The following is a 70,182-nucleotide window of genomic DNA, read 5'->3' on the forward strand; positions in this document are numbered from 1 at the left end:
GATCTATAGAACTTCCCATAATAAAAGGACAGTATATCTCCCATCCCTTTGCTCTCAATGAATCTTTTTACCTGAATAAGATTCTTTCCAAATATATATAAACCGAGGATAAAACTATCCACTTCAATATCACTCCAAGAGTCACCTAATGAACCAGGAACTGTAAGGTAACTTTTGCTTCCATGCATTTGATCCAGGTCAGTGCTTCCCATCACCTTGGAGTCAGGGCTTGTTGCTGTTGATTCCTTTCCAGGGTTCAACATAACATCCAAAGATTCAACTTTGAGTTTTGAACCTTTCTTATTTGAATTAATCTGGCTTCTTTTTCTGTTTTTAGATTCCAAGGGCCCATTTTTATTAACTGAATCATCAGAATTATTAAACCCAATCCCTCCATCTTTAATGTTAGTTACTTCATCCAGAACCTGCACAATAGGGATGGGCAATCCCATTAGAAAGGAATGGGAAACATCGACAATGACTTCTGCATCAGCTGGGTTCACCAAAAGCTTATCACGCTCACTTTCTGTGATCATGAGAGGAATTTCGACCTGATACTCATAACCCACTCGAGGATGCACGAGTGGTTCTCCAAATATATCATTTATATCAGGAGAATCCGGATGAAGTAACTGGTCAGAAGTTGTCTCTTCAATGCACTTGTCATCGTGATCCTGATGAGCTGAATCCATCTGCCAAAGAATGAAGATTAAGAAACACCTGAGAAACAAACTCAAAACAAACTGTGATGGAATAAAATTTTGGCAATATGAGATACAATATGAGATACAAGAACTCACTCCACAATGCCATAGAAAATTAATAAAGCTACACAACTCAAAGAAGAAACAAAATAAGAAATTAAATGTTGGGAACTCAAAACAATCCACAAAAAATAAAAAATAAAAAAATAAATAAAAAAAGGAAGAAGAATAAGAACAATAATAAATGGGGAAGAAATAGAAAAAGTAGATACATCCTTCATCTTGACACCCTCTTGAAGAGTACCAAGTGGTGACAGATATCATTGAAATCAAGACATTCTCACTCATAATTGGCATATAAGTAGCAAGTCACAATCACTTTTACCAATAGAAACCATGTTGCAAGAAGATATGCAGTCCCTAAGAAATCTATTTCATTTTCCAATCAAGTGTGTTTCCCGAGGATGTTGAAACAAATTCAAACAATGCCCTAAATTTTCTGCAAAATGTATCTGGAAGCAGGATGCAAGACTGGAATATCTGTTCCGAGCAAAATGCTGAAAACACAGGGAGAACAACCAAAACATCCATGGTAATATATAACATAAATCACTTCATGCTTGTTTCATGCTGATATCATTGATTTCACTTCTAAACACGCAACCATTGGGTAAAGTTTTGGATCCATATTTTCCAGTTTCACTTCTGGTCATGTTTGATTTCACATTTGGTTCCATTTTCATGACATTTGGGGCTCAGTTCAATACCTAGTAGGCAGTAGTGAGGTTAAGAATATTTTGAGTAGCTATTTAAAATGAGTTCATTCCCAACCTAGAAGACATCTCACTCTATTGTTATCCCCAAATTTATAACTTTCTCCTAAAACAAATCATGAGAAATGCTCTCTTGGAAGCAGATGAAATACTAGAACTATGTAAGCTTTACAGGATGTTTCTCCCACAGTATCAACACAAATGCATGATCAGCGGATCTGTTTATGGAAAGAACTATATATACACACGCAAAAAGACTGATAAATTCCATAGAACTCCTTTAACCATAATATGCCAGCCGAATCGCTACTTTGTATTCCCAGATTCAATAACAAAAGTGCATAAGGCTCAACAAGCAAAAGTGAAACCTTTGAGAATATAAAGAACAATCAAAAGGACAAGGGTTCTTCAGTCCACCAAAACTACAAAACCAAAAATGAAAAACTAAATAGATGTAACCTAAGATCAGTTTAGAAAGAGAGATTCTCCATTTTTCTATCAGAAACCAATCACTGGATTAACCACAAGTATTGTGAACAAATATCAATATGTTGACAGCCCAGCAAAAGCCACCAACCATTTTTGCAAAAACACCATTAATTGTCCTAAATTTGAACAACATTTTTCAGAAACACAATTCCCAGTCTCCCCCTCTCTCCAATGATCCAATCCAATCAGTGGGAATGCTCAATCTGTAATTGCAAGTATTCCCAACAAGGAAACAAGCATTGACACATCGAGGACACAATAAAACCCACATACTAGATTGCTACATACCAAGCACGAAACGCCATTATCAAGACAACACATCCAAGCAGGGTTCTGAAAATTACCAACCCCAAACAAAACAACCAACCCCAGATCTATTTCCACACAGGATTCAAGAACAAAACCAATCAAACACATTCACAACATCAAAAGATAATACCAAACGAAAAACAAATACCAAAAATCAAGCACGACCAAACAACAAAACGAACACCCAGACTAAAAACTTCACAAAACCAAACCTGTAACACTTCAATCTGAACAAACAGTGCAATCACCGAGAACCCAAAATTCATATCAAGAATCATCAGGTGATCCCATCAAAATTTACCTCATTCAAACACACACAACAGTACAAAACACCAAGCACACTACATTAAGCCACCAAACCAGCAAAGAGGAACATGCACAGAAAAATGAGAGGAGGAGAATCATTCACCTCCATGTAAAAGCTCCAAAGGGTGAAAGCCCACGTGAGAGAAGAAACCTGCGCAAATGGGTCTTCATTGTTATGCGGTGATTCACCTCTATTATCCACTTTTTTGATGAAAACACATCGAAAAAAGAAGAAAAAGACAAGCAACAAAGACATACACTTAGAGAGAATAAGAGAGAGAGAGAGACAGTGGTTACCTAGTTCAGGAGAGCCAAGCCTTCTTGAACAAACTTGAATTCGTGGGGGCTTAGAGAGAGAGGGAGAGAGAGGGGGAAGAGGCCAAGACGAATGAGAAAGCCAAAGTCTTTCCCTTGCGTATAGAGAGAGGGCTAAGGAGAGAAAATTGCTTGTCTATACGAGCTTTTTAGTGAGAGAAAGTGACCACATGAGCGAGAGGCTTTTATTAAAGGTTTTTTTCGTGGGTTCCATGATGATTAGGATTCTGCTCCCCTCATATTAATTAAATTTTTTATTAATTAAAATTTTTATTAATTAAATTTTTATAATTAATAATTATTATGACATAAAAAATATTAAATAATATTTTTATTTAATATTTTTATTATAATTATATTTTAATGAGTTGTAATCAAAATTTCAAATAAATATCAATTTTAATTAAAAATTAATCCCTCTAAGTGATGTATTGAACTTTATTTAATAATAATTTTAACCTAAGTATTGGGATATAATAATGTTACTCTTAATTCCGATACTGAATAACCTAAAAGATGTAAATCGAATGTCATAAAAGGTTTGACCTATCCTCATTGAATATTATTTTTTAAATGAAATTGTCAAAACCCTGAACCAAGAATTAGCACCAGATAAAAAAATCATGCGCTCAAACCGTCATCCCAAGAGATGTATTATTGGGTTGTAACGAAATTGCTCTAAAATCTAAGAATGGATTATCCAAATGATAGTATTTGAATGTCATAAAAGAGTTGATTTAGAGTACACTTGATAATAATTCTAAAAAGTGTTTTTAGTCTTTCTAATATTTAAAAAATAAAAAATTTCAACGGTTAAAAAAAACGAGAAAAATTTTCCAGAATCAGTGTCAAACTTACTTTTAAAGTGTGTTTAACATTGATTCTAAGAAGTATTTCTAACTATTATAATACTTAAAAGATAAAAATCTTTAAATGATAAAAAGACTATAAACACTTCATAAAATCACTACCATGTATACTAATAGTTTTAAAAAGAGTTTCTAATTTTTCTAACACTTCAATGATAAAAATTTTCAAATATTAGAAATATTAAAAGCTCTTCCTAAAATCACTACCAAACAGGCTCTTAGAGTTCATTCGAAAAGTGTTTTTTGAAAAGAAAATCAGATGTTAAGAAAAACACTTTTAAAATTTTGAAACATTGCTATAATGTCATGTGAAAAAATGCTTGAAAAGTGATTTTCCTAAAAATATTTTTAAAGAAAATATTTTCACTAAAAATATTTATGAGTAAAAACACTATTATATTCACTCTAACTAAAATCAATTGATTTTTGAATATATATATATATATATATAAAATTTATTTTATTTTTTCGTGTGATACGAGGATGATGAGATTTATTACCAACCATACTATAAAAACAAAAATATTACAAATAAAAATGGGGAAAATAGGAGAATCTCTTTGAAAGGTTGAAATGGATGTTTGAAAGTCACATAGAAAAAGAGGCATAAAGTCATGAATGCCATGATGGGCATGTAAAATGGTGCATTAGGACGGTCCAAACCACTGTCAATTAAATTAAAATATAAAGATAGCATATAGTTTTTATACCTAAAATTACAATAATGTGGGGCCTCAATACAAATAGAAAAAGGTAAGTACAATTGTTAGGGGAAATAGTCTCTACTCATCATATTTTAGTTTGTTTACTACATTTGCATTAATGGCTAGATGATAGAGACCACATGGTCTTGACCATATTATTGGTTCTTAGAATAGAGTTTGGCTGCTTGGGGGCTAGGACTAGTTCCAAGCCTTTCCAAACCCATTATTATGTTACTTTTTTTTTTTTTTAATTCTTTTTGACAATCCTCTACTATATAGGCAGAAAAAAAAAAAATCATGGGGGTTAAGGGTAAATTCCAAAATTGAGCTTAATATTGCCCACTTCATGATGGTGTAAATTTTTAGAAAGATTGATAATTTAAAAATAAAAATAAAAAATAAAGTAAGATTAAATAGATAGTAAAATCCAAAAAAAAAAAAACTATTTGATAATTGTGCTTGAAAAATGTAATGTTTTATGTTCTTTAGCATGGAAAATAGTTTTTTAAGTTAGAAATAAATTTGATAATTTTTTTTATTAACAATTATTCTTTGAGAGTATTTTGAAAATAGGTTTTTCATGCAATATTCTAATATAAAAAAAAGTTGAAAATACTAAAAAAAATAATAATTTTGGGTTAAATACATTTTATCCTTTTAATCTTTCACAAGTTCTATGCTGTGTCTCTTTACATTCAAAATTCAATATTTTATCCTTCAAATTTATTAAAAGAAATCAATGAACAACGTGCTAAAGTGTAAAGACAAGGCTAAAATGTAAAGAAAAACATATGTTGTCCAAGATCGAGTATGTCATACTTCTCCACTATATACGAAAAATCATAAATAGATATGCAAATATCTCTTTAAAATCTTATGGCTATCACATTTTAAGGCATTTTCTATTTTTAATTATTTTCACTTATTTTCTAGGAGTTATTTTAAAGAATAATTATACAAATATGTATAATAATTAAAAATAAAAATATTAGATTTTGAAGTATATTTAAACGTATTAAAAAACAAGTTAAAAACATTTCAAATTCCTCTAAATAGACATTGTTTTACAAAACATTGGAAAATAATTTTCAAACAATGCTATCAAAATTGTTTTTTAGATCTATTTTTAAAAAAAGTTATCAGATAAGATCTATTTTTCTTGAACATAAGTCAAAACTATTTTAAAGATGGAAGCTCTTCTAGAAAATGTTATCAATATTCTCCAAAACTTTGTTTTATTATTTTTTGAAATAAAAAAAAAATCAAGTTTAATAGTCTAAATGAAGTTTAGATGTATAGTTGACTTTTGACTTACTACCTAATAATTTAACCATTCAAGAAATCTTAACTCGAATAAAAAAAAAATTGTAAGATTAAATAGATAGTTGAAGAAATATATATATATTTAATGTTATGTTTGATTTATGGAAAATATTAAAAAAAAAAAAAAAAGGAAAAAAAAATTATTTTCTTATATTTGATACCAAAAAAATAAATATAATTAGAATTATTTATAAATTATTTAATCTTTATAGATAATATGGAAAGATAAGTAAAAGAATTTGAAAAATATATAAAATCATTTATTAACTTTAATTTATTTTTATTTTTTATACTTTTTTATTTTGTTTTTTTCTTTATTTCCTCTCCCTCGTATCTCCTTCTCAAAATTTCAGGAACTATAATTAAGGCAAAGCTTTGTTTTTATTCTTTTTAAGATAATAGAAATTCAAAGTTCAAAATTTATTTTTTATGTTTCATTCTTTTTGTTAAGACACGTGTCGTTGTCCCATATAGTCAGATGAGTGGAGAGGTGCCAATTCCAAACCCTAAAAAATTAAATAAATATTACTTTTATTTTTAAATTCTTAATTCAAAATTCTTTCCAAATTATTTAATTATAATATCTAAATAGCCTAACGTGCAAACAATCTCCTCATTTGACAATTTTATGATTACATAAACTTCAAATACTCTTAAATGGACTTTACCCTCGGTGTCACTTGTCTAAACTACACACGTGATTTTATGAATACTTACGCAACAATACCCTTGAAATAGAGTGTTATGAAAATTGGGGAGATTTGCATCCTCTTAAAGCATTGATTATTAAGAGATTTGCATCTCCTCAGGATTAGTATATGAATTGAGGAGTAAGACTCAGAGATATCATATATCAAGTAAATCTATATACTTTTCTTTTAATAGCAGATTTGTGTTCTGTAATTTCTAAACCTCATGATTTTTACATCCAATAGACTTTGTTAGTAATTTTCCATGTAAATTGATGTATTCTTGTATGATTAAATTACTCTACATCATCTCTCATTTTTTTTTAAGAGAAATTTTATCATTTTAGTACAATTTTTTTTTTTTAGAAAAAACTTCTTTTAAAATATTAAAGATGAAGTCAGAGAAATTTAATTGTACAAGGAGATGACTATTTACAAGGAAAATCATCCATCAAGTCTACCAGAGACTTTGTCGATGTAAAAACCACGGGATCTAGAAACCGTAAAACATAAATCCACTACTAAAAGAAAAGTACATAAGTTTACCTAATGAATGCTATTTTAAGTTTGCCCTAGTACTCATACCAATTTTTATGTCTACAATGCAACACTACATACATATATATTAAAGTTTAGTGAACACCTCAACACATCAAGAAGATGCAAATCTCTCTTACGAACTCAAGAAATAAAGTTTAGGTGCATGAGTTCGTTAGAAAGCTTCCTCAATACACATATATTAAAGAAAAGTTAATGGATGTGGAATAATTTATGAAAAGTTAAGAATGTTAGAAAGATTTGGAAAGATATCATATTTTATTAAAAGAACAAAAAAAAGTATTTAAGGAACTTAAAGAAGCTCACGGAGATTTGAAAAGATCTTCTTTTTTTTTTTCTTTTTTTTTTCTTTTTATGATAAGAAGGATTTACAAACATTTTATTCTTTAAATTCTTAAATTAAATTATTTTCCAAATTATTTTTATTATTTGGAAATGTTTTCCTTTTAAATTTCTTTCAAAATTAACTTCACGTATTTTAAAATTCTTAATTTTTTTACAAATAAAAAAAAGAAATATTTGTAAATGTATTTGGAAAAATAGTCTATATATATATATATATATACTAAGGTTAGAAAAAAATGGAAAGTAGAAGAATAATAATTAGACTACCCCATTAATTGAAGTTCTAAGTGATGGGCAATACCCAACTAGACCAAATAGACATGGGCCATGTGAGAGTCCATTACCCAATAGGCATGGACCATGTGAGAGCCCATTATTAACTTACATATTTATATTGATTTTCTAATAAAAATACGAAGAAATGTAAAATCTTAATGAAAGTTTTTTAAAATTTATATATTTTTAAATTATTTTATTTTTATATAAAAGAGAAAAAGAGAGAAATAAATTTGGAGAAGTAGGTTAAAAAAATTATACTAAGTCGAAATTATATTTTTATTTTCTCTTTTTTATTTTTTACTTTCTCCTTAAATTTTCAAAATGACATGAAAAATTAAGGTCCTATTTGACCATTGTTTTCCAAAAAAATTATGAAAAATAGTTTTTAAAAAATGTTCTTTAATATTTTATAAAACAAAAATCTATTTGAAAATCTAAAATGTTTTTAATATTTTTAAAAATAATTTTTAAATGTGTTTTAAAAATAATTTTTTTATCTAATACTTTATTTTTAATCGTTCTACATACTTGTATAATTATTTTCTAAAACAATTCTTGAATAAACAAAAGAAAACAATATAAAACAACTAAAACATATTTTATAAAAATACTTTGTTTTATGTTTTTAAGAACAAACAATAAAAAACATTTTTTGATTGTCAAACATATTTTTTTATTTTATATTTTAAAAATTAGAAAACTATTCTTTAAAATAGTTACCAAGTACGCCCTAACTTATTTGACCGCTTAATATATGCTTGTTTATTAAATAAAAATAAAAGTTAATTATAATTTGATATTTATTTATTTTTATTATAAAAGAAATATATGCATAGAGTTATCATGTCGTTGCAATATTTTTTTAAACAAAAATTTTTCTAAAAATACCTAAAAGTTTTGAAATTTTGTTTTATTTTTTATAATTTTTATTAAATAATTAAAAAAATATATAATATCAATTTTATTACCTATCTAGTCCACGCTTGCACGTGGAACAAACCTAGTAATATAAAACAAGTCAAAATTTATTTATTTATTTTTTGAATTATGAATCCATTATAAAATTATAGTCATACATTACCTAAAAGGCAAAAAAATTAAAAAAGAAAAAGGAAAAATATTGGTAATTCAAAAGGCTGCGTTTTGAGGGCTAACCTTTGAAGAGGGAACCCACCTAACTTAGTAACTAACGATGTACCTAACTCCAGCCCCTCAGAATTAAAAACCAATGGCCTGCATTGCCGCCAATTTTCCACAAGGACTCAGTGGACGGTGGCTATTCAATCCACGTCTTCCCCCAAAGACTCCATCCAACGGTCAAAATTCAATTTATCAAAAACCACATCTTTAACGGTTGAAAACGGCCAATCTTCGCCGCAATTCGAGCTGACTCTTCGTCATCGAAAACCTAACCCACCACCACTACACTCTCGCAATCAACTCCCAAAACGCTGCGTTTTTGGATCTTCTCTATGGGCTCTTCACGAGATTCGAGCTTCTCTGTTAATTTAATCCAAATTAATTAATATGAAATGGTTAAAATTAACTCCAAAAGATTAAACTCCACGGTTTCCCAGCTCAAAAGTTGCCTCTGCGTGAGTAATTTTGTGAAGTTTTGAGAGGGGCAGAGGACCTTTTTGAGTGTTTCCGAAGTTTTAGCGGGAGAAAGTTGAGTTTTTGATTGGTTCGGAGGGCGAATTTTTCCGGGTTTGTGAGGTTTTAGTGAGAGAAAGTTCAGTTTTGATGTTTTTAGAGAGAGATTTTGTGGGCCTGTGAAGATGCAGTGTGGGATGGTTTAATTTTTTTATGTTTTTGGAGAGAAGCTTTGTGGGTTTGTGCAGAGTCTTAGTGAGAGAAAGATGTGAGAATCAGGTGAAGTTTTAGTGAGAGAAAGTCGTCTTTTTTAAGTGGTTTAGAGACGGGGAATGGTGGGTTTTCAGGAAGAGAGTTTTTCTTTATTTATTTTGCTTTTAGAGAGAGAAAAATCTTGGAGTCTTTCTGAAGTTTTTAGTGAGAGAAAGTTGTTTCTGCATAATAAATTTATAGAGAGAAAAATGGAACTGTTTGTGGAGTTTTGAGAGAGGAACTTCGACGGATGTCTCGGTGAGGGAAAGTTCTTGAGAATTTTCTTTCAGAAAGAAAGAGGAATTTTCATCAGAGCTTCAAATCCAAGTAGGCCCAAGTGAGTGATTCTGCTTCTTGATCATTTTGTCATATCTTTCTTTCAGTTTCTTATTTGAATATGAATTTTAATTCAGATCATGAAGCTTTATTTCTGTTCTGTTCTATTGAATTTGTTTAAAATTGGGTTTAGTTTTTACATTAACCCTCTGTTTGGTTGCTGAGAAACCAGAAGAAAGTGAAAAGAAAGTATGATGTTACAATCTTATGTCTTATACTGTCTTGGTTTCTGGAAAAATTGCTCTGGACTTTGCTTTGGCTTCTCTATTTTTCTCCACTTGCATCAAATTAACCCTCTGTTTGGCTGCCAAGAATAAGAAAAAGAAAAGGTAGTAAAAACTCTGAATCTTGCCACTAATGTTATTTTTCCAGACAATGAATACCTCAACCAACCTCATAGTTGAATCTACCATTCAAAACTGAATTCCTTTCCTTTGCTTTTCCTGCGTTTTCTCAGCAACCAAAAGCAGCATAATTGCATATCCATGTCTTCCCAAGTTTCAGAATTCAGCTCATTTGAATCCCTAATCATTTGAATGTAAATCAGGCTGAAAACATCTGGGGAAGAAGAGAAAGAACCGAAAATTGGTGGAAAGAAAATTCAAAGATTTCCCTGTTAAGGATGGTGAACTTGTGCTTTCCAAAATGTAGACTGCTAAGGGTAATGGGCCCGCTTCAAATTATATTGGGAGGCCTTGTTATAATTGTAAGCATATCTAGTCTCTTCAGGTTCTACTCCGCCGGGTTTTTCCTGCACAATGAAGATATTTGTCGCCATTTCTATGGCTTCAAGGAAGATTATGAGGGCTTTGATATCAAGGCGTTGTCCGCACGGGTTGAGGAAGTACTAGCCCAGATGGAAAGTTTACAGAACAAGCTTGAATCGACAGTACAACAGATGGAGAAGAACAAGGAGTCTATGACTGCCAACATTTCAAAAACTGAATATAAAAAGTTCTTGGAGGAGGAGGTGATTCAGCCCCTTTACAGTGCTCACATTTCTCTCAGACAGATTCGGTTTCCCAGGGCTGAAGGGATTGGGAATGCGACGATTAAGGAGGAGCCCTTGATCAATTCCTTTGTAGTTGAAGAGATTCGGAAATATATAACCCCGAAGGAGAACAGGCTTGGGAAGATCAATTTTTATGGAACAGGGAAGGTATACAACACTATAGGACATGCTTGTGTGCTAATGAAGAAGGAATTGGAAGAGTACATGGACTATGATATTGGGTCGTATTGTAAAGATGATTGGAATCAAGCCCAGAAGCTCATGATCAACGGCTGTGATCCATTGCCCAGAAGGCGGTGCCTGACAAGGGCATCGAAGCTCTATCTTGGGCCGTATCCAATCAATGAGTCTCTCTGGAGAATACCAGATGGTAGAAATGTAAGGTGGAGTAACTATCAGTGCAGGAACTTTGAATGCTTATCGAGCAAGAATCCGAAGAGGGGGTATTCAAAGTGTGCTGGGTGTTTTGAGATGGAGAAGGAAAAGCTTAAATGGGTGACCAACAGCTCACTGCCTGTAGATTTCTTGATAAGGGATGTTCTGGGAATCAAGCCAGGCGAGATCAGGATAGGCCTGGACTTTGGTGTTGGTACTGGGACTTTTGCAGCAAGGATGAGGGAACAGAATGTTACTATCATCTCAACTGCTCTCAATCTTGGGGCTCCTTTCAGTGAGACAATCGCACTTAGGGGCCTGATTCCTCTGTATGTGACACTGAATCAACGGCTCCCCTTCTTTGATAACACCATGGACTTGATTCATACAAGTGGGTTCATGGATGGCTGGCTGGACCTGCAGCTGATGGACTTCATCTTATTCGACTGGGATCGGATCTTAAGGCCTGGAGGGTTGCTATGGATCGACCGGTTCTTTTGTGACAGGAAGGCTCTGGATGACTACATGTACATGTTTCTGCAGTTCAGGTACAAAAAACACAAGTGGTCTATTTCTCCCAAATCAAGAGATGACGTTTTTCTTTCTGCATTGCTGGAGAAACCTCCAAGATCCCTATGATCATACAGTGTTAATTGCCTTTTCCTTGTTTTTAATGATCTTAAGCTATGAACACCAACATATTTTCTTGTGACTTGTACTCTCAAATGTTATCTCAAGTGTTTATATACAGAATTTTCCTGCAGATATGTTGTGTTCTAATCATCTTTTCTGTTCTTTCTGGTTGTCTTTTCGCCTCATATAATTCTAGGATTCCTCATCTTCTTCACTAGTAACCTCTCAGGCATGCTGCATTGCTGCCATTAGTTGCGGGTTCAGTCCTAATACTACCATGTGATACTTATTTTCATTGATCTATCTCCTTGAACTGCCCTAGAATGTAAAGAGAGTCTAGCTCATTTGCGGCTCTCGCCTGAGAAAGGAGCTTCATCATGTGGGAAAGAATGGTCTGATTCCATCTTGTTTCTGGGAAACTGGTAATTTCCAGATTGCAGAAACCTGTGCTGCAAACAGGAACCAACCCTTTGTGCCGAAAACCCGAAATCTTTCCCTTCTGCAGATTATCCTATATAGGATTGCAGACAAGTCTGAGAGGACTGAAAACCATATCCCTTCCCTTCTTTGTTCTGACCTTAACTTTTTGCATTTCTGCATACTTGCTGGCTGTGACTATGGTTCTTCTTATCTTATGTGATTGATCTAATGACCTCCAAAGCACTTTCAGCCCATGGTCTAGGGCCCATAATTGACCACATCCATAGCCAACAAGTCAAAGCCCATCACGTCAACAGACAAGCCCACATATTCGAGCTCACCCAGAAAAGAAAACCAGATTCATGGGCTTGCCATGTTTATTGGGTCTGTTGACTGGCCCATACCACCTCATCCTTACCATGCTTCTAATCATGCCCATTACAAACATAAGATTTTTTCCCCACTTTCATCATGAACTCCAAATCAAGAATTAGCGTCTTTTTTTATAATGTTTTCAAGAACAGTGTTAAGAATAGTTCTTGGAAACTGCTTCTCAATTGTTTTTGGGAGTAAATGTATGTTTGAAAACTCAAATATAAAGAACACTTTTTCGACTTATTCTCATGAAGGATTTTTGCACTTACATACAAATACAATTTTTTTTAAGTATTTTCATATTTTCAATTTTTTTTTTGTAGAATATTTTACAAAAAAGCTTTTGAAAGTGCTTCAAATTTGTTTTAAAAAGCAACTTGTTTTCAAAACAATTTATATATATATATATTTGTAAAAAATTTGTCAAACATTTTTTTTCTAAAGTTACAAAATTGTTTTACAAAACAATTTCCAAATAGATCCTTACCTTTATGAAATGAATTGTTTTCGTGTTCCGATTTATCTAATATGAGGGTAGAAGATGTGAAAAAAAATTTACTTCTTTGGGTTCAATATTGAACCCTTGTTTGAATTCTTGGGAAATTTTCATTAGGTTACAAGTCACACAAGTGATTGAGGATTTCAAAATTGTGAATTAGTTGCATCACATTTAACCAAAATGGTCAAGTTTATTTTCAAATTTGGACCACCTGAAATTTTTCTATAAAATTTTACAATTGGAGTTGCCACCTTCCTTTTTCTAGGGTTTTCATGATCCATTGATATGAAGAGAAATTTAACACTCTTTTTCTCGAGTTAAAAGGATAAGAAAGGAGTACCTTCACCATAAAATACAATAAAAATAAACAAAAAAAATAATCATAAATTCAATATAAAAAAATTACAAGACACCATAAAATACAATAAAAATAAACAAGAAAAATAATCATAAATTCAATATAAAAAAATTACAAGACATGTGTTGTAATTCATAACATCCGTTGCTAGTATTTCATACCTATGACTCACTCATTTCAACATTTTTTGGACTCTTTATGATTTACAAGTCCTGAGTCTCTTAATTATGCATAATTAACCCCGTTTACTTTCTGGGTTGATAATGATTTTTACACTTAAATCAATTTTTTAATTTTATTTTATCTCTTAAACTTGGAATTAGGCCTAGATCCCGTAAGTTTAAGTTTTAGGAAAATTCGTAATTCAATATGGTATTAGAGTTTGGTTTATCCACAATTTGCATTTCCTCTATTTATTTATTGAATATGAATTCAAAATTTTGTTTGTTTTATTAGATATGACTCTAAATTCTCTAGTGTGAGCTTTTAGGAAAATTGATGGTTCAACAATGCCATTATATTCTTAAGAGAAAAGACTAAACTTGGCCATAGGCCAAAACTCCCTATGCTTAGTCTTAGGCCGAAGTGAGGCCCACCCACATCAAATCTTGACCTGGCATGCATCTAAGCCCAAACCAAGCCTCGAATAACCTAGCCCATTTACACCCCTAGTTTGAGAAATAATTTAGAAACAAATGATAAAGAACCAATTCAATATCATTTTCTTAGTTAAATATTGCAAGTAGACAAAGCCAAGTGTATTGTGAATTTGTTCTAAAGCAAGCAAGCTTAAACCCTCCACATGGACTAACGACCACCACCAAAAGAAAAGGATGAACCCTAAGCATAAAGAAAACACTCTTTCCTGTCCTTTGAAGCCAGCACTTGATTTCAAAGTGAAACTGGATCAAATCAGATGCCATGGAATCTTGAACAAAGCTTGTTGATGGCCTCATAAAATAAGAGGAAAATCTCAATATTTTTCCTATGGGCCTCAAAAGACTTTCGAAGTTTCTAGGGTTTTTCATGATCCTTTTATGGATGCAGTGCCCATACCCATTTGTTTAATGCAACCATCTATAATGGGTAATAAAGTTCCAAATCCTAGATGGGGTCCAACAAGATAAGCTCTATATTATATATCTAATTGTAGTATTTTAATGATTATCAGGTACAAGCACAAGCCTATCTTATATGCTAATAAATAACAAACCCTAGAAAAAGTTTATAGTATCCATAAGAATGTTTTCTCATGCATAACAGCGAATGATCTGCAACTGTGTCAGTCAGAACTGGGATGAAACCATTCAAAAAGACGATGACAGTCATAATAAGGTAAACATACCGATATCTAGAAGTCTTATTCATAAGGTAGAAGGTTTACATCGTATTAATTCATGTTGTTTCATATATTCTTGGATTCTTCAGTGGAGTTTAACACCATCATAAATTATGTACAGAAGGCTAAAACTTGTTATGTATACCATACAGGGAATCTTTCTTTCAAATTCTAATCTTTTGATTAAGATTAATTTCTATCCATGTAAACTGATGAGGACTGATCGAAAATATACCAAGTGTCATGTATGTGACTACCATTATTGGCTGAGAGATGATGATATATGGAGAGCAAAGAGGAGAAGATTAATAAATCTTGGACTAGCTAGATCCTATATAGGCCATTTTCAAATGGGAAAAGAGAAATTGATCACACACACATACACATATATCAGTAACTTCAAGTAAATGTTAAAGAAGGTTAAGCCATGTAAAACAAACAGTGGGTGATCATGTGATTGAATAAGCATTTGATTAGGAAGGAACAGTGGATGTAGCTACATCATACTGCATCTGACTGTGTTTTGGTCATATTTAGTACACTAGGGAGCAATAAATTTTCTCTTAATTGATAATGCATGAAGTGGCTAGCAATAGCATATGTTAAAATAAGCCTAACTGGATGGTTCTTAATCATCTAGACTATTTTTTTTTGAAGCTCAAGAACTAAATTCTTGGAGTAGGTTTTTGATGAATTTCGAATTGATTAATCATCGCGCTTACAGGTCTTAAATTTGATACTATATAGGTACTCCTGCGTGGAATAGTTATTCAACCGACCTCATTCTCATTTCGGTTCTTAGATGGTGATCCTTTAGTAAGTGGCTACAAGAATCTGCTCATGGTTCACTTGCATGAAAAATCTTTTTATGGAAAGAAAGTGCACCTATACTTAGAATGATGGCTTGCTATAAAACAATTTGACCGACCATAATGCGAATCAGTTTATGGAAAAGACCAATGGAACTATTATACATTCGAAGTTGTTGAACACTAGATTAATCAGCGCACTAAAAATCCAGATTAGCATGTGCTGGTACCTAACTGGTTACCGATTTGAGTGTGTACCTATTGGGTTTTATTAACATCTTCCAGACCTTGACTAAAACCATACCTAACAAACTTGAATTCAAAACTGAAATGCTTTTGCCACCAGATAGAGTGACAAACACTAGGGTTTCTAATAATGTATTTTTAGGTGTACTATTTGGTTGGAAATCCATCCAAAACACGCATTCGTGCACATATGTAGGCCAATCACCTACTATTTTGAAACCAAATCTAGATGTATTGGGAGCATTAAAGGTTGCAGATCAAATGGGTGGGGGGGACCATTTGTACTGAATAGTGGAATACTGAACCTTTTTAGTCTTTAATTATCTTATTTTTGAAGATCATTTCTTCCCAATTCTTAAGTAGAAAGTAGAGGGCCCTAGCTTGCTCAGCATTGACTGGGGTGGTCCTGATTGGTTTTACTGGATTGAGTCACCCTTAAGCTTTGCTAGATTTAGCCCTAGTGACATTATTTGTGCAGTACTAGTATGAAAAAATTCATGTTATTTTTATTAATTTCAGGTTAACTGTCATGAAACTTTAAGGTTTAATTTGCCCTTTTTCCTATTTTTCCTTGATCACCAATTCATTTCAATTAACTTGCAAATTAAAATCATTCAACATGCCCATCAAAGATCCATGGTTTTTTCCAAGCTAGCTATATGTACTGAATGAAACTTATATGATATACCATCAAGAATATCGCTAGCATTTATACTAATGATTCGACCTGTAATCGCCATGGCATATACCTCGAGCAAAGTGACCCACTAGTATTTGTTACGGATCCTATTGGTGCCATGACATGTGAATTCGCACTGTGCACATACATATGTACATGCATATATACATAGATAAAATCTATATAGAATCAAGTCCGCGATTAAGATTAAAGAGCTTGCAATGTGTCTTTGGTTTAGACAATCAATCTAGCAAATCTGATTCTAAAGATGGTTGATGAGCAGGATCATTTGCTGCCTATTGCCAACGTGGGCCGGATCATGAAGCAAATCCTGCCACCAAGAGCCAAGATCTCCAAAGAAGGCAAAGAAACAATGCAAGAGTGTGCATCTGAGTTCATAAGTTTTGTTACTGGTGAAGCATCTGACAAGTGTCACAAAGAGAACCGCAAGACGGTGAACGGAGATGACATTTGTTGGGCTCTGAGTGCACTAGGATTTGATGACTATGCTGAGGCTATATTAAGGTACTTACATAAATATAGGGAGTTTGAAAGAGAGAGAGCCAACCAAAACAAAGTTGGTGGCAGTGAAGACAAAGATGAAGCATCAAACTGTAAATATATCCAAGCTGGGAAGCAAACTGTAATTCCTCCTCCATTAGAGTGCAGAGTTATCAAGAAGGGTAATAGCTCTCTTACAAAGCCATCTTAAGCAATATCTATTATGAAGATAATGAGGATAATAATGCTGATGAACAACATCATAGGAGCTAGGAAGCTCGAGTTTATTGCCCATATGGTTGAATCAATTGTAAAAGGTTTGAATATATCTCTGGATTTCCTCCAACGAAATCAGTAGGATCTAAAGTTTGAGGTATTTTGCACCTTTCTCCTCAACTAGAGCTTTTCACATTTCTTTCTTACTATAAATCCTTTTTTCTTCTTCTTTGGGTGAAAAAGGGGGAAGAAAGATTTGTGCAAGATTAACCACTTCTTGTATTTTGATATGTAATTTTGGTTATATATATTGTATGGTATTCAACTCAATCATGATATATAAATCTTGATTTTTATGGGACTTTCCTCAATTTTCTTCAATGGATATAGATCATCATAGTTCAAGCCTATGTAAGGTTGATCCCTTTTTGCTTAAGAAATAAAGCTTCAAACCGTAACAAAAATTGTCTGAGTTACTGGAAGCGAGATTAATGGGTTTATTGTTTAAACACTTCCATTTGACTAAACACTAGTTCTTCCATTTTTTTCTTGGGTACTATTTTGCTAAACAATCCCTAAAATAAGGAAGAAACTATTTAGTTCAGCTAGTCCCACTTTTGGCTTATCAAATTGAGTCCAACAGAAACTGATGCCCATTAGCTCTTGAGATTAGTTTCCTAACCCTTAATGAATAAACCTAGAATTTTTGCCAGTACTCACAGATAAACTCAGAATCACCAACTATATATCTATTCTCGTCCAAAAAAAAAAAAAGTAGTGTTTTCGAATGGCTACTATACATCCAATGAATTCGTTTAAGTATGCTCATTGGTTCTCTAAGGCTTCTTTTTGAATTACCTTTTGAAGATCGAATTAGCATATGCTAGAGCTAAATTAATCTTTGTCAATTCATTTACGCAAGTATGCTCGTTAGTTCTCTAGGGATTTTTTCTTTTTGTTTGAATTACCTCTTGAAGATTGAATTAGCTTATGCTAAGCTAAATTAATCTAGTCAATATATCCTTGTGCCTACATGAAGACAAATCAATTGAATCACTTTTACATTAGATATATAACTAATTAAAATGAAATTTCGTATAAAGGTCTACTTACTTATCTGCCAAATAAAAATAAGGGTGATGACTATTCTTCCTGAGCACTTCCAAATTCCAACAGCCTGATTCAACAAGTGTCTCTCCTTATGATCACTCCCTTTCTCTCACAGGCATACAAGATTTTCTAGGTTTTCCATCCCAATAGCCATTCAGGAAGGAGAAGTTCAGATGGAACAAAGTAGCTAGCCCATGCTGTCTCTTGTGAGGCCCACATTAATGTTGATCACCCTTAGACACAAGTTAGTGAAAGGTAGTACCAAAAGTTTCAACTGTACTAGGGTTAGGGTTTTCTTAACCCCGAATCCAGGACCATTATCTAGGGCTTTCCACGACATGATTTCTTGAGAAAAATCTTTTGAAACCTAAGGCATGCCTATATTATACTATATGTAAATGGATTGGGCAATCTTCCCATAAAGGATGATGGCTAAAATTCTGATAATTATAAAGTGAAAAGTTCAGTTCTGTCAGAGATTTAGGGTTTCTACTACTGTAAATTCATGGGGGGACCACTTCTCAAATATCATTCATTCTTTTCTTAATGAGAGTTGCTAGGGTGGAGTTTATATTAAAGACAAAATCTATAAGACTACATCTTGGTGTTAGAGAGAGAGTGACAAAAGCTGAAAATCTAGAAATTAACTTTTGGACCAACTATGCTAAAGGAATATTATGCAGTGGTTTTCATGAAAGAATGGGTTGTCAAAGGTACCTCTATCAGCTCCATTGGTTCGGGCCATGGAATCACGATCTTCATACTTTGTTTGGACCTCATGGTTTGTTGGCACGTGACGCTTCTGCAACTATCGATCTATATCGATTAACAGCGAACTGGTGTCGCACGGCATTTGATGCACCCATTTCCACTGACAGAGAGAAAAATGCCCATGAGTTCTCCATGTGAGCTGCAGCAGCTCAATGTAACACAGGTACAACTTTTTTGCAATCCTCCCTGGGAATCATGTCCAAAATTGAAAATTAATCTATATAATTTTTTTATACCTGGAACCCTAATGCATGCATGTTTCATTGAAATATGTCAATACATATCAAAGCACCATAGCATGTATTAATGACAACTTGTATGTTGATCATACATGGGATCAAGCAAATATAACATGGGCATGTCACAGCAAATTTCTAGGACTAGGTACCGGAAAATGACATAACTTTCTTAAGTAAAAAGTTCACAAGCATGCATGTCTTCATCAGCAAACAATCCACTTAAGAATTGAACTCTCATGAATTTCATAGAAAATTCCATCATCAATACAGATTTAACATAACATATTGATGCTGTAAAGTTCCAAGCCAAATACTTCTGAACTGCATTGAAAGAACATCCGCTCATCCTTCGTCTATAATAAATATAAACCTATCACCAACTACAACAACCATTTTCATTTGGGTATACCTCTTTGTTTACTTCAAATACTGGTTGTTGGGAGAAGACCAGAAATAAAAGTTTCTGCATAGGGAATCAGATTCTTTTTCATGTTTGACCTTGTCAAATAGTGGTATAGTTTTAAGCTTCTTAGTTTGCAGGTGAGAACCAAAACATAGCCTTTAGCTTTAAAGGACATGAGGATAAAATATACAAAGGAAAGAAAAGAAATAAAGAAAAAATTCTCTTACTAATTTATCATGAAAAAAAAATGAGAGAAATAATTAAAAACTTAGATAAAATTAGAGGAGGACAAGGATTAATCAGGGAAAAAATTATTTCCATACACTTTATGATAACTTTTGTGGTCTAGATGGGGCCTAAAGTTATCATTGAAGTGTGGTTAATACTAAGATTAATTACATGCATATCAAAGACTAAAAATAATACTAGATTGTAGTTTTTTTTGTGCTTATTTTCAGCTTAAGTAGCAATAAACCAAGTAGGGCAGATATCCTAATAGATTTGATGCTGTTGAACTTCTTTCAAAAGTAGACACCAAAATAATACTTGCAACTATTATTGAAGATGAAGCATTCTACTTTCATGGAGCTTTTAAGTACTACAAAAAGGAACAAGCAATGTAGAATCTCTAAAGCCAGGTGAATTAGGAGGCCATCACATAGATTATGGAAGGTTGTCATGGAAAGTTTCAGGGAAAATAAAAAGGACAAGAAAATGATAAGGTAAAAGGGAAAAAAAAATAAAACACAGAGAGAAATAAAATATAGGTTTGAGTTCAATTTTATGTTTCTACCATGCACCCCCAATTGTTTGTTTGTTTGTTTGGTTTGTGGTTTTTTTTTTTTTTTTTTGATATATAAATTGTGAATAATTTAGAAACATAGCAGTTGAAATAAATTTCATTACATCTCATTTTCATCTGGGATTCCTTTTTTTTTTTTTTTTGCCCTTTCTCTACAATTTTTATAATCCGAACCAAGCCTTAATTAATGAAATAAAATTAACATTGGTGTAGTAATATTTTGAAATGCATTTATCATATATTATAAAGTTTATATTGTATTATTAAAGCCACTTATATCAGTTTTATTATCATTATTATGATTAATTAATTAGGAGGATTATTAATAAAATGACTGCAAATTTTGGTTTAATAATTTAAAGTCACATGTTGAGAGCTGGACTGAACAATCGGCCCAACTTCCACACACAGCTTTCCTTTTGTGCCCAAAGTGGTTGGCCGGGAGGTAGTCAGGCTAAGCCCAGACTTGGCCTCCTCATTCTTGGATGGGCCTGGCCCAATGATGGGTTCTAATTGAAAGTGCCCACTTAATTTTTTGAGTATGATTTTCAGTAATAATTAAAAATTTTGGTACTTATTTGATAAAACATGTACTAAATTTTAGTGCACACATCAAATTTTCAGGATTTTTTTTTTTTTGGTAAAATTAAGGATAATAAGCTTTGTAGAGAGATTTGAAGCTCAAACAAATCTGCTATTGAACTTTTTGAAAACACTTTTCTGTTTTCAACAACATTTTTTTTTTCAAAATTTGTTCTAAAAACAGGTTTTTTTGTTTTACAAATTTCAAGTATTTTTAGTTGGTTTCTAGAGTGTTTCGAGCAATAATTAAAAATAAATAAATAAAAACACTTCAAAATCTTTTATATTGTATGGAAATGTAGAATAACCTCACAGAAAATAAATAGAGAAAAATATTTTTCATATTTGAATTTTTAAATAAAATTTTATTCCCGAAAATAATTGAAAACTATTTTCAAAAACAGTTTTTCGATACGAAAAGGTGCCTAGGGTAAATATATAAAGTTTTTCTATTTACAGTTTTATGGGTCAAGCATGGACTGATCTTTCACTCATCAAAGATTTTGTCTTAGGTATTTGATTTGGGAAATATTTCTGGGAAGCTGCAAGGAAAGTGTAAGGATTCTAGCATTGGAAACCCGTTCACTAAGCATTTCATCAACACATGGCATCAGAAAATGTCTCCTTGTAGGTTCCAAGACATGTTTGGTTCCCAAGAATCTTTAGGGTCAAGCCAGGGGACAGGTTTGCTCATGGAAAACAGAAAAAAAAAGTATGTTTGCTTTGTCTACTGACCTATGATTCAATGCTGATCTTCCCATGCTTGAGATCCATCCAGAAAGGTAAAGGAAAAGAAGCCATGGAAAACCGTTCAACAACCTTCAGAAATCAAAGAATTTGATTTACAAAAGCGTTTACAAAACCCCAGCCATCTTCAATATCCGGTCCTACCCAGTAACCACATATTACAGTCTCTGTGCCAGCACTTACATTCAAATGAAGTGAAACAGGTTCCCAAAATCGTCTCCCGGGCGCCATTTTATGGGGAAGGAAGCTCCAGTCCTCCACAGAAGAAATGCTTCTATCTGAGGTAATGGGTGTAAGAAGCTTCATTCCTGCAAATACAATTCAAAATGTCAGTTTGCAGATGCAAGAATAGACCATCAGGGAGTTTGGACGTCCTATGGAAATGGTCATTAGCATAAAGTGAAGCTGTTTTGTACTTGGGAGTATGATCAATAATGATTTGGGTGAGCAGAATAATTCCCATTTTCCATCATGTTCAACAATGACTCAAGTTCTGTGAGACAATTTCTGCCATCAAATGCTACCAAAGGAAAAGGGTAAGAAATGATAAATTTGCCTTGAAGAAATGTCAACTAAAAAAAAGAAAAGAAAGCAAGCATGTATTTGAGTTCTTCCCTAAAATTCTGGTTATCGTAGACAAATTCTCCAAGGCAATTTATAATTTCGACGTTGATTGGCACTCTCCTAGCAAGCATGGGGATTTGTTTGGCAATAAAGGGTCACATCGATATTTTTTTTGATAGGTAAAAGCAATTATATTAAGAGTGCCTAAAGAAGGCCACACAAAAGTATACATGATGTATAAAAGGCGCCCAAGGCCAAAAAAGAAGAGGGATGCACAAAAAACAACACTCTCGCCTCACTTACAACCCAGCCAAATAATCAAATCAAATAATGACAACAAACTAAAACCTAAATGCACTCTGACCTAATCCAAAAACATGCACATAAAGGACAGTACATAAAGAATGCACCAATATACCACTTCCATGAAATATATACGAGGTTTTCCATACACATGGTTTTAAGAAAAGATCCAAAAGAACTCCATGAATGAGAATTCACCCAAGGGGGTAGAAATATAACTCGTTAAGTTAGAGTGAATTTTTTTTTCAATTGAAAGTGGTAAACCTTCCACAAATAAATTCCTCTTACTTGATGATCTGAATTTAGGTAGTGTTTGTTTTTTTCTTAATTCTAAATAGAACTTTAATGCTTAATAGTGTTAAGTATTAGACTGTTTGTTTTTGTAATATTTTATTTCTATTAAGCATTAAAAGGTAAAGAAAAATTAGCATGTTATTTTTTCTATTTAGAAAAAGCCAAATATTTTGACTTTTTTTATTTAGTAAAAAGTTTGTAATAAATCATGAAAAAGTAAAAAAAACAAACGACCTAAAGTCTTAAATCAAATCACTTTCATCAAAAAGCTAAAAAAACAAACACCCTCTTAATCCCTTATTAAAGTTTACTAGTTTGTTTCATTTTTCCTTCACAGACATATATCCTGACCACCTTAAGAAACAAGATGAGCAATTGACTAAGATCTGGACTATTTTTAAGGCTGCTAAAGGTTGGCACGACAAGTACTAGTGCAAGAAGATTGGAGAAGAGACCTGTTCTAGTGGTTGCTTGACTTGAAAGTCTGCCCACAGCTGATTTCCTTTGATTCTTTTCCTGAAGGAAAGTCCCGCCAAGCATTAACTCAAAACACCAGCTACTAGCACATGATTCAATTAGTAATTATGACATCATTCAAGCAAGCCATAATATATAAACAACAGGTTTTAAACAGAAGTATTAAAACATAGTTTGTGCTTTTATTTACATTTGTTGCCAGAGTGCCAGAGGACATAAAAACTGGTTACAGATAAAACCCGTGATATTGAAAAAAACTCAGTCAGCTAATTAGGCAGGTCATAACACCAAGACAAACTTATTCAGGTTAGTTATTAAGCACCACTACACCAGTGGAGGATCACAAAGGTAATTTGCAAGACATCCATATGGTAAATCAGGTATAAAAGACAAAATGGGATACAAAAAAAAAAAAAAAAAGAAGAAGATAAAAATGATATGTTGATTCCTCAAATGCTGCTTCTGTTCCAATGCCTCATACAGGGTTCTGATCCTGACACCCACAGCCCATACCAGTGGAACAAAGATACAATAGATTCACATTATTTTTAGTTAGTATGAAAATTTGCCGGGCTTGGGAAAGGAAAAGGGCATAACTCTTTATATTCATGTGATCAAAGGGCATGTCCAATGGACCAGTGACTAATGTGAGAACAAAAGGAAAATCAAACCGGTTTCCAATGACAACAAATTCTATATCATTTTTTGGCAATGCTTGTGATTGAACTTAGTGGAAATATTTAAGAAGAGATCTCATGATTGATGTTGTCCAAAGATGAAATAATTTTCAGTTGTTAAAACTAGAAGAACCGAGAGATGTACTTTAGAATATAGACAAAATAATGTAGCACAGAATACTTCATTAAGATTAGAAGTATAAACGAGAAAACAGTGAAAATCAAGGGTAAGAGTATACCCTCCTCAAACATCCCATTTTTGCTATCTTGCTTTAACCATCCACAAGGATGGGGAGAACAAGGCATCGTTTGCTCCAGAATTAGTGTGATGGAAGAAACGATACAGGCTTCTAGTGTTATGATATGTGGAATAGCCATCAAAAAACAGAAGGAAAGATTTGAGAAGATGACTATAAGGCCAGTCATGAATATAGAAGAAACAACAACTTCAGTAAAAGAGGTAACCGAAATTTGGATTTTGACAAGAATGAGGGCTAACATGGAGCAATTGAGATAGTATTAGGGAGACAGCCATTTCAGAGAGCTCAACCATAAGCCAAGAACACCAAAAAATGCAAGCAGGGATGTAATTCAATTTGAATTATGGATGGAGCTACAAGAACAAAAAGAAGGCCAAGATCAACAAGGGTATATAGGGAAAAGAACAATATAGCCAACCCGGGAATTTGAGGCTTCATTAATTTGTTAAAATTGTAGCCAAAATCAATCAAATGAGTCAAATTTCCCAAATTTTACACAATATTTTTCCACAATCAGGACCACCTAAATCCAACTTAAGAACAACTATCCATATTGAATTCGGCAGTGCTGAAAACCCAATAATGAAATTGTTAAACCATCTACACGGTTGAGCTCAACAATGATGAAATCATAAAAATACTGAAATTAACACACACTATATTAACCAAGTCGTTCCAATTCAACTAAAGCAGAATGCAAATTCATCCACTTCCTCTCTGTATTTGATTTGCTATCTGTTTGGTTGGTGAGAAAATGTAAGAAAAATAAACCCGCACAACAGAGCCTAAAACCAACTCCTCGCTTTATTCTACTTGGGTTTTCCATTTCTTCTTTTGCTAAACCAAAACAACAGAAAACAGGAAGGAAAAAAAAAAAAAAAAAAAAACAGAGTCACAAATTTTCTTCCCTTTTCTTTTCTCAGCAACCAAACAGAGGGTTTGAAGTAAAAGCAGAGTTCCTCAAAGGATTTTCGTGATGGGTATTGGGGTCATACCTCAATTAGGGTTTGTGAAGCAGCAAGCGGCAAACAAAAACTGATGCAGACAAGGCACGCCATGAAAGCTTCACTCTTGCTACAGTACGTTTATGGGTTTTATAGGGGAAATGTGATGTTGTCACGGCGTCGTTTCTGTTTTTCCCCAAACAAGAGTGGACAAAAATACATTTTTGAGAGTTAAAAGGATGAAAAAGTCAATAAATAAACTCGTAATTGATAACATTTTTTAGAAGTATTTTTTTAAAATAAAAGTGTTATAATATTATATTATTATTTACTCATTAAAAAAATTCCATAAATTTGACATATCAACCATCAAATTACTTTTTGTATTATATATATATATATATATATATATATATATCTAGTCGGACCAAAAAGCGCACTTGGACATTACTAGGTGCAATTCGAGCTTAAACCAAACCCCAACCAAGAGGACCGGAAGCCCATGTGGACCAAATAAGTTGCATTAAGACTTAAGTAAAAAAAAAATTAATATTTGATATTATTAAGTAGCATTTAGATTTAAGTTAAATCAATATGAGTCATCCCATCTAAGTTGATGGATCGTGAACAATGATTGACTGAGGGATCGTGAGCAATGAATTGATTGATGATGAAGAAAGAGAATTCATCCAGGTGATAAATAGATTGTTTTAATTCTTTCAACACTATTCCACCCATTATATGTTACAAAACTCCATTAAATTCGATGAATTTATACTTGATGTTTCATAGTTGAATGCAATCATAAGTTCACATAGCTGAGAACACACAAAACTTCAATGCTAACAATTCATTTTACTTTGTTCTTCTAGAATTTAATGATAATGTGCCTTACTTGTATACCTTCAAAGAAAAAGTACATTCCATCTTCTGTTATACTAACAACTTCCAAAGACCAACCAGATTGCCGATTGCCGGTTGCCGGAAATGATAACACGAAGAGTTTCTATATTTCCCAGAGAAGAAAGCAGATAATCAACATCTGGAGCCACAGCCTCAACTAAAGTGTGAATTTCATTTGTTACGATATGAATTGCTGGTAATTTCTGCATCTCTTCATTAGATGTGTGTATTGTCTGTTGTGGTATCAGGAGGTTTTTGGAATGTATTCTGGAGAGAAACCGGCTTTTAAGGGTGTGAGGAGAAGGTCCATCCACCTGAAAGCAAAGACCAGAGAGCCATCACAGTTACAAATCTTCTAAAGTTTCAATTCCTCTCTGAAACAATGCCCTAAATAGTAGTACAACCTTGTACCACAGTTAGGGCAAACGTTAGGGCAGAACTCACAGTTAAGCACCAGGAGGTAAGTTTTGCATTTCACTTGCACTTCTTTTGGATTTGTGCTTCGATTTCTTCTCCCTTTTCTTACTCCTGTTCAGCAATCAAGGGATGGGATCAGTACAAGGAAAGGTAAGAAGGGTACTAGAATAGCACTGATCGGTTCTGAGTAGAAAGTGTATTAATTACTTGTCATGTGAGCTAGGATCCAAACAAAATTTCAGTTTTCGATCAATATGCTTCATGTCTTCAGTGGTAGGGACTTGATGTTTCATTACCTGTATGTACATCAAGCAACTTTAAATTAGCATATGAAGCTGATTTCCTCATTTAGTACTAATTTTGAAATAATGCAGCTATTGCAGATGAAGTGTGCTCCCTTTTGAGCCAATATCACTAAGTAAAATGGAAGCAGCCTGTTCCAAAGTAGAGATGACTGTGAAATATAACTAGTCCCGTACCCAAGAATCTATTGCGTTTAGAGATTCAGTGAGCTCTGAGAAGGCGTGTGAAAAATCCTGTCGAGAGAGGATGCTGCTCAGATATCTGCATTCAAGCATGCAATTGAAGAAGATTGAACCATGATTTCAGACAATAAACAGAATTATGTTCATGGACAATGGTAAGAATTAACCCAGACCCAACCCCACCATTTGGATGACTTAATTACTGTGCTATTGTGGCTTCAGCTACAAGACATGAAATATAATTTGCCAAAAAAAAAAGTGTGCTATTTTTAATTTGGATGACACTTGAGAAGCAGTTCAAAACCTCTCGAAGTCAAGAACTTGGTGCACCTCATTTGACCTCCGCAAAGCAGCCAATGCCAACTGTACAAAGTTGATGATAGGCAAAATTACAGGAAAATATATAATTCCATGAAATACAAGAGCAAAACTTGGATGATAAAGCTATTTAGCAGGGTCCAACTCCAATGACAGATTTAACAATGTTATCTCCTATGAACTTTAATTCATCTTCACCTTAAATCTTGCATGAATTCTGTTGAGGCATTATTAAAATCCTTTAGCAAGAAGAATGAACAGACGCAGTACAATTGTACCCAAAAAATTTGATTGAAGAGTGGCCCTTCAGAGACTGGTATTTCTGAAATTTTGTGCTTTGGCAAGCTCCGGATTGCATAGCAAATTCTATCTTTGAAAAAAAAAACCTACTGCAATATTAATCAAAAGACTCCTAATCGGCATAAAACTACTAACTTGATCAAAGTGTCATGCCATCAATCTGTGGGTTCTGCATCAAAAAAGGCCTCCGGAGATTATTAGAGGGTCTGTCAACAAGGGTCACCACTTCATTTTCAAGAATCATATTTTGGTAGGAGTAAAAATCGATAATGTATCTAAGAAACTTGTTTTGGTTTCAAGAAAAATGGAACTGTTGGATAGACAGAAAATTGAAATCTGAAAGGAAAAAAAGGGTCCATTAGGACCCAAACGAAGCTTGAAAAACTATAAATTCTCTGGAATCCAAAATTTGAGACCCCATCATTAGGATTTCCATAATATTCTATCTGTAATTTGAAGAGTGACATGAGTTTTTGGAGTTTGAAGGTAAAGAAAGCATATTTGTTTAGGGAAAAAAGAAGGAAAATGATGCATAGAAGAAATCTCAACACATCAAGAGTTCGAATAATGAAGAATACCTGGCCAGGAGGGAATAGAAGTGGCGCATCTGTGAGCATGGTCTTGTCTACTTCCATCTTTGCAGTTTTGTGCAAATCCTACAAAGATATTTAAGCAAATATCAGCACTTCTGTGGAGAAGATCGGAAGAGTAACGGGGGAATGTCCCCATGAGTTTATCTTAAACAACAGAACAAGCAACAAACAGACCAGCATGTTGCATGGCAATTAGTTTACATAACTGTTTTCAGTGTTTTGAATATCAAGCAATGATTTAGCCAAAAATTTTCAAGTGGGTCTATAGTTCATTGATTCTGAATAGGGGCAAAAACTCCAGAGGGCATTTTTGCCTGCTCTAAAGGACAAATACTTGAAAACAAACATTGAATAAAATTGAATGTGAAAAAATCTACCCAATGTGCATCCTGTTGAACCAGATGTCTGCCATTAGCTCAAGTCAGTCCCGTAAAATAAAGGGGCAGGAAATCATCTCTTTGTTCATTGTTGGATGGCTTGAAAATTCGGTATTCTTGTTATTAATTTCTGGAGGGTATTAGGGTCTTCCCAAATTGGTGCTGGATATTTTGGGGAGTTTGTACCTGAAGTGCCTAATTTTTATTTTTATTTTCTTTTTTGATAGGTATTCATGATTTCATAGATACTTTATACGAAAAAAATGCAAGGTTATATAACAGAGTTCTTTGTGCTTCTTGTCTAAACCTTTTGCATTTTTTTTGATAAATTTTTTGATGGATACATTGACTCAAAAGAATTCAGGTTGATTAAAAACATTCTCATTTTGCATGTAGAACCCTACTTACAGCATATCAATCACCAATAAAAAAACATTTCAGAGGCCAAAAAGGAAAAGGAAAACAAAAAAGGGAGCACCCAGCCTTCACGTCCATTTTTCCAAACAGCTCTCACCTTTCATCTCCATTGTTTGGAGAATATCAGAGAGATACAGCATTTGTGTGTAGAAAGACTATTCAAGAATCAGTGAGTGTAAAATGATAAGAATATATTATTCTTGTTTTCAAGAGAACCAAGGATTAGGGAGCAAAAATACAAGCAAAAAAAACCAATAATTACCTTCAACATTTGAAGCCGGTCATTTTTTGCTTGGCAGAACTCCTAGAGAACCAAAACTAATTGTCACCAATTGCAGCATAGAATATAAAATGAAATCAAGGTAACCATACGGTGAGACCAAGAGACCAATTAGAAAACAACAATTAAAGGGGAAAAAGGGAAATATTAGAAGTTTTTCTTGTGTAAGTATGAAAACAGAATCTGTATAAAAAGTGGATTGGCTAGACTAACCTCCATGTCATCAACAAAACCTTCAACTGAACGATATGGTGCAAAAACAATAAGATCAAAATCTAGACTCTGCAATATAAGAGGCAAATATATGAAAAAAAATGAAAGCACAAGGAAGATAGAGCAAGCAATATCATAAGAGGCATATCCATGCCTGAAGAACTATCATCTCATTATTGAGAATCATTTGGTGATCTTGTGCAATCCCCTTACCGAGCTCCTCCGCTGATACATGGTTTTCTTCTATCTTACAAGCTGCATATATGCAGGTTAACCTACAGAAATAGAGTCATTTCAATTCAATAAATATACTATCAAGTAATACTCATGACAATGAATCTCAGTCCAACATGATCACAAATGAAAATGCCATGGTATGATACGGATGTATATTAAAATCATAAATATGTAAAAGGGAACACACAGACGGGCAGACCCAGACATTTTCCTTTAGGGGTGACAGGGAACCAAGTAAACATATTAAAATAATACTCTCTTTTACTTTAAGAAATACTAAAAATGATACAGGGGGTTAGTATTATAGTATAAAAAAATTCATGGTCACCATCCTATTATTTTTTAATGAGCCTTTTTGTAAACACTTAAAAGATAAGAGGGGCTTTTGAAAACTTAGGTGAGGTTGAGAGAGCATGACCACCCTTGCATTGTCATGCACAAAGGGTAAGGAAGCTTTTTCCACTTGGGAAGAAGAGACGCCAATCATAACACAGACCAAACTTTCCTATGCCTAGACAGATTCCTTGATCTCCAATTTTCATATTGGAAGTTATAAGTATCAGCCAACTTAATGGCATAAAAGTGAAATAGATCTAAATCAATCTTACATTATGTGTTTTGGGTGATGTTCCATGACCGACCACTGCAGATAAAACCTTTTGTAGTATATGAGAGCTGTTGCCTGCAAAAGATAAACCAATTGAAGAAGGACAACTCTAAAATCCCAACATATTACTTTCAATTTCCATTTTCCTAAAGAAACACAGGTACCTGAATTTTGTGAGGGAAAGAGAAGGCTGCACATACTTCTTGAATCTTATACTCATAGAATGACCGCATAAATCGTTCTTCTTCAAAATTAAGTGGTTTGGGTCGAGAACGCTTTTCAGCTAAATTGTAAACAAGAAGAGACTGTCATAAAGATAGCAGTAGGATATGCTCACCACAAAAATCTTAAGCAAAGCAATCAAAAATCTGAGAGAGAATCAAATACAAATGCTATGAAAAAGGAAAGAAAAAAAAAAAAGGAGAAAGGAAGTTGACAAGAGAGCATTTACCATTGTCTTTTGCACTAATTTGAGGTTCAGGGTATTGCAATGACCCATCAGCATCTACTTCAATGCGTGTTACTCCATACTTCACAACATATTAGTAGATTGTTGTCAGTGGAATAATGAAACTCAAATGATTCCTTGACAGATTTTCTTGACGTTGGAAAAAGCAAACACTGAAAAGAAAAAAGGAAGAAGTGCACAACAAATTTCTAAGAACTCTTTTCTTAGAAATTTGTTTTCATGGGTAAAGATGTACATAGATATAGGTTTTATGTCTTTATTTGATTTTGTAGATTGGTTGGTTTCTTGTTAAGAGAGGGAGTTGTTTTTTGTGTTCTCTTGTTCAATGTGCTTTTAGGTGTTATTTGTATACGTCCCATGTACATTGGTGCATAGTCTTTTAGCACTTTTTCATTTATTTGCATTATTTTCTTATCAAAAAAAGAAGAAGTGCACAACAAATGCAGCTAATTTAAGTGTTCTGCATTAAGCCACAACATCCCCAACTTTGATAAGTATTCCAGACAAAAACCATAAGAAGGCCTAGTCACAATATTTGCCTATATATACATAGGCAAATAAAGTGCCTAAAAATAGGGGGCAGGTGCAAATCATGTATAGAGGAAGTATACAGAAAGCTCCTCACAGAGAAGAAGAGAAATAGAAATAACACCATAACAACATTAGCTGATAACAGGAAAAAAAAAAAAAGATCTTACAAAGAGCAAGACTCCAACCCTATAGGAGCTCTAAATCATTCTAACAACTTGACAAAGAAGTCTTTCAAGGTCTGGTCTGAAACACACTTATCTTTAAACACTTTTCCCTCCCTCTCTTTCCACAAGCACCAGAACAGGCATATTAGAGCCAATCTCCAAACCTTTCTTCTTCTTTTCTCCAAGTGGACATGCCAACTAAGGAGATCTTTAACTATCCTAGGAAGAACCCACTGATATACAAAAAATTTCAATAACAGATTCCAAAACAACCTAACTCTGTCACAATGAATAAGGAAGCAGCTTACTGTTTCCTCAACCATCTTACATACACTGCATCTGTTGATTAAGGACCAACACCTCTTGATCAATTGGTCAATAGTAAGAATCTTCTTCCACGTAGACTCCCAAACAAAGAAACAAGTACAAGAATTAACTGAAAAAAGCCGTTCCTCCTCTCTCCTCCAAGCCATCATGTCCACCTCTATCACTGGCACCCTAATGGAATGAATGCACTCTAAAAATTGACTCACCATCTTCAGCTCCCCATCCTGAAAGGGTCTAAGAGAACAGGGGTTTCAATTACCTTGGTCTCCCTCCACCACCCATACATCTGCCACTCTTGCATTCCTGGTCAACAAGACTATAAAGAGACAAAAAAGCTTCCTTTAGAAAGCACTCTCCAATCCACCTATCCAACCAACCAAAACCTGGTCCAAACCCATTCACTACCAATATTAAACTCCTCATTTTCAACTCTTGCCATCCCCTTCTAATGGCTTTCCATAATTCCAACTTAAATGCTTCTCATTTGTAGTCTACTCCATTCTCCATCTAACTCCCCAAACCTGCCCCTAATAACTCTCCTCAACCACTTAGCAAGCAAGATCCTGTTTAGGATAGGGAATCTTTTGATTCCTAATCCTCCATCCTTTTTTTCCCAAACACGTGGACTCATAAGATAAAGCTTTCTACCCTTGACTTGATTCCCCTATAAGAAGTCTCTTGGATCTTCTCCCATCTGGTTACGAATGCCTTTGGAATGACCATTTACAACTTGAAATAGGTCGGCAAGCTTGAAAGCAGACTTTATCTACCTCCTTTGGACAAATATTATTGTTCCAAGATGCCAACTCCTTATAAACACTCCTCCACTGAATTCCATGTTGAGAAAGAATTAAAATATGCACCTAAAGGTAGTCCTAGATAGGTAGAGAGAAAGTCACCCACGCTGCAACCAAGCAAACAAGCCTCTCAACTCCTTCCACCTCTCCTACCAAGATCATCGCATTCTTTGGTAAATTAATCTTCAATCTTGACACTAACTCAAATCAAGTCAGAACCCACCAAACATTTCTCAACTACTCCTCACAAACCTCGTAGAACAACAGTGTATCACATGCAAAAAGAAAATGAGTCACCTCTTCCCTACTCCCCTAGCCTAGAAGCCACTAACAAGACCCTCTTGTACACCCTTGAAAAGAACTCTGAGTTAGAGCTTCCATTACCAACACAGGTAAATAAGAAGAAAGAGGATCACCCTTCTTCGAACTTCTAGAGCATTGAAAAAACCCAATCAAAGTGTCATCCACCATGCCTAATTCCCATGTGTTCCATAATTGAAAGAAGAAATTTCCAATTCACATGATCATACACTTTCTCAACATTTAACTTGCACACTAACCTTGCATTTGAGATCCCCCTCCTGGAATCTATTGCCTCGCTCGCTATTAAAGCAGCATCTAAAATCTATGTGTCCTCCACAAAGGCATCTTGAGATTATGGTACCACCTCTCCAATGATCTTCATGAAGATCCTGGAACAACTAGCAATTCACTATTTTTTAAAATATCAATGCGCTCTTGGTAAAGTTCTACTACTTTCTGAAAAGTCTCTAATTAAAAGTACACTTACAGGAAACTAATTTCACATTAATGTAGCTTGACATATGCAGTTAAGAGTATCCCAGGCAAGCCAACTTCATCCTCAAGGGACTTTTTAAGAAATTACCAAGGGTGGCTAATTTTTTCTCTGACACTTAAGATTACTAAGAGGCTAATAGTCAGAACCAGAAGGGAAGAGACTTAAATTAAGAATCCAAAAGATCATAGTTGATGGATATACTTCACTATCAAGTCATTCAATTAAAGATGCAGATTTCCAAGACTTCTATATCTTCCTAACACAAAGGTTGATGTTAATATTGATATTGGGACATGTTGAGGTCTCAATATCTAATGTCCTTTTTTGAACTCCATCCCGCCATCCTTCGTTCTCTTCTTTTCCTTTTTCTTCATTCTCTTTAAAGGAGTTCCCTTCCTCTTCTCATGCACACCTTGTTCTCAATAAATTTTCATTTTTCATAATAGACGCAAAATAATTTTTTTTTTACAGATTTTATCATTTTATTTTATAAGTCTGGACCCACTTATTTGATGCTTGATAAGATTCTAGAGTAATGCTCATCAGTTTTCTAGTTTAATAAAGGAACAAAACTTAGGGCACTTGCCGAGCCACTCATTCAAATGCACAATTATTTGATTAAGACTTTATTTTATTGTAGCCAATAAAATTTCACATTACTCATCCAACACAACAACAAGAAATCATACCAAATACCCAAAAACCCCAATATCTTCATTTCATGGCAGAACCCATTAACCTCCCCATTTATTTATCATTACTGAGCCAGCGATATCAAATAAAAGTAGAAAATATATGCAAACATAAACATTCATATATGTAATGAAGCAGGAATGTCTCCATACCTTCTCCAATGTTTGTTTTGCTCTCTGATTGGCAGCTTTGTACTTTTCAATCTACAGAATACACACATTCTCAATCAATGTTGTCAATACCATTTCATTCAGTCAAACAAGTTTGTGTTTCACGAAATTTTCGAATATACTAAGAACCTCATAAATGGTATCATTGCTTATTTTGAAAATTCATTAAATCACACCGTTTGGTTGCCGAGAAAAAAAAAAAGGTTCCTTGTTCTCTCAGCAATCAAACAGAGAACATAACGATATATAACTCCATTTCGCTTTTGATAAAATTCAAGAAACAACAATAAACAACAACAAAAAAATTATGGCACTTAAAATTCTGTGGTTTTCCTGCGTTTTCACGGCAACCAGACAGAGAGTAAAATGAGGGAGTGTTACCAGGTCTTGAGGAGTGAAGATCCACTTAGATCGGTGAGTGGAGGTTTGGAAATCGGCCATGCCCACTCGGAAACCCTAACTCGGAGTTGCTTCCGAGTTTACAGGGTGTGCTTTGATTGAAGAACGGGTTACTGCTAAACGACCTCTAGTCATATACGTATACAGTTATGTGCCTGCACCTGGTTTTTAGAGTTTCCTAGAAAATAAACATAAAAATATATAATTTTTCTTCTTTCCTTTTTATTTTTCATAGATTAATTAGGTGTTATTTGGTATCTGTTTTTTAAAATAGTTATGAGAAAATAATTTTTAAGAACAATTTTTAAAAATTGTTTTGTAAAATAGAAGTTTATTTGAGAATCTAAAATTGTTTTTAATATTTTTAAATATGTTTTAAAATTTATTTTTTTTTCATAGTTTTTTTTTAATTATTATATATGTTTGTATAATCATTCTTTAAAACGGTTCTCAAAAAACGGTTGAAAATAACTAAAAAAAGTTCTCTAAAAACATCTTGTTTTATATTTTTTGATAATAGAAAACAAGGAAAAAGAAAACAAAAAACAGTTTATAATTGTCAAACGTATTTTTTCAGTTTATTATTCTAAAAAAACATAAAACTATTTATGAAAACAGTTCCCAAACAAGGCTTTAATTGCCTCTGTTTTATTTTTGCTTCAAGTTATTTTTAATTTTTTAAAATTCTTTTACTAAAATTATCACCCAAAAAATATATCCAAACGACACATACAATAACATGGTCAAAAAATAAATTATCACGGTCTCATGAAAAATTTGATGATTCAATGTGGTATCAGATCTTGGTTTGACACAAGGTCTCGTGTTCAAGCCTTTGTTTCATTGGATATAAATCAAAATTCTATTCGTCTTTTCATGTACGGGTATAAAACTACATATAAGGGAAGGTGTCAAGGAGCAAGATATGCATATTGAATCAAAATTCTAAAAGTTTAAACTTCTAAGAAAATTGACTGTTTGAGACTTACTTTCTAAGTAAAAGCTCTAATTTACGAAACTTTTTATTCAAATATTCATATATGTAAAACTCGATCCCCATGATATAAGGATGAGCAACTTTAAAAACTTGTATTGAGTGCTTGTATGAAATTAGAATTGCTAGTAATTTTACATACTCCCTATCACATGATGGAAGCTGGTAAAATCGGAAGTCGTTATGTAAAACCGAAAGTCATTATATAAATCTGGAAGTCGTTACCTTAACCACAATGATGGAATTAGACATTGAAGGCAAAACTAGTGATTAGTGTGAAGTATAATATTAATTTTATGTTACATACACTTATGAATGCAAGTCTATGCCCTCGTGGTTTTAAAACGAATCTACTTATATTGTGGCGATTAAATCCTCGATCATTTGTTATAAGTATTAATTCAAGTCCATACAATCATTATCCTAATCATCTTATTCATGATTCATCAAACTTCAAATATTTTGGGTTAAAGATTAATCATATAAAATATTATTTTTTTAAGCTTATTCATATTCACATTCATGACTTAAAACACATCTTATAATTAAATTATTACTTTCGATTTTAAAATGCATTTATACATGCTAGATGGGTTGGTTACCGGTGGCCAGGTGGCAAGCATTTGGTCCTTACTTTGACATTCCTAATCTTCTTGCCAACCAAACAGGGCAATTTCATGGTATAACAGTTTTTAGCTTCCAATATATCATGAAAAATTCATGGAACTGGCTGTATCCTGTATGATATTGTGCTTGATGGTGTAGTGGTTTTCTTCCGTGAAAATTTCCCTTTCTGTTCAATAAATTCTTATCATATTGACAGCTATAAGGGCTATTATAGAAAATGAGTGAAATTTAAGGGAGATGCAATAGAAGAAACATATCAAAAGCAGCTTTCTTCTATAAGATTGAGACCCTAATTTTGGGGTGGTTCAAACTCATGAGTCAAAGAAAAAAAAAATTGAAAAACCAAAATTCAAAACATAAAGAATCAAAATATGTTTTGTTGATGGGATTGTCTTCTATTTCTTGCAGTTCAGCTGTTTGAAAATTTGTCCCATTTGATTTTTCAAATTTGTTGATTGTTTCTGGTGTAGAAACTCTTACTGTTGCCTCTGATTCAAAATGAAATTATTGTTTCCATTGTAGTGTAGAACACATGCTGAAACTCACTAAACTAAGCCTGTTATAAACTCCCAAGTTTTTGATATCTTCTCAAGTTTTCCTTGGACTCTACCTGACTCCTTTCATCATTGAAAACTCTGGCCATGTTCCAAGTACAATTTCTTGGGTGAGGGACGAAAGGAGATGGGATATCTTGCATAGAAAATACTCTAGTTTATTGATACAGGTCTTTGAATTAGTCTATGTTTTATCAGTATATACTAAGTAGATAAACAGATACATCTCTGACGTGGAAACGGTTGGTTATTATGTGATACCCATCTTGAATTTTTCTGGGTGTGTGCTTGGATGACGATGCTTATGTTACCTTCAAAGCATAAATTTGAATGAGCCGTGCTTCTGATTGGTTTTTATATATTTGTTGCTTTTTCACTGAAAACAAAAACTCTGTTTTTCCTTTTTGGCAATGGAGTTGCCTTGAAAGAAGCTGCATTATCTTTTGTTTCATTCATTGGATTCAAACTATGTTGATTTGGTCTTATCTGCTGATGAATTCTATCATTGGCTTTGTTATCGAAATTGAGCCTATGTTTCATCATAGATTTGTAAACACCCTTCTGTTCTTTTCTTCTTTATTTCCATAGCATTGATGCTTCTTCAACCAAATTGTATCAATGTTGTGACAAAGTTAATGTTCATTAGGACATCTTAGCTAGGTTTTTCAGCCTCAGTAGATGGTTCATATCCGATTCATGATGGACCATCAAGGAAAAAAACAATCAAATCGTCAACTTAGTCACCTATTCTGATTTCCATAGCAGCTTTTGAGCTGTTGTAAGCTTCTACTTTTGTATCATGGGCTGAGAGATTGTGCCAAAATAGGAGGCTAAAAATCACTCACTCGCAGAAAATAAGGGCCTGTTTGTTTAGTGTTTTCAAGAACTGTTTTCTGTTCTTGAAAACAAAAAACACAAAAAACTCGTTTGGTTGAGAGAGTGATTTTTGTTTTTGTTGTTTCCCGTGTTCTCAAAATGACACTGTTTAGAGAACAACAAAATCTTGTTTTCCCTGTTTTTTTTACTGTTCACAGAACAAAATTAAACAAAAAAAAACAATCTGTTTCCCGTGTTTTTTTTTTCTTCCCGTTTTCATCTCTTCTCCAACACAGTGGCTCGCCTCTTCTTGATTTTTCCCGTTTCTCAGTTTTGATTCAAGGTTCGTGAAATTTAAATCCAATCGCACAATAGCAAAGAGACCCCTAAAACGGATCCAGAAAACGCAGGGAGCAAAAGAATGGGGGATGGGTTTTCTTGGGAATCAAACGGGGGTTGCAGGGTTTTTGCTTGGATTTTCTCGGAAATCAAACGAGGATGAATTTTCCCGGAAATCGAATGGGGGATGGATTTTCTTGGGAATCAAACAGGGGTTGCAGGGTTTTTGCTTGGATTTTCTCGGAAATCAAACGAGGATGAATTTTCCCGCAAATCGAATGGGGGATGGATTTTCTTGGGAATCAAACGGGGGTTGCAAAAAAAAATAATAATAATAATAACATGATTAGATTAGTACCTGTGAGGATTGAGAGTGGCAGAGGAAAATAGGGCCTTTTACGGATTCTCTCGGCTGGAGGGCAACTTAGAAAAGGGCTTCTTGATGCCCGATGAGAGAAGTGGGTGGAGAAGTGAGTGGCATTTTGAATTTTAGATTTAGTAGAGATAAAAAAAAATTAACATCATGAGAACAATTTTATCTCAACTTAATAAAATATGCTATAATTTTTAATAAAGTTAAAGATTAAATAAAAAAATATTAATAAAAATAATTTTATTATGTTTGATTTATTTTAAAAAAATATAAAAAATATTTTTATTTTTAAATTAATAAAATAAATAATTTTTTTAATTTAAATGAACTATATATCTAAAAATTATTTATAAATTTATAATATAAAATTACTTGAAGAAAATATTTTATTAATTAGAAAAGAAAAAAAAAATCTTTCAAACATGTTTTTTGTTTTATTTGTTCTAAATTTTTTTTTTTATTAACTCAACCAAACATGTTTTTTTGTTTTTGAGAACAAAAATTGTTTTTCAAAATTCAGTTCCCAAACACAATTTTTTTTTTAAAAAACACCAAAAACTGTTCTCAAAAATTGTTTTCCAGAACAATTTTCAAAAACAGCAACCAAACAGGCCCTAAGAGTTTTATGCGTATGACATAAATGATAAAGCAACTGGGGATTCAAATCCACTTTGGTTGACAAGTGAAATCCATAAAACTTTGATGAGATTTTAGACAATTCATCGCTTCAATGAATTTTAAGCCTTGATTTCAGAGTTTAAATTGTTATAAACTGTTAGTGAAGTTATTCATGTATTTGGAGACAGGTGCTAGCTAAATAAATCGCACTGTCATATAGGTTATATTATACTTGAAAAAGATATAGCAATGAGTACAGAACAAACCCTCTTATTACATATATTATGATCATGATGGGGGAAAGACGACAACAGGCTATTAAACAAGAAAACAGTGCATAGCTTCTTTAGTACTTATACAGTTTCTTAGTTGTCCCACTAGAAACTTGATTGGAGGTAGTCAACCACATTCTTGTCCAATTGGAAAGCCTTAGTGAGAACATCAGCAGAGATGGGTGGATTTGATCCAAAGACTGCATTTGCTATTGTGATCACACCAGGGTTTTGGCTGCCCAGAGCAGCAATGGCAACTGCATTAGTATGCCCAACATTGAGCTGGAAGTGAATGAGACTGATAGGGAACACAAAAACATCACCCTTGTTGAGGACTTTGCTAATGAGGCGGTTGTCAGGGTTGGATGTGACAAATCCAACATAGAGAGTCCCCTTCAAGACGACTAGGATCTCAGTGGCACGAGGGTGAGTGTGAGGAGGGTTTAGGCCATACGGTGCATAGTCAACACGTGCCATGGATATGCCAAGAGTGTTGAGTCCTGCTATTTGGGCAACGTTTACAGGAGTGACAGTTGACCCAACTGGATTTGACGTGTTTCGTGGGATATGCAGCCCTGAAAAGAAGAAATCTTCTGGTGTGGCAAGCTTGGGGTCCTTGCAGAACTTTCCATTTACAAACACTGCATGATAAAAAAAAGTCCGTTAACATCATACAGTTATAGATAGTATACTTATGTGTGCTCTATTACATGCCATGCAGAGAAAGTACATCAAGGTATATGATTTATAGACATCTCTTGGCAGAAATGTTGCAGGCTGGGGTTATTCATTTAAATACAATTACAGGGCCATTATTGTAGATCCCAAGCATGGAAAGAATGAGTGAGCTTATCCATACCAGCAGCCTTCGGATCATCAATAGCAACACAAGTGTCCTGCAGCGGGCTAGGGTCATAGGCATAGGCAAGAGAAAAGGCCAACCCCATGAAGGTGGCAGCCACAAGGAAATGAACACCTCTCACCATTGTAAGCTGTCTAACAACCACAATTTTCTAGGAAACAAATTTGGCTATGTTCCGAGTACTACTGCTTGGTTGAGGGGTAAGAAATATATGAAACATGTCTATTTATAGATAAGAATCCTTGAATTAGTCATGGTTTTTTTTTTACCTAGATTAAGTATATAGAGTTACTAAGTCCTCAATTGGATAAGATTTTTCTATTTCATAAATGAATTGTTCTTCAACTACTACGAGCATTTTTATAAACTTTGCTTGTGCCTATACATCTTTGAAACGGAAGTTATCTTAAAACTTTCTTTCTCTATGCAATTGAAAATCTCATTGCCATCAATTTTGGCTGGTTCAATTTTATATCAATGACTTCATTGAAGCATTAGTAACTTATATTCCACACTCAAGTTCACATGGACTATACAAATCCTTACTATAGTGGATTCTATATCTATTTTCTAAATGGAAATTCTGAATCACCTTTTTTTTTTCTGTTGTCATTGACATAGAAGCAGACAAAACTCAAAGCATGGATTTGAATAAGTCATGCACCAGAGTGCTCTCTATATCATCAACCTAAGAGTGGGTTTTGTTACTGACTCTACAAAAAGCTCCCTTTTTTATTTTTTATTTTTATTATTTATTTTTTCTCACAATGGAATCATTTTGTTTTCAAACATTGATGATTGATGTAAATCTAATTCTCTGATGTCAAAAAATCAGTTCATGGAAGTTGTTGAAATCCAAGATTTACTTGGGTTTGCCAATGGGAATTGCCCCAGATCCAAACCCTCTTGTTGTCTCATTTGGGTTAGAAAACATGCATTGGCAAATCAGCTCATAATGTTTTGTGGGTGTCCATACACAAGTGTCCTGCAGTTGGGTAGGTCAAAGGCAGAGGCAATAGAGAGTGAGAGAACGACAGGAGCCAACAGTTAAGGCAAGGACTACTAGGAATTTGCACATGAAAAATGTTTTAAAATATTTGAGTAGGAGACTTAACGTGAGTCTATGTTTCATGGATATTTTCCAATTCAAGATGAACCATCCTTCACGTTTTTCCCATCTTCTTTTCCTTTGCTTACAGTCTTACACTAACACAGCTTTGACATGGAAGTGTTCAAACTTCAAAAGGCATTTTCTCTAATGTAAACAACAATTTCAATTTCTTCTGATCAAATGGTCTAATGTGTTTGGTTCTCAGATATCTTAAGTTAATTACTTCTGAATCAAGATTTGATCAAGCAACTGATAAAGGATCCAACATGGATCTTTATTTATTTTTTCTTTTTTCATTTCTTTCCTTGGTATATTGCTTTTTCAAATAAGGTATGACACATCAACTGAGGTCTAAGAGTATTGCCTATCAACTGAGTCTAAGAGTATTGCTTATCAACTGACCCTGGTCCAGGTATTATTGTCTGGGTGAGGGGATGAGAAATATTTTTGTGCAGGAAATAGGGGTCTTGAATTAGTCTATGTTTTACCAGTATATAGTACTAAGCATATGGGTTCACCAAATCTGCCATATACAAATAGCTTCTTTCGTTTGAAGGATGAATCATTTTCAAAAAACCAAACCCATTTCTCATTTTTTTTCCTTTGCTAACATACATCTTTGACAGGGAAGAAGTCAGTTATTATGTATTATCTACCAAGAAACTCTCTCTCTATCTGCTTGGGTGATCATGTCTGGACTGCCTCAATCACCAAAGCGGTAATACTCAGATCATAGATTTGAACAAGTCATGCTTCAAATTGGATTCTCTATATTTATGGTTGTTTTCTCCGAATATAAAAGCTGAGGCGTTTACTTTTTAGCAATGAAGTTACCTTGAAAAGGAACCGGTATTATTGTTGTTTTTTTACTGGTCTTATCAGTTGATGAATTCTGTCTCTGTTCCATTTATTGGAATCAAATTGTAGGCTTCGATATTCCTTTCCATTAACATTAAAATATCAGGTTGCATGGATCATATGTTCCATGATGGATCTGTAAAACAAGATAAAGAAAGACCTTTCCTTCAAGAAGGTGCTGTTTGGAATATAGAAAAAAGTGTAGGAACATGATGCTTCTTCCACCAAATTGCATTACTCTGTTGTAGAGAATTTCGACATTAACTAACTTCTTCCTCCTCAGTAGATGAGTTATGTCCTTCAGCTTTAGTCAATGGATTAAATCCAGTTAGCATCTGACTATTAACAAAGAGAAAAAAAATGAAATCCTCATCATTGTCATTCTGATTTCTATAGAACTTGCCTGATGTTGGATTTTGAGCTATTGTGAACTTGTCATTCTTGGATAAGATAAAGAACCAAGATGAAAATCAAATAGAACATATGAAAACATAACATAATTTTATGAATGTCTGTTTTGTGCTCTTGCTTGATTTACAAGTGATTAATTTTTCGACTTGAGATTTAGAATATTCATTTGAACATTTTTAGTTTTGCCTAATTGAATTTATATATATGAATGTTTTTCTATGTTGGAGAAAGATGGCTTCAAGTGTTACTTCAGTATTCTGCATATCCCATATTGATTGATAAAGCAACTGAAATATAATTTTAACTTTTGTTGGATTGAATAAGAGTTGAGACAATAGTTCATTGGCCTAAATGAATCTTAGGTTCAGAAGATGATAACTTAGAAAACTGAACTAATACATATACTAAATGAATCCTTGAAATAGTCTTGTTTTCTTTACCTGAAGAAAGCATGTAGAGTTACCAAGTCTTTGATTTGATAGGCTTTTTCTATTGATGAATCGTTCACCAAAACTGCTCCATCCATTTGTCCTTATTTGTTTTTCCTTTGCTTATGCCTATACTTCTTTGACATGGAAGTGGTCAGTTATTATGTGTTGTTTATCTTGAAGCTTCTTTCTCTCTGTGCTTGAAAATCTAATCCCAATCAATTTTGACCAATTCATTTTTATATCAATATCATAATCCAAGCATTTGTTACAGATTGATGCAATCTAATTTTGTGCTGTCAAAGAGACAGTTCATAGGTGTTGTTGAAAGTCAAGATATGCTTGGGTTTGTTAATGGGAATTGCCCCATACACATACCTTGTTCTTTTTGTATCATCCGATGGCGTTTTTAGGTGAGAAAAATAAAAATAAAAATAAAAATTGAGCAAGCTATGAGGTCAACAGTTATGGCAAGTGGTGCTTTGAATCTGAACATGAAAAATGCTAAAATATTAGAGTAGGAGTCTTCAGATGAGTCTATATTTTATGGTAACTTTACCAAGTCTTCCATGGATAGCTTTCTTCTACTTCAAGGATAATCTGTTCTTCACATTTTTCCTCATCTGCTTTTCCTTTACTTACATCAATACATCTTTGACTTATATGGAAGCGGTCAATGTCTTTCTGAAGCAATACTTCCTGCATTTTCTTCAAACATAAACAACAATTTTCAATTTCTTTTGATCAATTGGTCAAATGTGTTTGATTCTTAAATATCTGAAGTTCATTACTTCTGAAACAAGATTTGATTGAGCAACTGATAAAGGATTCAATGTGGAACTTTATTTATTCATTCTTTAATTCTCTCTCTCTCTCTCTTTCTCTCTCAAGGTCTTCTCAGATTAAACCTGGAAAACTTTTGTTATCAATTATTATTGCTCAATGTTCATATGAGAGATGAAAGGGGATAAGAAATCTTGCATAAGATATATATATATATATATAGGAAGACTCATCAAGTCTCCAATACACATAGCTATTTTCTATCTGAAGGAGGAGTTGTTCTCAAAAACTACACCATTTCCCCTCATTAATTTGTTTTTCCTTTGCTTACACTAGTAGTGTTTGACATGGAAGCAGTCACTTATTATGTATTATAAGAAAGTGAGGGGGAAAAAAAAATCAAATCAACTCATCACATGTTCTCTGATCTCTATAAAACTTGCCTGATGTTGGAGTTTGAACTGTTATGAGCTTCATTGTTTGTACTAAAGGAACATACCAAAACATATCCCAACTTAATAAATATAGGTTTTGTTCATGCCCTTGCTTGATTTGATTAGAAGTGATTCCTTTATATATTTGAGATCTAGATGAATTCATTCTATCATTTTTGGATAAATTTGACTAACTGAATTTATACAACTGGGCCTCAATGAATCTTAGGTGTAGTGTTGCCTCTTTAGCCTTTTAATTTCTAGGTTAAAACTTGTTCTAAACCAGTAAGGAAGTCATTTATGTATTCAGAGACAGATGCTCGCTTAATAAACTGTACTATTATACATAATGATCGAAATCCACACAGCAATAAATACAAAACAAACCATCTTATTACATAGAGTATGATTATGACGGGGAAAGATGACAATGGTCACACTAAAAACATGTAGTTCATAGCTTCTTGATCAGTTATATTGTTTTTTAGTTGTTGTCCCACCAGAAACTTGATTGAAGGAAGTTAACCACGTCCTTGTCCAATTGGAAAGCCTTAGTGAGAACATCAATAGAGATGGGTGGGTCTGAGCCTAAGACTGCATTTGCAATTGTGATCACACCAGGGTTTTGGCTGCTCAGAGCAGCAATGGCGACTGCATTAGTATGCCCAATATTGAACTGGAAGTGAATGAGACCAATAGGGAACACAAACACATCACCCTTGTTTAGAACTTTGCTAATGAGGCGGTTTTCAGGGTTGGATGTGACGAAGCCTACATAGAGGGTTCCCTCCAAGACAACTAGAATCTCAGTGGCGCGAGGGTGAGTGTGAGGAGGGTTTAGGCCATATGGGGCATAGTCAACACGAGCCAAGGAGATGCCAAGGGTGTTGAGTCCTGCAATTTGGGCAACATTTACAGGAGTGACAGCTGATCCAACTGGATTTGACGTGTTTCCTGGGATATGGAGCCCTGAAAAGAAGAAATCATCTGCCATGGCAAGCTTTGGGTCCTTGCAGAACTTTCCATTTACAAACACTGCATGAAAGAAAAGTTCATTTATTAACATCGATCATGCAATCATTGACAATAGCCCTACAGAGAGGCAACAAAGATACATGATATATATACATAGAAAGAATTAATGAGTGAGCTTATACATACCAGCAGCCTTGGGGTCATCAACAGCGACACAAGCATCCTGCAGTGGGCTAGGGTCATAGGCAGAAGAAAGAGAGGAAGCCAAAGCCATGAAGGCAATGGTTACAAGGAGATGAACACTTCTCATCATTGATGGGCTACTACTGCTCGATTGAGGAGTGAGAAGACTTGCTAAGTGTTCAATGCATTGTTTTTCTACTTTTGTCTATGTCAAAGGTGAATCATTCAAAAACTAGACTATTTTTCCTCATCTTCTTTCCCTTTTCTTACACTAATACTGTAATACATATTTTACATGGAAGTTGTCAGTCTCTCTCTCTCTCTCTCTATTTGTGTATTTTTTATAGTAAAAATAGGAATCTACACTGTTTTTCCTCTTCTTCTTTAACCTTCTTTTCTTTTTTCTTTCAACACTAATATATTTTTGACATGGAAGTCATCAACCTCTCTCTCTCTCTCTCTGCCAAAAACTACGTCCTCATTTGTCTTTCTTTCCGTACACCGATTCATCTTTGATGTGGAATCTATCAATACTGTTATGTATTCTCTCTTTCTTTCTCTCTCTCTCTCTCTCTTTCTTTCTCTCTCTCTCTCTCTCTCTCTCTCTCTATATATATATATATAGACTTGGAAGATACTGAATCATTTTCATTTCATATATTGAGGCAATCTAATTTTCTGCCGTGAAAAATACAGTTGATGGAGACCCTGTTGAACTGTCCCATGCAAAACTGAAAACCCGCTTGACAGTCCAAATTATACTTCTTGATAGGGTTCTACATTCAAAATCGTCCTGACGAAAAGGCCATAGAGTGAGCTAAAGCCATGAGGCAACAGTTGTGTTAAATTATTAGATAGAGGTCTTCAGATGAGTTCATATTTTATGGTTAGATAGATAGAGCAGATAGACCAGCACAAGTATTCCATTGCCACCATATTCAAAATATTGCTTTTTGAAAAATTCTGTGAAAAGAAAAAAGCATCCGAATTTGGAATGCAGTACTAGTTGTTGTTGATGGGTGAATTCTACAAGATTGGATGAGATTTCAGACACTGCATGGGCTACTCATGGAGATAAGATTGAGACAGACAACAGATAGTAAAAGAAATAGTGCTTAACAAACTGCATTGTAATATTATTCTCGAAGTATCAATACTGAAGAGTTTCAAAACAAGCCCTCTTATTATATTATGACTGTGATGAGGGAAGATGACAAATGGTCAGATTAAATGGTTCAAATATAGCTTGTTCAATTATATATTTGGCTAGTTGTTGTCCCACTAGAACCTTGATTGAAGGTAGTTAACCACGTTCTTGTCCAACTGGAAGGCCCTTGTGAGAACATCAGCATTGATAGATGGATCTGATCCAAACACTGCATTTTCTATGGTGATAACACCTGGATTTTGGCTGCTCAGACCAGCAATGGCTACTGCATTAGTCTTCCCAACATTGAACTGGAAGTGAATGAGACCAATAGGAAACACAAAAACATCCCCCTTGTAAAGCACTTTGCTAATGAGGCGGTTTTCAGGGTTGGATGTGACAAAGCCAACGTAGAGGGTTCCCTCCAAGACAGTTAGGATCTCAGTAGCACGAGGGTGAGTGTGAGGAGGGTTTTCGCCATATGGTTCATAGTCAATACGAACCATGGATATGCCAAGAGTGTTGAGTCCTTTTATTTGTTCAACATTTACAGTAGTGACATTTGAGGCTACTGGATTTGATGTGTTTCCTGACTTATCCAGGCCTGAAAAGAAGAAATCGATCCTCAGGCCACGGTCAGGTTTGGGTCCTTGCAGAACTTTCCTTTCACAAAAACTGCATAGAAGAGAGAAAAGAAAGGTCATTAGTATCATCAAACCATCATCAATGGAAAGGGTAGTGAAAATAGTGATAAGATCATTGGTCACTATATATAGAAATACCAGCATCCTTGGGTTCATCAATGGCAACACAAGTGTCCTGCATTGGGCTTGGATCAGAGGCAGAGGCAAGAGAGGAAGCCAATGCCATGAGGGCAACAGTTACCAAGAAACAAACACCCTTCATTGTTAGTACTGTCTCTAACAATCACAAATCTTTGTGTTGGGGTGAAGGTGAGAAATTTTGGATGAGAAACCTGTCAATTTATAGATAGGATTCATTGAATTAGTCTTTGTTTTACCAGTAAAAAAAAAAAGCAAAATCCCACCAAGTCTTGAATTGTGTCAAGTAGGCCAGAATCCTTCTTCCACAACTGCCCCCATATGCAATTAATGTTTTTTTTTTTTGTAATTATGTTGAAGTGTTGAATTAGTATACTGATGGTAATCTAGAAGATTGCCTGCAGGCTTGTTTGGTTGGAAATTAATTAATTGACATTCAATTTTTTTCCTTCTCCATTTTTCTGAATTGGGCATGTTCAATGCCATCCATATAATCTATGCATTTCAACTTAGAAACCCATGCATTTCAATGGAACTGAGTCATTTTGTGACCAATATCTTCATTGCATTTCCTGTTAATCATGTGTTACACTTTTTTACCTTGGCAGCAATGACCGCTGGTCTTCCCTTTCTCAATCTATACATGACTAAGGATGCTGATTTCAGTCATGGTGTGAACCTTGTGGTTGCTGGCTCTACCGCCATGTCCACGTCTTCCCTCACTGATGACCACATTCTTTCACCTGTTACCAACTTGAGATACAACTTCAATGGATTTCTAAGCGTATCAAATCTATCTGTGATACAGATTGTCTTTTTAGTATGATTCCATTGACCTTTTGGCTGATATATATGTAACTTTTGCTTTTATATATAGATTGTGCCTAGAAGCTTGGAAGTGCTCTCTTTATGGTTGGGGAGATTGGAGGCAATGACTATAATTATGCATTCTTTCAAGGTAAATCCATGGAGGACGTGAAGGGCATATATGGAGCCCAAAGTCGTGAAAACCACAAAGGAAGCTGTTAAGGTAGGTTTCGGCCAGAACCCGATACTTCTACTTTTCTTGCTTTTAGTTGATCATAACTCTTCTATCAATTGCAGAAAGTTATTGATTATGGTGCTCAAAGAGTGGTTGTCCCTGGGAATTTCCCAATAGGCTGTTTCCGGATCTATCTTACTGGATTCCAAAACAATGACTCAGCAGCCTATGATGAACATGACTGCCTAAAAGGGTTAAATGACTTTGCAAAGTATCACAATGATCATCTCCAAAAGCAATTTTCCGAATAAAGTATTGAGGGGGACAGAGAGGAAGAGAGGGATGCTTAACAAAAACTGCTTTATTTTAATAATATATATGACCTAAGTCCACACCAGAAGTTACAAATAGACCCTCTTATCATATTATGCTTATAATGAGGGAATTGAACATCATAAGTATTCATTGAAGCAAGTAAATCAAAGGTTTATAGCTTCTTCTTTTTCTATATTTTCCCACTAGAAGTGTGCTTGAAGGTATTCAACCACCTTCTTGTCCAACTGGAAGGCCTTTGCAAGGAAATCAGGATTGATGGGTGGGTTTGAACCAAAGACTGCATTGGCTATCGTGATTACACCTGGATTTTGGCTGCTTAGAGCAGCAATGGCAACTGCGTTAGCGTGCCCGACATTGAATTGGAAGTGAATAAGACCAATAGGGAACACATAAACATCCCCCTTGTTGAGGAGTTTGCTAATGAGGCGGTTTTCAGGGTTGGATGTGACAAAGCCTACGTAGAGTGTTCCCTCCAAGACAGTGATGATCTCAGTGCCACGAGGGTGAGTGTGAGGAGGGTTTTGACCATAGGGTGCATAATCGATACGAACCAGTGATATCCCAAGAGTGTTAAGTCCTGGTATTTGATCAACATTTACAGTAGTGACATTAAACCCCAGTGGATTTTCTGTGTTTCCTGGAATATTCAGCCCTTGAAAGAAGAAATCCTCGGCCACAGTCAGATTTGGGTTCTTGCAGAACTTTCCATTTACAAATACTGCATTTAAAAAAAAAAAAAGGAAAAAGAAAATATAGGTCATTAGTATCAAACCATCATCAATGGAAAGACTAATGAAAATAGTGACAAGATCATACCAGCAGCCTTGGGGTCATCAATGGCAACACAAGTGTCCTGCAGTGGGCTTGGATCAAAGGCAGAGGCAAGAGAGGAAGCCAATTCCATGAGGGCCAGGAAACTAACACTTCATTGTTAGTCAGTGAGGGGTGAGAAATTTTGCATGGGAAAGATGTTAATTTATAGACAAGAGTCAGTGAATTAGCCTTTGCACTCACCAAATCTTCAATGGGCAGTTCTTTTATTCACTTACAAGGACAAGTCTTCAAAGGATTTTCATTTCTCCATTCTTTCCTTTACTATTTCCACGACACTTACACTTCTCCCACCATCTCCAATTTCTTTGATCTAACAATATAAATGGCTCACTTGGACATTAGCTTCTTTAACCTAATTTGATGGGTTATACCTTTTTACCACACCAAGTTAAAATTAATTAAAATGGGATGATTAATTTAGAGGATTAGCAAAATGGAATCTTTAATCTCATTCCCTTCAGTAACAAGGACAAGTCTTCAAAGGGTTTTCATTTCCATTCTTTCTTCACTATTTCCATGACACTTATACTTCTCCCACCCTCTCCAATTTCTTTGATCTAACAATATAAATGACTCACTTGGGACATTTTATGAAGTACAAAACGGCATCTTTCCATTGCTGAATTGTAAGTTAGAGTAATGAATTAGGTGTTAGGACTTGCCATGATGCTCAGTTCTTAATGGCCAATTCTGCCAGCAGTATGCTGGAAGTAAGAGAATTTTTTTACAACTATTTTAAGTATTGCTTCTTAATCAATATTATGCATGGTTAGGTAACTTATAGCTACTTGACAACTGCATCCATTAGCATAGATATCTCAATAAGTACTTCAGAATGGACTGTACATTAGCTTAAGAGTGCATGGCTTCTCTTACTAGATATGAAAAAGAGGTGCACTTTTTCGAAATTGAGTTAAACTTGGAAGTTAGTGAATAACTTTCCTTTCATATATTGATGGAATCACTACAACAAATTTTCCTGTTTGCCAAAAGCCCACTTTTCCCAACAATTTTAAAACTTTCCCTTTTTTTTTTTTTTCTTTTTTGTGATGAGTGATGCCTTTGTGGAAAAATATCAAGTCTAGCCACAAAGTTTATATCTATGGTGAAAAGTTACCTTTGATTATCAAATTTATTCATATTTACTCAAGACTAAATACTTATATATTTAATCATGAAAATATATTTATAGAAAATAGGTTTTGAAGATTATTCTTTTATTCATTTTTTATTTATTGAAAAAAATCAATATTTAATGTCAATATAAAAATCATATTTAATTATTTTTGGATTGTCATTTAACCAATAAAAAATAATTAATATTATAATATGATTTATATATTAAAATTACATAATAAAATGTTATTTTAATATAAAATAATAAAAAAATTCGTACATTTTTTTATTGGTACTATTTTATAATTATTTATTTTTAAATTTATTACAAAATTAAAATTAAGAAGGTAAAACAAATAATAAAAAAATGATTGACTTTCATTTTCTTTCTTTACTTTAATAATGAATATCAAGATATTTCCACTTTCTATAGTCTCACCTCACGCATTCAAGCACCCTATATTTTAACTAATTTTCTCTCTCCTTGGTATTATCTCCCACTTCAAAATCATTAGAAAGGGCATTTCTATTTTTTCGTTTCTCTCTAGAAAGCTAGAAACTAATTTGTTTTTCAATTGTTTCTCTTTCAAAACCCTAGGAATTTTTATGGATCTTTGCTAGAGCTCTAGCAATAGGGATCTGTGGAAGAGCAAGCTTAGCCCCCACATCTTAAGCCCTGAGATTGTTTCCGAGTTGCTGTGAGTTTCATTGTCTAAAATAATTTTCAATTTGGACTCTGTGATTCAATACTTTTGTGAAGAACATTAAAGACTTGGGCCAGTGTTTTTCTTTTGGAGTTGACATAGTGTCTTTATCTCTAGCTTCTCACCTTGGCCACCAAAGACGTATTCTTCCGAAGCTAATATGAAGAGATATGATGTCATTATAGTTTGAGAAGGTATTCTGAAGCCGAACAAGGAATTGAGAAGTTCAATTATGCTTGGCCCTTTAATTGGTTACATGTTGATCTAGAAACGATCCAACTTTTTGAGCCTTATGCAACAACTTTTAGATGATTTTTGTGACGTAGGCCTTGGAGTTTCCTATTCAACGTCACTTGATCCTCTGTCAGAAGGAAGTGGAATTATTGAAGATTCAATTGTTTACAACCATGGCATGGAGAAATATTGCTAGAAAAGCTCCAAGCTAGCAATGATGCTCGAACAAATAATGACCAAGGCCAAAACTAGTTTTGCTTTACCTTGTTTGTATGCTGGGAAAAGGAAAAGGAATTCTCTCCACAACTCATAGAACTGCTTTGGCAGTACCTAGCTTCTAGGCCACCTTCTAACAATCTAAACAAGCCTTACTCAAAATTTGTCATGGATGAATGTAGCTATTGTAAGCAGAAGAGTCATTAGAAGACTTAACGTCCTATGATCTTCAATAGAATAGTGCAACAACTACCTTTTCAATATTCTTAATAGAGTTAGTTTAATACCAGCTAACAACGTTTTTATAGGCCTTCACAATCAAATACCACAACAATTATTCCTCTATTGAATCTTGTCTCTATTGGTCAATTATGCGACTCTAATTACTTAGATTCCTTTTCTTCTATTTCTTATTTTGTGCAAATCCCTAATCTCAAAAGTTGATTGGGAGAGGTCGTAAGCAGAGGGGATTTTATATTTTGGATGAGCTAAAAATGCTAGCAGTTGCAACTCCAAGTGTTGATTTATGACGTTCTCATTTGAGTCCTTTATCTAGTTTTTATTTATGGCATTCTCATTTGGGACATATTTCGGCTTCTCATTTAAGGTATTTAGTTTCTAGAGGAGCATTTAGAAATTTGTAAACATAAGGTATTTTTTATTGTAATGGTTGTAAATTAGCAAAATTTTCTACTTTACCTTTTAATAGAAGTGTTTCATATTCTTCCACGCCATTTGATTTAGTTCATTCTAATATGTGGGGATCTTCTCCAATTTTTACAAAAAGAGGGTCTTGATATTATGTTTCCTTCATTGATGATTATACTCATTATTATTGGGCTTATATGATGAAACATCATTTTGATTGTTTAAGTATTTATAATGCCCTTTAGGCCTTTGTCAAAACCCAATATTTTGCTATTATCAAGTGATTTAAGTGTGATTTGGGTGGGGAATATACTTCCAATGCATTTCGTGAATTACTTGCTTCACATGGGATTATTCACCACACTTCTTGTATTGACACTCAGAATATAATGATGTTGTTGAGATATAGGCACATTGTTGAAACTACTCATTCTTATTGTTTACATATGTTCCTACTGAATTTTGGGTTGGGGTGGGGGGCGGGGCGGGGGGGGGGGGGGGGGGGGGGTGGGGGTGGAAGGGGTTTTTACTGTAGTTCACTTAATTAGTAAAATCTCCTCATCCCACACCTCTAGTTTGTCATTGTTTGAAAAGTTGTATGACTATGCTTTTGATTGCTTTTTCTTAAAAGCGTTTGATTGTACTTATTTTGTCCTTTGTCCTTGTGCAAAGTGTAATAAACTATCTCCTCATTTTGTTATTTATGTTTGATTGTACTTATTTTGTCCTTTGTCCTTGTGCAAAGTGTAATAAACTATCTCCTCATTTTGTTATTTATGTTTTTCTTGGATATGATGAAGGCCAAAAGGGATATCATTGCTTTGATCTGATTAGTCATAAATTATATGTATTTCATCATGCTTTCTTCCTTGAGCATATACATTTCATTTCCATTCCTACTTATTAGTCTCATAATGTGTCTAAGTTTGAATTGTTCACATTGATCCTTTCTTAGATGATACAAATAGCTTTCTTACAGATTTTGGTACTTTGGTTCTTGATTGTCATGTTCTTTCCTCTCCTCCTATAACTACTCTAGCACCTTTTAAGACTGTTAATCCTCCTCCACATACTTCTCAATGTCCTCGTAAGTATACTCAATTACCAGATTTTGTTTATTCTTCTTATTTTGATTCTTTTACATTCTTTTTAGCTGAGAGTCTAGATTACTCCATATGACTTTAAAAACCATTATAGAATAAAAATCTAGGGTTAAAATGTTCAAACCTACGATCTGAATGTTCTAGATTGATTTTCATCCGATGAATACTTTGAAACCATAGCGGTCATAGTAGAATCGTCTATCCAAGAATCTTTCACCCGATCTCTCCCTCCATGGGTCTTGGTATAAAAGAAGGGTGAACTTTTCTTTCTCTCTCTAGAAGGTAGCTAGGGTTCCTTTTCTGGAATTTTAAAAAACTTAACAGTAAGGCTAAAACCTTAAACCTTAAGGGGGTTTATAGAGGCTTCCCTATGGGGTTAAGTGACTTGAGCCTAAATTGAGTTTGGATCACCTAATCCAGCCCACTTGGGTCCTAACTAATTAATTAACTCTTATGGGTTCCAAATAATTAATTAGTCCATTTTAGAAAAACTATTCATGAGTGCAGCCTTGTGTTTTTACTAAAACGTTCTTATGCACATTTATTTGATACTAGGTTTCTCTATGGCCAAACCTTTTTCAAACAATCCATTGGTAGATTTTCTTATGAAATGCCCTTGATTGATTATATTGTATGTATTCAATTCTTTTCCTTTGTTTTTGTTAGAAAGTACTTTTCTTTTCTTGAGACTTGGTGCATATCTTAAACGGTTTCAAGTTTAATTTGCTAATGAGTGTGTTTTTACTTGGGCACCAATGGCAGCTGGTCTTCCCTTTCTCAATCCATACAAGAATAAGGATGTTGATTTCAGTCATGGTGTTAACTTTGCAGTTTCTTGCTCTACCATCATGCCCACAACTTCCCCCACCCATGACCACATAATTCTGTCATCTGTCACCCTAGTTCACTTGAGATACAACTCCAATGGATGTCTAGGCATCTCAGATAAAGGTAATGGGATATTTAACTTGCTTAAGTAAGACTCATCCATTGATCTTTTAGCTGATATGGAACTTGTGCTTTATAGACTGTGCAGAGAAGCTTGCTCCTTCATGGTTGGGATATTGGAGGCAATGACTATAATTGCAATGCAATTTTCTCTTATTTTGTAATTTTTAAATTGGTGTTTAATAAAATTTAATACGTATTACTTAGTAACTTAAGTAGACTTTAACTTCAACTATTATTAAGTTGTTAACTTAAAAATTATTAATATTTATTTTTTATTGTAAGTGTCGAGTTTTTCGTGTAAAATTAACTTAAAATATAATTTTGTAAAATTAAATCATTAAATTGACATATTTAACCTCATTAATTCTAACTAATATTTATTTCATTGATTTTAATTCATATTTATTTTTATTAATTTAAAAAAATATATTTATTTATAAAAAATCATATTTAAAATATTTTACCCATATAAGATGACCATAAAATATTTATTATAAAAAATAATGAGTCATTGATATGAAATTATAATGGTAATATATACTCTTATTAGTATGGGAAAATAAAGTAAAAATGATTTGAAATTAAGAATAAGTGAATTATTTTAACATATTACTTAAAATTCAAAATAACTTTAAATTATAATATTAAGTTATTTTACCAATTACATTTAATTTATTTAATGACTTAATTAAGTTATTAAGTCATATTAAGTGAATAAGTTGATTTTTCAAACAACCTCTAAATATAATAATGTCAATCATTTTTCATGAACCGGTTGTCAATAGATAGCCAACTACTTGTGCCTTACAGTACGTAGTTGAAAAATCCTTGGTAAGTTCTAGGTTGCCTCAGATTGATGAAAATTTGGGATAAATTTAAAGATTTGGAAAAAAATTGGAGATTTTCTGCTATGCTCATTGGGCTTGCCTCAGTTACAAAAGCTTTGACTATTATTCTAATTTAAAGTCTTGAGATAATCTTCTGGTGAGAATCAAGAAACCCTTCCCATGAAAAAATACCAATTAATTAGATAAAGTCTTCAGATTAGCCTATTTTAATTTATATGGTAGGCAGATAGACTTTCTAAGTCTTCAATGGATAGCATTTTTCTACCGTAAAGATTGAACCATTCTTAAACAACTACACTCATTTCTCATCCTTTTTTCCACAACTCATGCTCTAGACTTCAGAGTGGATTCTACGTAATCTTCGGGTTTTAGGACTTCTTCCAGGGTAAAGCTAAGGAGTAATCTGTGGACAGACAATATATACTCAGTTTGTGATTAGTGTCATGACCCATTAGATCATTATGAGAAGCTGGGGTCTGAAGTTTGTTCCATGACTGCAAATGTACTTTCCTCCCACTTGTTATCAGCATGGAGTATATGAAGAAAACTTCAGATGAAGCAAAACGGCATCTTTCCATTTCTGAAATGTAAGAAGTTGTAGCATTAAGACTTGCCTAATGTTCCTTTTATTTATCACCAATTCTGCCATAGCAGTATGCTCGAAGGAACAGTATAGAAGTTTCTGGACAACTTGTTAAGTATTGCTTCCTAGTCAATATGATGCATATCCCGTATATAATCAATTGAGCAGCTGGGATTTGTCATCCAGATCTTTTTTACAAGGGAAATCTAGCTCAAAGAGTTGGATAAGATTTTTTGAGACAAAGAAAGAGGCTAATCCATGATATTGTATAGAGATGGAGACAGAAAAAGATGGTCTAACAGATAAACTGCTTTATTTTAATATTAGGACCAAAGTCCACATCCAAAGAGCTACAAAATAAACCCTCTTACTATGTTATGGTTATGATGAGGGAACATAACAAATGCTTACTTAAAAAACAACTAAGAAAACCAATGGTTCATAGCTTCTAGAGCTATATATTTTGCTAGTGGTTGTCCCATCAGAACCGTGACTGAAGGTACTTAACCACGCTCTTGTCCAACTGGAAGGCCCTTGTGAGAACATCAGGATTGATGGGTGGATCTGATCCAAATACTGCATTGGCTATGGTGATAACACCTGGATTTTGGCTGCTCAGACCAGCAATGGCTACTGCCTTAGTCTTCCCAATATTGAATTGGAAGTGAATGAGACCAATAGGAAACACAAAAACATCCCCCTTGTTGAGTACTGATAACCCGACTCTTGGTAGCTTGGCATGTAAGGGTATCAACAAAATTTATACCTAACGTCCTTACACTAAAGTAGCAAAGCTACTATAGCATAGTGGCTCTAGGATCGAACACTGGGAAGGGTTTTTACTTTAACTGATGAAGTTCGGAGGATGGAGTGAACTTTTCTTAATAAAAATTAGGTTAAGATGAAAACATAAAAAGATGAAGGTGTTGTAAACTAAACTAACATGCAAATAGGTTAAAAGATGGAAAAATAAGTTTCTCAAAGCTTTGGATAGCCATGCTTAACTCACTGTGTAAAAATGGAGATTTTGGAACTTTTCACCTCGAGTTGGGGAAGCAACTAAGGTGATGCTTACTTCCCGAACCGGTATGTGTTTAACAACTGAGTTTTAGTCCTTGAAAACTTACAAAAAGGGTAGTTGAACCTCATAAATGCTCTTTTAATGATATAGGTCATCTCCTCGACTTGCAATACAATGGCTCGTAGGAGATAACTAACGAACGTCAGTGGATCTAACAATAAGAATCCACTGAGACCAAAAGGTTATCAAGTATTGGCCATTCAAAGCAAGTCAGAGGGATTAAAAGCTTTACTTTGAATGAAAATATTTATGATGCTCAGCTACTTACATTCATGGCTTGGAAATCTCCATCCTGACACGGGAGCTTCACATGGCATCCATTACTTCAAGAAACTAAAAGGTTTTAGCCTCTCATCCTTGGGGATTTCATCCTCCAAGGATGTTTGGCTACTAAGAAAATAGAAAATAGTAGAGAGAAAAAGGAAGCAAAAAGATACTATCTATTTCACTCAGTGTAAAATTTACATAAGTTGGTCTCCTGGGGAAAGTTCCCCGACGTTTTAAAGTGAAAAATACAAAACAATACATATCAGGTTGTTTACCCCTGCATCCTTGCTCAACAACTAAGGAATCATCTAATTGGTGGATTACAAGGAGAGAATTGGAATTTAGACAACAAATATCTGAGGCAAAATAACAAAAAACGATGGTCGCAAATAACTGGAAGCACTCAGGAGAATTTCGCAGGCGTACAAAATGGCTGCGAAATTTCACAGACGAACAAGATGGCTGCGAAATCATTTCGCAGCCGAAGGCTGATTTCGCAGCCCTGCGAAATTGGCCTTCAGCTTGGAGTGATCTGCTTCCATTGGCTCTAACTTCTTCATTTCAACTCTGATTTGCGAACCGTTTGAAGCATTGGATTGTTGACTTCCCGATCTTCAAAACGACATAAAGCATGCATAAATTGGACTTTAGGAAGTACTCCAAAAGTGGCTGAAATGACTGTCATCAAGAATGCTTCAAGGTAGATTCTCTCTTAACTTCTCCTCCTTGCATTCCGGATTGGCTATGGTAAAGGACTTTAAGGCTTCAAAGCTCTGATTCTTCATGTTCCTGAGCTTTCCATTGCTTTACCATGGATTCCAAATAACTCTCCTCCATCTTGGATTGCTTTGGTGATCAAATTACTAACAAAAACACCAAAACTTACACAAAGTGATTAGAAGTGATTGCAAAGGTCCTTAATATGTTAATTGGGTTAAAGGGCAATAATTACTACTCAAAAGTGTTTAAAAGAGTTAATTACAAGCTATCAAATAGCCCTTTTTGAGTAGTAATCACTCCCCCCAACCGACATATTGCTAGTCCCTTAGCAATTAAGGAGATAAAAACTAAGCAAACAAAGTAGTAAACATAAAAGAGGTCATGCAAATCATTCCAAAAAAATAATTGAGTGGCATGACCGATATCAAAACACATCTCACATGGTGAACTAAAGATATGAAGATTCAAAATGCAATAGGAGTTGTCAAAGCTAAAACTTAAACAAAAAGTACAAAGAGTGGAGATTATGCAATTAAGTATCAAAAGATCTCTACTCTCAAGGTTCCAAATCAAACTCTTCCATAATGAGCTAAGTGTTAACGAGATTAGGCTCCGGATATAGTATATACAACTATCCTCACCCTCCAACCTAAGCTTTTCTCGAACAAAGGCAAAATTAACCAACTCTTAATAGGTTAGGAACGCACCTTCTTATTCACAATTCTTTTTACTCACTAAACTTTAACCAATTCACCTATGTAGCAAGCAGAGGATCGATGACTCCCAATCAATCAAGGTTTAGGGCATCGGGTTTTAAAGGCTTTCGCCACCCCTTCGGATCATGCTTAGGTTTCAAGGAAAGAATAGAAGCTTATTCTCTTTTTCTTTTTCTTTTTCACTTTTCCTTTTTCTTTTTCTCTTTTTCTTTTTCTAAGACTCATTGGTCTTTTTGAGGTGTCCCAACACTATTAAAAAGAGGTTAAGTAATGAACCAAGTCAAAATTTTCCTAAGCTTAGAAGGTGAGAAAGTTTTACATCATATATCCGGGATCTAATGTGCACTGTGTGTGTAAAGCTTGAAATGGAAGAAATAAGTTCGAAATCAAAGAGAGCTTTAATAGATTATCAACTTTGAAAGCATAAAACAAACTCAAAGACTTAAATAATTAAGTTAAAACTCGACTTATCCTATTTTATTTTTGAGAAATTATCTTTAACGACCATAGAGAAAAATTTTAAAATTAAACAAAAGTAACCTAAATTACCAAAAAAATTTAGTATTAACAATAATAATAATAAAAAACTTCCTTCCTCAACTGTCTCCCCCCAACCAAGCTGAGCATTGTCCTCAATGTGGTATGAGCGATTGAAATTACAGGGAGGAAGTGGTGCCTCCTGAGTGGATGTAATTTGAGTAGATAAGGAGAAACCACATGTTTCAAAAAGAAAATAGATATGAGTAGAGGAATAAAAGTAAAATAATATCAAGAGTATGCAAAAAAATGATAGAGTTGTATTACTTCATGAAAGTACATTAAAGATGATAACAAGTAATACAACCAATCCCAATATATATCATAACAAAAGCATGGGATTGCAAGTGCTACTATAATAAGAAAGTGCATAAAGAAAATACATAAAGTAAACTATGGAAATGATCAAGTAGATGGGTGCTGATGATGTGAAGATAATGGCTCAGGTGGATGTCTGTATGTCTCCTGGAGTCGGCTCTGTGGGCTCTAAAGGGGCAGGCATCTGGTGCTGTGGGGCTGATGGAATACCCAGATGGCTCTGAATCTACCTCAGAATGGCAGTATGCTGAGTCTGAGTAGCAATAATTTGCTCCTGATGAGCACGAAGAGTTGCCATCTCCTGAGTAAGAGTGCTCTGTGAAGTGGTCAATGTCTGCAAAGTGTGACATAGAGCTCTGTACTCGGAAATGGATATGGTAGTCCTCGGCTCTGCTGAAGAGGAGGGCTGTGATGTGGCTGAAAAAACAGGGGAAGGTTGTGGTGTGGCAGGAGAAACAGAGGGTGCAACCTCAGGTATGGGCTCTGCAGAGGGCACTGCAGGGGCAGGTGCTCTCGTGTCAGCTAGTGTCTCTATGGGCTGTGGCTCCTGTGGCTGCTCTGCATGTGGAATCCCTGGATGCTCTACTCCAGCTGGGGCTCCTGGCTCTGCACTATAGGCTGTCATATTCGTCCATTTGTCAAGAGTGAATATCTCTCGACAAATCCGTTTGCGCTCAAATTGAGGCTCAGTTGGGTAGCCCAAGTGTTCCAAAATCTGACATAACAATCTGGGGAACAGTAGAGGAATGGCATCAGCTCTGAGCAGCTTCTTCTGATGGACCTTCTCTTCAAAATACAGAAGGGCGGCCATAATGAGATGATGAGGGCCAAAGAAGAATCCCTCAGATATCCGATATAATGCCTCCAGCAAAGCTCCTCGCCTCTGCACCCAGTGCTGTAGTGGAAAGATATTGTGGCGGAGGAGAGCATCTATGAAAAACATGCTAGGAGGGAGCTCCTTCCTCTGCAGATACTGGCCTGTGGATGCCCCTCTGGATAGAATACGAACTATGTCGCTCGGGGAAGGATTAGTCCAGACTCGATAATCCTCTGGCCTAGCTGGCTCGTAGGGAATGCGCAATGCCTCTGCTATGTGCCTAGCTCCCAGAATACCATGACGTCCGTCTATGGTGAAGTGGATGACAGTAGGATCGCGGACATGGTGTGTGGTCATGGATTGATAAAAATCCATTGCCACACGGGGATAAAAGAAATCCCTTGGAGTAAGCAATTGTTCCATATGATACCTCCGGAGCAGATGGAAGGAGTCCCTGAGCTGGGGCTGAAGTCTGAAAGCGGCCACGTCAAAACAGAGCTCAGAGTGGAAAGGCCTAGCCCTGCAGTCTAAATTACCCTCTATGGGCGGCTGAGTGAGCATGGGGCACTTGATAATCATCTCAGGAGTCATGCCGGAGGGGATCTGAGAATCTGAAGGCGGCGGCTGAGACGGCTGAGGCTCTGAAGCTGGCTGAGACGGCTGAGATGGCCGAGACCCTGAAGCTGGCCGAGATGGCGGAGACTCTAAAGCTGGCTGAGACGGCTGAGATGGCCGAGACCCTGAAGCTGGCCGAGATGGCGGAGATGGCTGAGGCTCGGCAGCTGGCTCTTCTGGCTCTGATAAATCGATTAACGTTGGCTCCGAGACCTTAGCTTTCTTCTTGGGTGGCTGGCTACTCGCCCGTGTATGATAGCGCCTGACCGGAGGGCTCATTGGTGCGCCCTCAATTGGAGGTGGGACGCGCGGTGGTCGCGGAGGCTCGGATGTGGAGCCTTGGACAGGGGTCTTTGATGAAACCCCCTTACGGCTTGACGAGGAGGAGGACTTAGCTCCTCGGGTTCTTGCCATGGCGGGCCGGCGGAGATGAGCGGAGGTGCGCGCGGCCGAGGTTCAGGCGAGAGGAAGAAGATGGAAGGTTGCTCTGTTTTTGGGTCTTCTCTGGTACTATTTAAAGTTCAAATGACCGGTTATATTAGAAATTTGGAATTTATACCGTTAAAAATTGGATACCAAGGGTCACTTAAATTTTCGCAGCCGAGGGCGGATTTCGCAGAGAAAGGGCATTTTCGCAGAGGAGGGCCCTTTTCGCAGCCCATTTCGCAGCTGCGAAATTGGGTTACTGTGCTGCGAAATGGCACACGAGTGCCAAAGGGGTGTTTCGCAGCTGCGAAACACCCTGCGAAATAAGGCTATCGCTGCGAAAATTGAAAATTTAACTCTTTGGGAATTTCGCAGCCATTTCGCAGCTGCGAAATGGAGTTACTGTGCTGCGAAATGGCACACGAGTGCCAAGAGGTGGTTTCGCAGCTGCGAAAATTTTCGCAGAGGAGGGTGTTGGGCTGCGAAATTTATTTCGCAGCGGAGGGCCACTTTCGCAGCCAAACCTCGATTTCGCAGCAGACACCAAGGGGCTGCGAAATTATTTCGCAGCCGATGGCCATTTTCGCAGGGGGCTATTTTGGGCTGCGAAATTTCGTAGACCATTGAAATTTCTTGGTTTTGAGCTCCTTTTTGCTCCATAGGACCTTCTTTCATTTTCTTTGCAATTCCTCCTACAAAAGATCATTCAAAAAGATGAAGCTACATATAATTAACAAAACTTTAAACCAAAATTAAAATCAAAAGAATTAATAAAGCTTTCAAATTAATAAACTTAAGCAAAAATATGGACTTTGGTGAAACCAAGCCCATCTAACCCTTTTCTGATTAGGCTTTCTGTGGCTCAAGGAGGTTGATTTCCTCCTTGTCTTTCTTGAATGGTTCAATGAATGGCTTGAGACGATGGCCATTGACTTTGAAGGTCTTTGCACTATTGGAGTTGAGTAACTCAATTACTCCATGTGAGTGTACTTGGTGGATGACAAAAGGCCCTACCCACCTTGATTTGAGCTTTCCCGGAAATAGGTGAAGCTTGGAGTCATATAGCAAGACTCTTTGTCCCTTGAAAAATTCTTTCTTGGTCACCAACTGATCATGCCATCTCTTTAGTTTTTCCTTAGCTATTTTTGAGTTGAGATAGGCATCATTTCTCAATTCCTCAAGCTCATTCAAATCCAAACTCCTCTTTAGCCCAGCCTTAGTTAAATCCATGTTGAGCTTTTTAATGGCCCACCATGCCTTGAACTCAATCTCAACGGGAAGATGGCAAGCTTTGCCATAAACAAGACGGTACGGTGACATCCCAAGGATAGTCTTATAAGCCGTCCTATACGCCCATAGGGAATCAAGGAGCTTAACAGACCAATCTTTCCTATTGGTGTTCACCACCTTCATCAAGATGTTTTTAATTTCCCGGTTGGCTAGCTCTACTTGGCCACTCGTCTGAGGATGATAAGGTGTAGCTACCTTATGCTTGACTCCGTACTTGGCCAAAAGAGCTTCAAAGGGCTTGTTGCAAAAGTGAGTGCCTCCATCACTGATGATTGCTTTAGGCACTCCAAACCTCGAGAAGATGTTTTCTTTTAGGAATTTGAGAACCACTTTGTGATCATTGGTTCTACAGGGTATAGCTTCAACCCACTTTGAAACATAATCAACTCCTACCAAGATGTAGGAGTGGCCAAAAGACATAGGGAAAGGTCCCATGAAGTCTATGCCCCAAACATCAAAAAGATCCACTATCAAGATGGGGTTCAAAGGCATCATGTTTCTCCTTGAAAGCTTGCCTAGTCTTTGGCACTTATCACATCCTTTACTTACCTCATGGGCATCCTTAAAAAGTGAGGGCCACCAAAAACCCGATTGAAGAACTCTCATTGCCGTCTTTTGAGAGGCAAAGTGGCCTCCACATGCATTCTCATGGCAATGAGATAGGATCCCATGCTTCTCTTGTTCAGGCACACACTTCCTTATAATTTGGTCCGCACAATACTTGAAGAGAAAAGGCTCCTCCCAATAATATGCATGGACCTTTGCAAAGAAATTCTTCTTGTCCTGAGAGCTCCATTCACTTGGTATTTCTCCCGTGACCAAGTAATTGGCAATGTGTGCAAACCATGGCACTTCCTCCACAAGCATCAAGGATTCCTCAGGGAAATCATCATTTATGGGAAGTCCATGGGTGTCATGAGCAATGTTGAGCCTTGACAAGTGGTCAGCTACCACATTCTCAACACCTTTCTTATCTCTGATCTGGAGGTTGAACTCTTGAAGCAAAAGTATCCACCTAATTAACCTAGCCTTGGCATCTTGCTTGGTTAGCAAATACTTCAAAGCTGAATGATCCGTGAATACCACAATGGAAGACCCTATCAAATAAGCTCTGAACTTATCCAAAGCATACACCACAGCAAGTAATTCCTTCTCAGTAGTGGTGTAATTCCTTTGAGCATCATTCAAAGACTTGCTTGCATAGTAGATCACATAAGGTTTACCATCTTCTCTTTGTCCCAAAACAGCCCCAATGGCATAATCACTTGAGTCACACATCACTTCAAATGGCAACTCCCAATTTGGTGCTCTCACAATGGGCGCCGATGTCAAGAATTGCTTAAGAAGCTCAAAACTCCTTTGACATTTATCATCCCACTCAAACTTGGCATCCTTCACCAATAATTCACAAAGAGGTTTGGCAATCTTGGAAAAATCCTTTATAAACCTCCTATAGAACCCGGCATGCCCAAGGAATTGCCTTATTCCTTTTACATTGGTGGGAGGTGGCAACTTCACAATTAGTTCCACCTTAGCTCTATCTACCTCTATACCCTTCTTTGAGATTACGTGCCCAAGAACAATACCTTGATTTACCATAAAATGACACTTCTCCCAATTGAGTACGAGGTCTTTCTCTATGCATCTTTTCAAAACATCTTCAAGATGTGACAAACAATCCTCAAAAGAAGTCCCATACACAGTTATGTCATCCATGAAGACTTCCATGATTCGTTCAACCATGTCACTGAAGATGCTAAGCATGCATCTTTGGAAGGTAGCAGGAGCGTTGCATAATCCAAAAGGCATCCGCCTATAAGCATAGGTGCCGAATGGACAAGTGAAGGTAGTCTTCTCCTGGTCCTCCACATCAATCTCTATTTGGAAATACCCGGAATACCCATCCAAGAAGCAATAAAAAGGATGCCCAGATACTCTCTCAAGGACTTGATCCATGAAAGGTAAAGGGAAGTGATCTTTTCTCGTTACTGCGTTTAGCTTCCTGTAGTCAATGCACACCCTCCAACCAGTTGTGAGGCGTGTGGACACTTCATCTCCATTTTCCCCCTTAACTACAGTTATCCCGGACTTCTTTGGAACAACTTGGGTTGGGCTCACCCAAGCGCTATCCGAAATGGGGTAAATGATGCCCGCTTGAAGAAGCTTCAACACTTCAGCCCTTACTACCTCTTGCATATGAGGATTCAATCTTCTCTGTGGCTGACGAGTTGGCTTAGCTCCCTCCTCCATATAAATATGGTGCGTGCAAATCAATGGGCTTATCCCCTTCAAATCAGAAATTTGCCATCCGATGGCCTTCTTGTGCTTTCTAAGGATTCTAAGAAGATTGTCCTCTTGTGAAACAGTTAAAGAAGAAGAAATTACCACCGGGGCTTTATTGCCTTCCTCCAAGTAAGCATACTTCAACTCGGCAGGAAGGGTCTTCAATTCAAGCTTAAGGATTTCATCCTTAGCTTCTTTCATCTCTTCCTCATCCTTGAACAAAGGGAGGATCACTGGCTTTTGTCTCCAGTTTGACATAACGGCATTCATTCCCATGGGTTCAGCTAACCCATCATCAAGATCTTCATGGCTTTCATTTGGATTCTCTTCAAACTGATCAAGCATACTCTGATTACAATGCTGCTCCACCAGGGTATCTATCATACAAACTTCTTCTGGGCCCTCATCTTCTTCAGGATGGATGTGCTTTTGACATAGATGGAAGATGTTGAGTTCCAATGTCATATTCCCAAAAGTGAGTTGCATGACCCCATTCCTACAATTGATGATTGCATTGGATGTTGCAAGGAATGGTCTTCCAAGGATGATTGGAACATAGTTGATCCCTTTGACAATGGGATCCGTATCAAGCACCACAAAATCTACTGGATAGTAGAATTTGTCAACTTGAACCAATACATCCTCTATTACCCCCCTAGGGATTTTCACTGATCGGTCAGATAAGGATAGGGTGATCGATGTTGGCTTGAGTTCTCCCAACCCCAGCTCCTTGTATACAGAGTATGGAAGCAAGTTAACACTTGCCCCCAAATCAAGCAATGCCTTCTCCACTTGGGTTCCTCCAATATTAACTGAGATTGTAGGACACCCCGGATCTTTGTATTTGATTGGAGACTTGCATTGGATTATAGCACTCACTTGCTCGGTTAGGAAAGCTTGCTTTGTAACATTGAGTCCTCTTTTCACAGTGCACAAGTCCTTCAAAAACTTTGCATATGTGGGTACTTGCTTGATCATATCAAGTAAAGGAATATTCACCTTCACTTGTCTTAGCACATCAAGAATCTCAGAAGCATTCTTGATCGGTTTCTTCCCACGCAAGGCTTGAGGAAATGGAGGAGGCATGTGCTTCTTCATCATGCCTTCCTTTAAAAGAATTTGAGGTTCCCCATCCATGCTAGGAATGATGCTTTCTTTCATCTGAACTTCCTTTCCCTTTCGTTCATTCTTCTTTTCTTCATTTCTATCAGCCTTGTCTTCTTTGGCTTTCCTCTGATCATGCTCCGGCTGATGCACTTCCTTACCACTTCTCAAAGTGATAATAGCTTGCACGTCTCTCACCTTTGAAGAATCCTCGTCTTTGGACTCCACTTCATGTATCCCCTTAGGATTTTGGTGAGGCTGAGAGGGAAACTTCCCTTTCTCATTGACAGTGTTCAAATTTGTGAGCCTTGAGATGGAATATTGGATGTTGTCAATTTTCTGAGACAACTCATTATGCATCCCATCTATCTTCTTGTTCAATGTACTCTCTACGTTGTCAATCTTCTGATTTAGTTGAGAGTTGATGGATTTTTGCTCACTCACAAAGTCACCCATAACCTTGCTAAGGCTTATGAGTGCTTGCTCAACTGAGGATTGACCTTGACTCTGTTGGCTTGATTGGGCTGGTGACTGATATGGGTTTGGCCTTGGCTTCCATGCAAAGTTTGGGTGGTTCCTCCAGCTAGAGTTGTACGTGTTGCCATAGGGAGCATTTGAATTTGGCTTCCATTGGCCAATCAAGTTAGCTTATTCCCCAAACATTTCTCTTACTGCCGGAATGGTGGGACATTCTTCCACCATATGTTCAAACGACTGACATATGGAGCAAGGATTGGCTGGTTGTTGAGGTTCTGAAATAGCTTGGACTTCGTGAACTTTTCTCAACTCCATTTCCTCTATTTTTCTAGCCATGGCAGCTACCTTGGCTTTCATCTCCATGTCTTCATTCAGATTGTACATCCCCCCTTTTGACATTTGCTGAACTGGCCTCTTCCCCATTTCTCTGTTAGTGGGCTCATCCCATCCACGGGAAACCTCTGAGACATAACTTAGGAAATCCATAGCCTCCTCAGGGTTCTTGCTCATGAAATCGCCCCCACACATTGTCTCCAATATCTGCTTCATTGAAGATGACATGCCATCATAAAAATAGCTCACCAAAAGCCATGTATCAAAGCCGTGGTGAGGACATGCATTGATGGCTTCCATATACCTCTCCCAGCATTCATAAAATTTTTCATTCTCACGTGCTGAGAAGTTGGAGATTTGTCTCTTCAATCCATTTGTTCTGTGAGTAGGGAAAAACTTCTTCAAAAAATCAGCTTGAAGTTCTGTCCATGTTCTTATGCTTCTCGGCCTCAAGGAATTGAGCCATATCTTGGCTTTGTCCTTTAATGTGAATGGAAAGAGCTTCAGCCTCATAAGCTCAATAGCTGTTCCCCCTTCTTGAAAAGTATTGCACACATCTTCGAATTCCTTTATGTGCGCATATGGATTTTCACTTTCCATCCCATGGAAAGTAGGAAGAAGAGGCACGATGTGTGGCCTGATAATCAATTGCTCTGTAGGAGGAATGATGCAAGACGGTGCACTCATCCTCGGAGGGTGCATCCTGTCCCTCATGGACCTATACAAGTTCGGATCATTCCCCTGGTCGTGTTGTGAATGTTGATCATCTGGCTGATTCTCCATGACCTCTAAAATAATCTCTAATTCAATACCTCGTGGAGTCTCTATCCGCACTAACCTTCCCTCTTGGTCTCTAATCCAATAGGGCATGCACGGATTCAGCTGGAACAAAGTAAACAAACAAAACAAAGAAAAAGAAGAAAAAACAGAGCATGCGGAAGGAAAAACAGAGTATGAAAAATAAACTAAAAATGAAAGTTAAAAGCTAAAAGAAACTTATCTAAACTAAGTTAAAAATGTTCTAAAACTAAAATAAAAGGTTAGTAAGTAAATGAAAAATGAGATAGAATTCACCTTACTCATGAGAAGTCTCACAAGTTACCTCCGGCTGATATATTCACAGTGAAGTAGCACCTCTCCCCGGCAACGGCGCCATTTGATAACCCGACTCTTGGTAGCTTGGCATGTAAGGGTATCAACAAAATTTATACCTAACGTCCTTACACTAAAGTAGCAAAGCTACTATAGCATAGTGGCTCTAGGATCGAACACTGGGAAGGGTTTTTACTTTAACTGATGAAGTTCGGAGGATGGAGTGAACTTTTCTTAATAAAAATTAGGTTAAGATGAAAACATAAAAAGATGAAGGTGTTGTAAACTAAACTAACATGCAAATAGGTTAAAAGATGGAAAAATAAGTTTCTCAAAGCTTTGGATAGCCATGCTTAACTCACTGTGTAAAAATGGAGATTTTGGAACTTTTCACCTCGAGTTGGGGAAGCAACTAAGGTGATGCTTACTTCCCGAACCGGTATGTGTTTAACAACTGAGTTTTAGTCCTTGAAAACTTACAAAAAGGGTAGTTGAACCTCATAAATGCTCTTTTAATGATATAGGTCATCTCCTCGACTTGCAATACAATGGCTCGTAGGAGATAACTAACGAACGTCAGTGGATCTAACAATAAGAATCCACTGAGACCAAAAGGTTATCAAGTATTGGCCATTCAAAGCAAGTCAGAGGGATTAAAAGCTTTACTTTGAATGAAAACATTTATGATGCTCAGCTACTTACATTCATGGCTTGGAAATCTCCATCCTGACACGGGAGCTTCACATGGCATCCATTACTTCAAGAAACTAAAAGGTTTTAGCCTCTCATCCTTGGGGATTTCATCCTCCAAGGATGTTTGGCTACTAAGAAAATAGAAAATAGTAGAGAGAAAAAGGAAGCAAAAAGATACTATCTATTTCACTCAGTGTAAAATTTACATAAGTTGGTCTCCTGGGGAAAGTTCCCCGACGTTTTAAAGTGAAAAATACAAAACAATACATATCAGGTTGTTTACCCCTGCATCCTTGCTCAACAACTAAGGAATCATCTAATTGGTGGATTACAAGGAGAGAATTGGAATTTAGACAACAAATATCTGAGGCAAAATAACAAAAAACGATGGTCGCAAATAACTGGAAGCACTCAGGAGAATTTCGCAGGCGTACAAAATGGCTGCGAAATTTCGCAGACGAACAAGATGGCTGCGAAATCATTTCGCAGCCGAAGGCTGATTTCGCAGCCAAAGGCTGATTTCGCAGCCCTGCGAAATTGGCCTTCAGCTTGGAGTGATCTGCTTCCATTAGCTCTAACTTCTTCATTTCAACTCTGATTTGCGAACCGTTTGAAGCATTGGATTGTTGACTTCCCGATCTTCGAAACGAAATAAAGCATGCATAAATTGGACTTTAGGAAGTACTCAAAAAGTGGCTGAAATGACTGTCATCAAGAATGCTTCAAGGTAGATTCTCTCTTAACTTCTCCTCCTTGCATTCCGGATTGGCTATGGTAAAGGACTTTAAGGCTTCAAAGCTCTGATTCTTCATGTTCCTGAGCTTTCCATTGCTTTACCATGGATTCCAAATAACTCTCCTCCATCTTGGATTGCTTTGGTGATCAAATTACTAACAAAAACACCAAAACTTACACAAAGTGATTAGAAGTGATTGCAAAGGTCCTTAATATGTTAATTGGGTTAAAGGGCAATAATTACTACTCAAAAGTGTTTAAAAGAGTTAATTACAAGCTATCAAATAGCCCTTTTTGAGTAGTAATCAAGTACTTTGCTAATGAGGTGGTTTTCGGTGTTGGATGTGACAAACCCAACGTAGAGGGTTCCCTCCAAGACAGTTAGGATCTCGGTGGCACGAGGGTGAGTGTGAGGAGGGTTTTGGCCATATGGTTCATAGTCAATACGAACCATGGATATGCCAAGAGTGTTGAGTCCCTTTATTTTGTCAACATTTACAGTAGTGAGATTTGAGGCTACTGCATTTGATGTGTTTCCTGGCTTATCCAGGCCTGAAAAGAAGAAATCCTCAGCGACGGTC

The 70,182-nt window shown here is 35.4% G+C and overlaps 9 protein-coding genes and 1 pseudogene across 17 annotated transcripts in view; 3 read left to right on the forward strand and 7 right to left on the reverse strand.

Annotated features, from left to right (window-relative positions):
* LOC100254594 (uncharacterized) overlaps nucleotides 1-3,053 on the reverse strand; it is an 8,453-nt gene extending 5,400 nt beyond the window's left edge. For 4 of the 6 annotated variants that reach the window (XR_009467741.1, XR_787409.3, XR_787408.3 and 1 more), the window contains exons 1-3: nucleotides 2,879-3,053; nucleotides 2,685-2,732; nucleotides 1-692 (exon numbers count right to left, since the gene is read on the reverse strand). The exon at nucleotides 1-692 is cut by the window's left edge and continues 151 nt beyond it. Coding sequence is in view for 3 of the 6 variants with exons in the window: in XM_010661316.3 (XP_010659618.1) it covers nucleotides 1-692; nucleotides 2,685-2,690 (698 nt within the window). In the remaining 3 variants the exon portion in view is untranslated. Of the gene's footprint in view, nucleotides 721-2,576; nucleotides 2,637-2,684; nucleotides 2,733-2,878 lie in introns of those variants that run through there. The other 2 variants (XM_010661317.3, XM_019225073.2) reach the window with 2 other exon arrangements.
* A 5,972-nt stretch (nucleotides 3,054-9,025) lies between these two features.
* Nucleotides 9,026-11,994, forward strand: LOC100257940 (probable methyltransferase At1g29790). Its single transcript, XM_002284133.4, has 2 exons — nucleotides 9,026-9,845; nucleotides 10,392-11,994. Exon 2 carries the CDS (start codon nucleotides 10,467-10,469, stop codon nucleotides 11,868-11,870), a length of 1,404 nt encoding a protein of 467 aa, XP_002284169.1. The 5' UTR covers nucleotides 9,026-9,845; nucleotides 10,392-10,466; the 3' UTR covers nucleotides 11,871-11,994.
* Nucleotides 11,995-16,857: 4,863 nt separating this feature from the next.
* Nucleotides 16,858-17,381, forward strand: LOC100249483 (nuclear transcription factor Y subunit B-4). The gene has a single exon (XM_059742933.1). It carries the CDS (start codon nucleotides 16,858-16,860, stop codon nucleotides 17,299-17,301), a length of 444 nt encoding a protein of 147 aa, XP_059598916.1. The 3' UTR covers nucleotides 17,302-17,381.
* Nucleotides 17,382-22,013: 4,632 nt separating this feature from the next.
* Nucleotides 22,014-35,217, reverse strand: LOC100252789 (cyclin-H1-1). Of its 4 annotated transcripts, none has more exons than XM_059742930.1 (17): nucleotides 34,958-35,129; nucleotides 34,559-34,609; nucleotides 33,475-33,606; nucleotides 31,078-31,156; nucleotides 30,791-30,909; nucleotides 30,628-30,701; nucleotides 29,937-30,057; nucleotides 29,783-29,851; nucleotides 29,552-29,593; nucleotides 28,481-28,558; nucleotides 27,589-27,647; nucleotides 27,279-27,363; nucleotides 27,007-27,095; nucleotides 26,827-26,910; nucleotides 25,531-26,696; nucleotides 23,577-23,637; nucleotides 22,014-22,268 (listed from the first exon to the last, which is right to left on the reverse strand). In XM_059742930.1, the coding sequence occupies exons 1-14, from the start codon at nucleotides 35,015-35,017 to the stop codon at nucleotides 26,829-26,831; spliced, it is 1,140 nt and encodes a 379-aa protein (XP_059598913.1). In that variant the 5' UTR covers nucleotides 35,018-35,129; the 3' UTR covers nucleotides 22,014-22,268; nucleotides 23,577-23,637; nucleotides 25,531-26,696; nucleotides 26,827-26,828. The 4 variants fall into 4 exon arrangements, with proteins under 4 accessions (XP_059598913.1, XP_059598914.1, XP_059598915.1 ...); XM_059742931.1 differs by having other exon boundaries at nucleotides 23,577-23,677; XM_059742932.1 differs by lacking the exon at nucleotides 33,475-33,606 and having other exon boundaries at nucleotides 34,958-35,217.
* A 4,316-nt stretch (nucleotides 35,218-39,533) lies between these two features.
* Nucleotides 39,534-41,053, reverse strand: LOC100242546 (putative germin-like protein 2-1). Its single transcript, XM_019224962.2, has 2 exons — nucleotides 40,428-41,053; nucleotides 39,534-40,209 (listed from the first exon to the last, which is right to left on the reverse strand). The coding sequence occupies exons 1-2, from the start codon at nucleotides 40,552-40,554 to the stop codon at nucleotides 39,674-39,676; spliced, it is 663 nt and encodes a 220-aa protein (XP_019080507.1). The 5' UTR covers nucleotides 40,555-41,053; the 3' UTR covers nucleotides 39,534-39,673.
* A 3,886-nt stretch (nucleotides 41,054-44,939) lies between these two features.
* On the reverse strand, nucleotides 44,940-45,823 carry LOC109121491 (putative germin-like protein 2-1). The gene is made up of 2 exons (XM_019224775.2): nucleotides 45,617-45,823; nucleotides 44,940-45,490 (listed from the first exon to the last, which is right to left on the reverse strand). The coding sequence occupies exons 1-2, from the start codon at nucleotides 45,741-45,743 to the stop codon at nucleotides 44,940-44,942; spliced, it is 678 nt and encodes a 225-aa protein (XP_019080320.1). The 5' UTR covers nucleotides 45,744-45,823.
* Nucleotides 45,824-46,879: 1,056 nt separating this feature from the next.
* LOC109123826 (germin-like protein subfamily 1 member 13) lies at nucleotides 46,880-47,670 on the reverse strand (annotated as a pseudogene).
* A 482-nt stretch (nucleotides 47,671-48,152) lies between these two features.
* LOC109123835 (GDSL esterase/lipase At5g03980-like) lies at nucleotides 48,153-48,835 on the forward strand. Its single transcript, XM_019224803.1, has 3 exons — nucleotides 48,153-48,326; nucleotides 48,420-48,500; nucleotides 48,647-48,835. Exons 1-3 carry the CDS (start codon nucleotides 48,153-48,155, stop codon nucleotides 48,833-48,835), a joined length of 444 nt encoding a protein of 147 aa, XP_019080348.1.
* A 35-nt stretch (nucleotides 48,836-48,870) lies between these two features.
* GER5 (germin-like protein 5) lies at nucleotides 48,871-49,797 on the reverse strand. Its single transcript, NM_001281199.1, is given in 2 exon segments — nucleotides 48,871-49,578; nucleotides 49,677-49,797. Coding segments are annotated over 2 exon segments (624 nt in total). The 5' UTR covers nucleotides 49,765-49,797; the 3' UTR covers nucleotides 48,871-49,042.
* An 18,089-nt stretch (nucleotides 49,798-67,886) lies between these two features.
* Nucleotides 67,887-70,182, reverse strand: part of LOC132255024 (germin-like protein subfamily 1 member 13) — a 2,626-nt gene continuing 330 nt past the window's right edge. Inside the window, exons 2-3 of the mRNA XM_059742478.1 lie at nucleotides 69,915-70,182; nucleotides 67,887-67,934 (exon numbers count right to left, since the gene is read on the reverse strand). The exon at nucleotides 69,915-70,182 is cut by the window's right edge and continues 37 nt beyond it. Coding sequence (XP_059598461.1) covers nucleotides 67,887-67,934; nucleotides 69,915-70,182 — 316 coding nt within the window. The remainder of the gene's footprint in view (nucleotides 67,935-69,914) is intronic.

Source organism: Vitis vinifera, chromosome 14, assembly GCF_030704535.1.
Source record: "Vitis vinifera cultivar Pinot Noir 40024 chromosome 14, ASM3070453v1".
Classification (NCBI taxonomy): Eukaryota; Viridiplantae; Streptophyta; class Magnoliopsida; order Vitales; family Vitaceae; genus Vitis; species Vitis vinifera.

Excerpts from the sequence above, each read along its gene's own strand:
- LOC100257940 (XM_002284133.4), top strand. The coding sequence starts at position 10,467 with ATGGTGAACTTGTGCTTTCCAAAATGTAGACTGCTAAGGGTAATGGGC.
- LOC100249483 (XM_059742933.1), top strand. The coding sequence starts at position 16,858 with ATGGTTGATGAGCAGGATCATTTGCTGCCTATTGCCAACGTGGGCCGG.
- LOC100252789 (XM_019225074.2), bottom strand. The coding sequence starts at position 35,017 with ATGGCCGATTTCCAAACCTCCACTCACCGATCTAAGTGGATCTTCACT. Across the intron at positions 31,157-33,474 it reads AGGGGGATCTCAAATGCAAG|TATGGAGTAACACGCATTGA; the intron begins GTTAGTGTGCAA and ends TATGTTGTGAAG. Across the intron at positions 29,852-29,936 it reads ATGAGATGATAGTTCTTCAG|AGTCTAGATTTTGATCTTAT; the intron begins GCATGGATATGC and ends CTTATATTGCAG.
- LOC100242546 (XM_019224962.2), bottom strand. The coding sequence starts at position 40,554 with ATGGTGAGAGGTGTTCATTTCCTTGTGGCTGCCACCTTCATGGGGTTG. Across the intron at positions 40,210-40,427 it reads TGATGATCCGAAGGCTGCTG|TGTTTGTAAATGGAAAGTTC; the intron begins GTATGGATAAGC and ends TTTATCATGCAG.
- LOC109121491 (XM_019224775.2), bottom strand. The coding sequence starts at position 45,743 with ATGATGAGAAGTGTTCATCTCCTTGTAACCATTGCCTTCATGGCTTTG. Across the intron at positions 45,491-45,616 it reads TGATGACCCCAAGGCTGCTG|TGTTTGTAAATGGAAAGTTC; the intron begins GTATGTATAAGC and ends TCTTTCATGCAG.
- LOC109123835 (XM_019224803.1), top strand. The coding sequence starts at position 48,153 with ATGACCGCTGGTCTTCCCTTTCTCAATCTATACATGACTAAGGATGCT. Across the intron at positions 48,327-48,419 it reads ACTTCAATGGATTTCTAAGC|ATTGTGCCTAGAAGCTTGGA; the intron begins GTATCAAATCTA and ends TTTTATATATAG. Across the intron at positions 48,501-48,646 it reads TAATTATGCATTCTTTCAAG|AAAGTTATTGATTATGGTGC; the intron begins GTAAATCCATGG and ends TATCAATTGCAG.